At 36.6% G+C, this 72,089-nt stretch overlaps 3 protein-coding genes across 3 annotated transcripts; 2 read left to right on the forward strand and 1 right to left on the reverse strand.

Moving 5' to 3' along the window:
• The first annotated feature begins 15,977 nt into the window (after positions 1-15,977).
• LOC104109027 (probable E3 ubiquitin ligase complex SCF subunit sconB) lies at positions 15,978-19,897 on the forward strand. The gene is made up of 4 exons (XM_009618206.4): positions 15,978-16,427; positions 18,608-18,712; positions 18,827-18,883; positions 19,358-19,897. Exons 1-4 carry the CDS (start codon positions 16,107-16,109, stop codon positions 19,685-19,687), a joined length of 813 nt encoding a protein of 270 aa, XP_009616501.1. The 5' UTR covers positions 15,978-16,106; the 3' UTR covers positions 19,688-19,897.
• Positions 19,898-20,618: 721 nt separating this feature from the next.
• LOC104109028 (NADH dehydrogenase [ubiquinone] 1 alpha subcomplex subunit 13-B) lies at positions 20,619-25,481 on the reverse strand. The gene is made up of 3 exons (XM_009618207.4): positions 25,119-25,481; positions 21,231-21,302; positions 20,619-21,129 (listed from the first exon to the last, which is right to left on the reverse strand). Exons 1-3 carry the CDS (start codon positions 25,331-25,333, stop codon positions 20,985-20,987), a joined length of 432 nt encoding a protein of 143 aa, XP_009616502.1. The 5' UTR covers positions 25,334-25,481; the 3' UTR covers positions 20,619-20,984.
• Positions 25,482-33,546: 8,065 nt separating this feature from the next.
• Positions 33,547-39,102, forward strand: LOC104109029 (chaperonin CPN60-2, mitochondrial). Its single transcript, XM_009618208.4, has 18 exons — positions 33,547-33,764; positions 33,871-33,895; positions 33,995-34,126; positions 35,500-35,659; positions 35,772-35,947; positions 36,197-36,292; positions 36,673-36,777; positions 36,905-36,991; positions 37,075-37,164; positions 37,252-37,332; positions 37,423-37,491; positions 37,610-37,687; positions 37,774-37,869; positions 38,025-38,124; positions 38,214-38,317; positions 38,454-38,559; positions 38,643-38,721; positions 38,813-39,102. The coding sequence occupies exons 1-18, from the start codon at positions 33,727-33,729 to the stop codon at positions 38,916-38,918; spliced, it is 1,728 nt and encodes a 575-aa protein (XP_009616503.1). The 5' UTR covers positions 33,547-33,726; the 3' UTR covers positions 38,919-39,102.
• The last annotated feature ends 32,987 nt before the right edge of the window (positions 39,103-72,089 follow it).

A 72,089-nucleotide genomic window follows, 5' to 3' on the forward strand; every position in this document is an offset into this window, starting at 1 on the left:
CTTGCGGACTTCATGCCCAGATCCTAAAACAATGTCAGACCTTGAAACAATGAATCAAGAAGTAGAATATGCCAAAGATAAGGCTTGTAAGAAAATAAACAAAGAAGGGACAACAAGCCTAAACCAAGTCCAAATGAAAACCGCCCTTACCTGATTAGTTTATGGCACTGTAGCCATGATATCAGTAGAAGTTGATATTCCTTCTTTGGATCATTGTTGAAACCGATTTCGAGGATGAAGATTGAGTCAAGACCCGATTGAAGAAAATGACTTTGGTTGATGAAAAGCGATTGACTGTAGTTTTCCACAGGCAGTTGTACTAACAAAGAATGGCCCGTGCCTACAACAAGAAAGTGCGGCCCAAGAAATTTGAAGTAGGGCAACTCGTTCTGAGGCGTATTCTTCCGAATCACGAGGAAGCTAAAGGAAAATTTGCCCCGAATTGGAAGGTCCATACATTGTAACAAGAGTGCTAACAAAAGGAAGTACTGTATTTAGGAGACATCGAAGGAAATATTTCCAATACAACTGTTAATGCAGATGCGGTCAAAAGGTACAATGTTTGACCCTTTACCCAACTTTAATGCTCTCTGATTGGGATGACGAAGGCTTCCATTCTCACTACCCAAATACTATTAACCCTTTGCTAACCCTTTGAGCTAGATACTTTTTTCTTGGCCACCCTCTTTGGAACCTTGTATGTAATGAGAAATAAAAAGAAAAGAAAAAAAAAGAGAAAGAAGAAAAAAAAGGAAAAAAAAGAAATGAAGTAAAAGAAAACAAAACAGAAGAAAAACAAAAAAAATATCAAAACAAGTTCAAGTTAATTGAACTACGTTCGACCAGATTCCGAAAGGATACGTAGGCAGCCTCAATCTAGGGTTCGGTCACACCGGAAAAAAAAACCATATTCCCCCAAAAGTGAAAATTGGGGCAGATGTCACAATGGTTCGGCGATGATTTCGCCCGAAAGATTCTAAAGTTGTAATTCAATCCAAATTCTTTTTACCCAAATCCTTTCAAGTCCTTCCGATCAATTGGCAAAAATGTTCAAGAGTTGGAGGATACGATTACTAGGATCGGATGTAACCAAAATAGAGAAATAAAATGAGAGAGTCCTATTGGTGAAAACCCTCATGGGCACTGTAGGGCGATGGTAAGTAGAGAAAATAAAATGATAGAGTCTTGCTAGTGAAAACCCGTAAAAGGCACTATAAGGCGAGAAGAGAAGAGAAATAAGAGAGATCAGCTAATGAAAACCCGCAAAGGGCATTGTTGATCGAAAAGAGGAACTACGCAGCCATGGCATCAACACAGTCCTGAGCAAGATTTTACGGTTTCAAGTCAAAAGTTGTGATGAGTTTCTAAGAGTCGAACAATTTACACAGATCAGGCATCCAGTCCAAAAGGCATGTCATGTTCATTGAAGTCCGCATGTACTCCCAGATAAGTCCGTCTTTCTGTTCTCCGAAAGGGACACCTTTTGTTTTAAACTCATTTTCTATTCCATTGTTTTATATTTCTTTTAATCCCTTTAGGTCTAACTTTGTTTAACAAATAAGGCAAAGAAAAGACGGCAAGACCGATTTACAGGGTTCTCGTTTGAAGCGAGCTGATATATTCAAAAGGCGCCCAGCCTCGGCAAGCATCAAGTCGACCCTGACTGGCCATGATTGGCCGATGCTTTGAAATGGAAAACTTTTAAAGAAGCCAAAAGAAAAATGCCCACAAAGGCAAAATAAAGTTGAAAAAGGTTAAGTCCCACACGACCAACCGTCATGGCAAAGTTTGGAAATGCCAAAGGTTCTCTAGGGTCAGAAATGGAGTTGGTACTCAGGAAATAATCAGTTTCAGTTGATAAGAAGATGAGCCGAGATCAAGAGATCGAAATAATCAAGTCCACAAACCGACCTGCATTTTAAAACTAACGATTCTTTCTTTGTTCAGAACAGAACAGTTGTAGGAAATAGTTCATGAAAAGACGAACATCACCAAGTGAAGTTCTCAAATCCTTGATTTTCTTCCAATATACATGTAATCATTTTATTTTTAGTTTTATTTTAGGGAACCAATACCCTATCTTCAACACAGGGTACTACATCCCCTGGTTGCATTACTTTCTGCCAAAATAGGGTACAACATTCCCTAGTAGCATCCTAGAGTACCACACGCCTCATCTTATTATCAACACAGGGTACTACATTCCCTGACTACATTCCTTTCTGCCAAACATAGGGTACGACATTCCCTAGTAGCATCCCAAAGTGCCAAGAGCCTCACCTTATTGCCAACACATGATACTACATCCCCTGGTAGCATTTCTTGTTGCAAACATAGGGTACGACATTCCCTAGTAGCATCCCAGAGTGCAAGAGCCTCACCTTATTGCCAACACAGGGTACTACATCCACTGGTTGTATTTCTTGTTGCAAACATATGGTAAGACATTCCCTAGTAGCATCCTAGAGTGCCAAGAGCCTAACCTTATTGCCAATATAGGGTACTACATCCCCTGGTTGCATTTCTTGTTGCAAACATAGGGTACGACATTCCCTAGTAGCACCCCAGAGTACCAAGAGCCTCACCTTATTGCCAACATAGGGTACTACATCCCCTGGTTGCATTTCTTGTTACAAACATAGGGTACGACATTACCTAGTAGCATCCCAGAGTGCCAAGAGCCTCACCTTATTGCCAACACGGGGTACTACATCCCCTGGTTGCATTTCTTATTGCAAACATAGGGTACGCATTCCCTAGTTGCACCCCAGAGTGCCTCGAGCCTCATCTTATTACCAACACAGAGTACTACATCCCCTGGTTGTATTTCTTATTGCAAACATAGGGTATGACATTCCCTAGTAGCATCCTACACTACCACGTGCCTCATCTTATTGTCAACACAGGGTACTATATCCCCTGGTTGCCTTCCTTCTTGTTAATATAGGGTACGATAATCCCTATTATAAAATATTATAAAATATAAAATAAAATAAAATCTCATTTCTTTTTCAATTCTTTATTTTTCAATAGAAAGATAGTTTATTTTATTTTCAATAACTCACAAAAAATTTCTTGTGCAAACTGGGGCAGAAAATTTTTGTTCGTTTTGTATGTTTCTGATGGCTTGCAGGTTTTTCTGCAAAGCACGGATTGGATGTGCAAAAATAAGATTCCAGCTCTTGCTACATAAAGTGGAATGTTTGATCCCAATACCATCCGTGAGCAGCTCTGACGTAATGCATGCGGAGACATAGGGTTTCAAGATCCATCTTCTCATCATCTGATCAAGAATCAAGCCCGGGAGAATATTTCATAGTTTGTTGCATCGAGAGCATCAAGTTTCAGTCTAAAGTCAATGGGGAAAGCAAGTCAAGAATTAAGACAAGACTCCACATGTCATTTAGATAGAAGTTTTGTAACTCTTAGATTTTAAGAGTATGTAATTTTCTTTTCATTTTGATATAATAGTAGGAACCGCGGATCGGAACCTCGACGGAACTTCGCTCGACTCTCCATCTAAGCATACTCTATCAGTCATTTTTCACTTGAACCACACGTGACCTGATTCCCTTATAACCTGGGATATGTAGGATGCCTAAAACCAAGGCTCGGTCGCATCTTTTTCTTTTATCTTTTTTTCCTTCTCAAATAATAGTGAGGTCAAAAATCAGTCACCTTGTTCATTTTCTTTGCCTGAAAACTCTTCATGTTTCCAAGCAAAGAGGGGCATGCTATGAACAACTAATTTTTTACCACACCTGAATTCTATACTATTTTAGTATAAATATTTCTTTTAGATCTAATCTTGATATTTTAAACTTTTAGCTTACTTTATAGGTTTTATTTGAGAAGAATTAAAAATTATAAAAAATATTGCACGTTCTTAGAGTATGTGTTTTGTTCCTATTTTTAAATAGATGAAAATTTACAAAAAAAATATGTTTTTTTTTAAATTAGGATCTTAATAAGTAAACTAGTAACTTTTAATCTATTTTTAGTGTTATTTAAATCATAGTCCAAGTATATGTTTGTATTAGTCTAAAAATAGGTAATTAATGTTCTTATCTTTATATTTTCTTTTTTTTTTCTCTGAACAAAACAAAATGGAGAAAAGATCCTAATTTAATCACTAATCTCAAATCTTTAACCTCCCAAAAATCCCACAAGCCTCACGTCTCTCATCCCACACTCCCTAACTTTCACGCCACTCACATACACATGACATCACATACACACACAATCTCACCAACACTCATTTCTTTGAATGCATAATCCCATTAATTTATATAAAGAAATAAAAGGGAGGAGTATGAGGGGATCGGAGAGCGAAAAAAATCAGCAACTAAGAAAAACTAGCATTGTTCTTTTAGAGTGAAAATTACTTGGAGTTAAACTGTTTGGCGAACTTATTAGGTTCGGAGTCAAAAATCAAAGTATCCTTCGTGGTTTTAAGTTCGCGGGTTCAATTCAGCAGAGTGTAAATAATTTTTTTATTGTGAAATCTTACAAAAAAAGGTAACACTCAATCTCCTCTGTATAGTTTAAACATGATATATGAGATCTATGTCTTCTTAAAGTCTGAAAATTTCCTTTAATTTGTTTGTAAGTTTTTTGTTAGAATTATTTTTTTTATTTTTTGCCATCTTTTCTTTTTCTCTGGTAAGAATACCAGATAGAGAAAAGTGGCTACAGTTTGTTATTCCTCTTTGTATGCAATATTTAATATATTAAAAATACTTTTATACTAATTCATGAATTTGGAGGCAAGATACAGTGAGAGTTAGCATGTTATTCTTAATTAGTTAAGTCTATATAGTTTGTAAAGCTCGGTCTTGTTTGAATTAGTAAATCCAATTTAGGGTGGTGGTATTAATCAATTTTATTAGATTGGTCAAATTATTTTAATAAGGCAGTGAATTGGTCAAATGACTTTTATCAATCAAGTTTAGTAGGCTGGCAATTTTGTAAGAATTCCGTTGGTAAATCTATTAAGTTTGGTCATGTTATTTAATATATTTATTTTTACATCTTCTAAATATAAAATTCAACCTTTGTCTCTGTTAAGGCATTGGTTTTTGAAATTAGTTTGTATTGGTAATATACTTATTGTCAAATAGATTTAACGAATTAAAAATATTGAGTCAAAAGATTTTATATTTGATTTTTGACGAACTGATTGTATTATTTAGTGCAAGTTTATTTGTTTTAGTCACAGATTGTATTTAGGCTTCAATTTTAGATAAATAATAATTAAATTTTTTTTAGAAGAATGTAAGTTTTAAGTTCTATATTTTTCATAATATTGATATTTAAATTTGGTAGTTGCTTATATCGACGTGTGCCTTTGTAAAAGAATGATTTCATATCATATTTAATTACTTCATATTGGTTATCCACTGTTTTTCTTTATGATAGATTAATGGTTGAGGATATTTAATTGTTCAAATATTATAGCTTGTTTGGTAAGCCTGCTGCAAGAACTAAAATAATTAGAGTGGTAAAAACAAAATTATTGTGAGGGAGCGAAATGATCCACGAACTAATTCAAGACTCGTTCCAACAAGTAAAAGAAAAAAATATAATAAAAATGTACAATTAAATATCTCGAATCTAAAAGAGATAAAATAATTTAAATATTCTAAATACAATATTAACCCATGTGTTCATACCCTAACCTTGGATTGATATGCTTAAATAATAAAAGGATCATGTACGCATTCCCTTGATACCTTTAAATTTATAATAATTATGTTTAACCATGTGTACATTCCATACCTTGGTTTAACATTCAATTTCAAATAAATACCTTGTGTGCATACCGCATCTAGGTCAAAACAATTAATAAAATAATTAGTTAAGTGGTAATAGGCAAACCATAATCAATAAAAATACAAGAATAGCCAAGAATTGATTTAAGCCGGACATAAGTCAACAAAAGCGACCCTGCTAGAACCACGGGACTCGAGGGGTGCCTCACACCTTTCCCTCGGTCAACAGAATTCCTTACTCAGTCTTCTGTTTTCGTAGACCATAAATTAGGAGTCAAACCTTCCATTTGATGAGGGATTCAAATAAAAGGTCACTTGGAACACCAAAACTCAATTCCAAGTGGCGACTCTAAATAATAAGTAATCCCTTTTCAAATCGTCATTTTAATTGGAAAAACTCTTCTAACTCAACCTCGTAATAAGGGTTGCGGGAAAAAAGAGGTGTGACACCCTCATAGGACCGATCCTCCAACATGACGGCCTCTCGAATCATGGCATCCAAAATCTGAGGGGATCCGCCAATGTCAACTATCCCAAACTCATCCCTTGAAATATCTTCTACTGCCCGAGAAGATCCACCCTCGGTGTCCCTTTCAATCATCTTAATTCGAGAAGGGATAATCTTGGCTTCTTCTTATTCTGGGATTATGGCCAAGGTTCCCTGATTTGCTTCCACCAAATTAGAAGACTGTTGAATCACAACATTAGCCCGTACGCAGGCTAAATTCTCCTATCCTAATTCGGGCTCGTCCCTTAAATGGCGGTCCACTTCCGAAGTCATAATATCAGAGCCCCCCTTCGACTTTCGAGATCTCTTAGCCGGTTTCTTCTTCTCCGAGCACGGGGAGCCCGATACGTCTTTTCTCTTCCTTTCTTTTACCTGCTTCAAGACAGGAACTTCTTCGCTACCAGATGGGGGCCTCATGACTACATCTTTACTGAGTCCTACAAAAGGGAAGAGGGAGATTTACTATACAAACCGATGAAGAGACAAATCGACAAAAGAATTTACCATGACTGCGGGCCTTCCATCGACCCTTTAATAATTCGACCCAAGCACGCTCGGAGTACGGTCTCTACAACACCAGACTTTCGACCCATTGTCTAAGATCCGGGATCGGTTTCGGCATTCGATCTACGGCTGTGATAAGGAAAGAAAAATGGATCAACAAAATAAAAGGCAATCACAAAATCAAAACGGGCAAAGAGAAACGTTCACTCACAGCTCATATTCTATTTCTCGGGAAATGGCAAGTCATCGGCAGGGATCAGGTCCGAGGTTTTGATTCGAACAAAATGCCCTATCCAACCCCGATCCCGGGTCTCGTCTATGCTCGTGAATGGCGCTTTGGTTGCTCGGCGAGCAAGCTTGATCAACCCTCCTCGATAAAGTCGGGGACTGTAAAGGCGCATAAGATGATCGAGTGTGAAGATACGACCCTCGACCTTGCTCGAGAAAAATCGAAAAAGAATCACTATCCTCCAAAAGGAAGGGTGAATTTGGCCGAGGGTCACATCGTACCTCTTACAAAAGGTAACGATGACAGGGTCTAAAGGTCCCAGCGTGAAAAGATAAGTGTAAATACTTAAGATGGGTAGTAATTGATTCATCGGGCGATGGGATTACTACGAGTTTATTATCCCAGTTGCATTCTTGTATGACTTTATCTAGAACTTTTTCGGTAATTGAACATTGATACCTCAACATCGGCTCACACCGACCCGGTATCGGAGAAGGCTTTTCAATTTTAAAATCGCCTACAGTCGAACACCCTACCGGAACGAATTCCTCAGGGCGGGGCTCTTCCACATCCTCGCCACCAGCAGGTCGAGATGAAGAAGCGGTCTCTTTGTGCGGAATAGTTTTAGACGTTTTTGCCATTTAAAATTTCGTGAACAAAGAACGGAAGTATTTGGTGTTTTAAGAAAGAGTTTGCAGTAAAACTCACAGATTTACAGGCAGAAAACTCAGAAGAGACGAAAAGGAACTTAGAAAAATTGGAAGATTGAAGACGTAAAGTATGAATGATGGAAGGAAAGGCTATTTATAAATTGAAGCAATGACGGTTCAATATCAGAGGTGGCCGACCACCGTCTGACACATTAAATGCCTTGGTAAAACCGAATCGATGGGACATCTATCACATACGTCATGATCGAGCCCAGTGAAAACGTCAGCTTATAATCTGATCGAGCCGTCGAAAATCATATCGCTTCTCACCACATTCTTCCTGAGAAACGAGGGGACTATCTGTATACGGTCGAAATAGATTTCGGCCTCCGTACGTTTGATCGAGTTCGAATGGTAAGCGATCGAAGTGAGGACTCGAGACGAGTTCTGAGGATAGTACAAACAAGCCTCGAGCTCCGAGACCGATCGAGGAATCGGCTCGATATCATTATCAAGCCGATGACCAAATCGAACTGCAAGGCAACGTGAAGGTTGTCGGAGATGCACAGACCGATTGACACTCACTCCGAATGTCGAACTCGAACCAAGGCCGAGGGATCGACCCAATACCGAGCTCAAGCCAGTATCGGGCTTGGAGACAGGAGCCGTTGCAACCACACTAGGGGAGAGAATCTTGGCAGGAATCGAGGAAGAGACAATTCATCATGGGTTCTCCACTATATATTTTTTATTATAAATAAAATAAGATCCATCTACTATAAATGGGGGAATGATTGTAAGCACAAGGGAGGTTCTCAGATTGTAAAGAAAAGATTTCTTCTCATATTGAAAGATATCCTTTTATGTTTATTTCATTTTATCTTATTCGTTCTTCTTGCTCGCTATTCTCATTCTCATAGTCAAGAATACACGTATTTCTATTTCTCTATACGATTTGTATCAAATTATATCACAAATCTTTAGAACCATACACAAATTTAACTCTATCCAATTTTTCGGATAAACAAGGAGTAAAGAAATATCCATCTTCTTGCACTCTCCAAAAACATTCATAATCATTCCCATTGCCATTTATTCTTCCACAACCTTCAGAAATTAACTTGTTTGTTGAAAACATCAAAAAATTGTGTTTTAGCAGAACCCAACCAAAAATGACAATAAAAACGAGTACGACCAAAGACATGAAAAATGGAAATCATCACCCACTTTAGGGGTTTGGAAATTAATCAACCAAAAGTTAAAATGTAGATTAATACTGACTGCCAAAAAAAAAAGATTTGTATATGCTTTCTTAATTAATGTCTTTCTTATCTTTATTTTTAATGTAGTATGGTGCTCAGGTTGCTCATACTACAAACAAAAGTATTACTAGTAGTAGCTACGTTAGATGTGGTGCCCCCTAATAAATTTTCAATATAATCCGATCAATTCAATAGCTTTAATTTAAATCTTATATTTATTTATATTAATTTAAAATCTGATAACTTCAAAGAATTAAAATCTCAAACTCATAATCTTTAAATTTTAATTAAAAAAATAAAATCTCTTATTGATAAACCTCAACTCAGAGTTATATATATCGCTGACGTACACCTAGAAGGCTATAAAATGTACACGTGAGTTTATAACTAACGATTGCAAACTGTAAAGAGACACGTCATGTAGTTGTGGCAAAGTCTCTTTTATTCATCCAACTAGATGAGGTGTGTGGCCCATGCTCAGCATTGGTCCAACATGTAATTGTAAAATAATTTTTTAAGTGTAATATTGCAATTATTCTCTAAAGAGCACTCATTGTCAGTGGTCACTTAATTAATATATTATATTTAAGATGGAACTTTTACATGCAGATTTATTCAGAGTTAACCATTTGATTTCATATTTAATTTATGCTGGAATTAAACATCAATATTCAATTATCACTATATAAACTCCAAATAATAAAGTTATTTGTTGAATTCTTTATTTGATGTAATCTTTTTCATCCTTATCCATTGATATTTCTGGAGTATTTTGAGTTGTTAGTATTATTTTTTCGAACAACTTTATCTTTCACTTGCATTGTTACAAACTGGAGTATTGAAGTTGTATTTTGTTAATATTGTCTCATTTGCTGCAAATTTGTTCATTAATTCATGTATTAGTCTATCTAATATGTACTTCCTCCGTTTCAAATTAGATGAGATTTTTTTTTTAATTTATTCCAAAATAAATGATACATTTCTAAATTTGAAAATAATTTAACTTTAAACTCTTTATTTTACCCTTAATGAGAAGTTTTATAATCACACAAATGTCATGGCCCCATAAAGCTTTTACCCCTTAAGCTTTTAAGATCACAAGTTTCAAAAGTCTTTTTTTTTTTCTTAAACTCTGTGTCGGGTCAAACTACCTCATCTAAATTGAAACGGAAGGAGTAGTTATTTAAGTTGTCTCTATGGCAATTCTTCATTCCTTGTTTGGTTTTAAGACAAAACAATCGAGCACCACTATTTGTCACAATTAAATTTTATAAATTCACAGTTTTATTGCATGAACGTAACTCAACCTAAATGTTATCCTTTATCGTGTGTTTTTCATTATAATGAAATTCATATTTTAAGCTTCATCTTCAAATATTTCAAAATCACAAAATACAACATGTTAAATTATACTAATATGAATGTCCAATCTCCACAAAACTTAAAAGGCAAATGTTGAACCCATATGAAAGTTTAAAAAAAAACAAGAAATAAAAATGTTTCATTTCCTCTTCATAATAATTTTTTCCTTATATTATGTACTCGTGAATCGTTATCAAGAAAAACTTTGGAAGAAGTAGGTTAAACAAAAATGAAAAATATAGAAAATAATTTTTCTAAAGAAGTGCTAGTTCGACGCTATCTTTTTTCGCATTAAGTGCCTAAATTAAAACTGTATGTATTAATAAGTGCACCTACATTTTTTTTGCCTCACATCTAAAATTATCATGAGGATTCAATTGGTTTGAAATCCATACAAATACCTACGGATTTGGCATACAAATTGAAATTGCATAGTAATATTTAAGGATTAGTTTTATGCAAATAATTTGTGGTGTAGAATACATTTAGTTACTTGTTTATAATAGTTAATATTTTGCTTGTTCTTACTTTTAATATTACATAATAAATTAAGACAAAAAATGTTTACACATTTAAATTGGTATATCCATCTCCAGACACTTCCAAAATTATATAATGAATTTTATAAAGCGAATCACGCAGTTAGACAATATGCTCGTTATGTGACTTATGCTTTCTAATTTGCTAATTTTACTGAGTACTTTGTTAATTTTAATGTACATCATTTTACTCTAAAAATTTTGTAATGAAAAAAAGCGAAAGCACGGATGCTGAAGACTCCTCGGGAAAGCAAGCTGTGTCAAATAACAATTAAGGTGGAGCAGGGTCACGAATGACGAATCTCTTCGAGATAAACAGATTTATTTTGTAAGTTCGTTATTACGGGTAGTTCCTACAAAGGATCGGACTATCACATCCTATAGGGATCATCGAATCAATAGCAGCAAGCCCGGTTTAAAGAGGCTCATATACGGAACGGCATGAAATAATACCTAGGGCGGCAGATTCGATTAATCAAAATCCAGAAGCTAAAATTTCACCTCTACCATCAATAGGTTTAGTCAGAGCATTTACGACCCAAATAAGGCTCACTCATGGGTATCTCAATAATTTTTCCCGTTGCTTTTACAAAACTTTCTTCTTGTATCAACAAATTATCGTCCATTAATACAATATCAACATTATTTGATTCCAAATTTAGAGTAATGCCTATTGTATCCTCTTCAAATTCGACTAATTCACCTGTCATTACTTCATCAAGATCGTGAATACGAGCAATATCGTCGCCTACTTAAAATACGGTACCGATATTTATGATTTTTACTTCTCTATTATATTATTCAATACTTTCACGGGTAATATTACTAATTTCGTTAGCTCGAATGGTTACCATGATTCTTTCACCGTAGCATTGTCACAACTGACATATGCCACGTGCCATAAAGTTGGGATGAACCTTCTTCACTTGTCCACCTGACATCAGAAAAGAGTATTCGGTTGTTGGTCAAACATGCTTGCTTACGATCCTCCGAGGAGGAAGCACATATTAAATCAAAAATTCATTAATGCCCCTTAAATCCTAAGCACCCATGTCGTTCAGCTGTCTGCTAACGCTCTCTTATTAGATAGTATATAGAGTAAATATAGATATAGATATAAATAGTAGAATTTATTAAGTGAAACAAATACGTAACATATTTGTTTTTCTTAGATCATGAAATTGAACCAGATACAGACGAACATAAAGAGCAAGTATGGACATAAGCATTATATCCATATTATATGTTATACTTCATTTAGTTACGTTTATTATTTTATTTCAACTATACTTTTGTGTGTGTATTTTTTGTTTTACATCTCGTAAATATTTATACGTTTAGCACATAATAATGGCGTAAAAATTAGGGGTAGGCATAATTTTGGCAAATTCGAAATTCAAATCGAAACCCGAATTTTTTAATTTTTCGTTCGGATTACATATTGAATTTCGAATTTAATTTTTAATTTTTTTGTATTTTGGATTGGATATTGGATTTAGTACTTTAAATTTTTTGAATATCCAAAAATATTAAATACATTATACTTATATTTAATGCTACCCATTAGATGTTAGTTCATTATCCATATGCTATTAGGAATAATTCAATACCTTGCACATTAGACATTATCTCATATATTTATTAAGTATTAATTATCAAGTTATTGTCACGACCCCAAATTCCCTCTGTAGGATGTAGTGATGGCACCTAGTCTCTAAGACTAGGTAAGTCTATCAATACGGAATAACAATGGAAATATGAAATAAATAAATCTGCAAACTCACATAATTATAACTCCTAAAACCCGGTAGAAATAAGTCACAAGCTTCTAAAAATTTATCCTCAATGTATCTATATATCAGGGTCTAAATAAAAATAAGGAAGCAGCATAATAATGATAGAAGGGGACTCTGGAGTCTGCGGACGCTGGCAGATATACCTCGAAGTCTCCGTACACGGGTAGCTCACTGATTTCTGAACTGATAGGATATACTTGGATCTGCATAAAAAGATGTGCAAAAGCGTAGTATGAGTACACCACAGCGGTACCCAGTAAGTGCCAAGTCTAACCTTGTTAGAGTAGTGACGAGGTCAGGTCAGGCCCTACTGAAATAATAAAAGACAAGGTGAAATGTTTAACAATATAATAAAATAAAATGACAATGGAAATGAATCAAGTAAATAGTATGTCACCAATTAACTACGCAAAATAATGGCAAATAATACTTCGTGGAAATAAAACAGAATTCTTTTCAACTTTAAGAAAATCACAACAAAAATCAAAGGCAACTACGGCCATAAATCAATATCAACAAGGGCACTCCCGAGGTACCGCCTCGTAGTCCCAAATCATAAATAAATTCACAATATCTCATTTTCTTATATCATCGCGGGAGCCTTCACATTTAATTTTAAAGAAAAATATTTTTTCCGAAATAGCATCCCGCATTTTAGCCACCCTCACACCGCATGACTTCTAGTAGTTTCCCTACTAGCCACGCGTATCAAGCCACCCTTATCTCACCGCATGCGTTTCAACATCCAGACTTTATACCACCGCATGCGTATCAATATCACAATATATCATAATTTGCACCTCAAGTGCCAAAATAATTTAATTTGCCAAAATAAACAACATCAACAATATTTTCCACAACATGGAGCTCACGGCTCAATCACAATGAGTACAAAATCTCACAAAATATTCGGGAATAAATAACTCAGCAAAAATAATATTTAAAAAAATTTAATACTTTGCCTCAATTTTAAATTTAAAATATCAAACACTTCATATTAATAATATTTAAATTAAAGAAATTACACCTTCAAATAATGCACAGAATAAAAGAAATCAAGTTTCAGCTAAACAGGTAAAAACAATTAGCAGGAGAAGGTCAAGCAAATTTAAAGTATATAAATCAAATCAATGATGAAGAATATAACAAGATAAAATAATTTAATTAATATGCAACAGTGATCTACACAATTTTAAAATATAATCTTTCACATTTAGCCCGTGTACACACTCGTCACCTCGTGTACATGACTTTCATCACATTACAATTATCACATCAATACCAATCCTAGGAAAAATTTGTCTCACACAAGGTTAGACAAGTCACTTACTTCGACTTGCTCTAATTTAATTCACTAGTAGGCCTTTTCCTCGATTATCCAACTCTAAATGGCTCGAATCTAGCCAAAATAATTCGATACAGCCAACAAAAATTATAGGAATCAATTTCATAAGAAAATACTATATTTTTCAATAAAATCCGAAATTAGCTCAAAAATCGCATGTGGGACCCACGTCTCGAAATCCGGCGAAACTCATAAAATCTGACAACACATTCAATTACGAGTCCAACCATACTAGTTTCACTCAAATCCGACTCTGAATCGACACCGAAATCTCAAAAATTCGTTTCTATGAGATTTCTAAAAAATTCCAAATTTAAATCTCAAAACACTAATTAAATGGTAAAAACAATGATGGATTCGGGTAATCTAACCAAAATTAAGTTAAGAACACTTACCCCGATATTTTCTCTAAAAAATCTCCCAAAAATCGCCTCTCCCCAAGCTCCAATTTGTCAAAAATGGAAAATGGGACGAAGTCCCCTGCTTTATAACTTACAGTTCTGCCCAGGCTGCCCTCAATCCTGCCTCGATCCTGGGCCTCGATCATGGCTTCAATCCTGGCCCTCGATCATGGCCCTCGACCATGGTTTCGATCCTGACCATCGACCCTTGCCCTCGATCCTGGGCTCGATTTCTGACATTAGAAAATTGCAGCAGCTTTTGCAACAGCTGTTTAAGTCCAACTTTTGATCCAATAACCATCAAACTCACCCGAGACCCTCGAGACCTCAACCAAATACACCAACAAGTCTTAAAACATCATACGAACTTATTTGAAACCTCAAATCACATCAAACAACGCTAATATCACAAATCACACCCCAATTCAAGCTTAATAAAAACTTAGAAATTCTAACTTCTACATTCGATGTCGAAACCTATCAAATCAAGTCCGATTAACCTCAAATTTTGCACACAAGTCATAAATGACATAACGGAACTATAAAAATTTTCGGAACTGGATTCTGACCCCGATATCAAAAAGTCAACTCCCCGGTCAAACTTTCAAACTTAAATTCCTATTTTAGCCATTTCAAGCCTAATTTAACTACGGACTTCCAAATAAAATTCTGAACACGCTCTTAAGTCCAAAAATTACCATACGGAGCTGTTGGAATCATCAAAATTCTATTCCGAGGTCGTTTGCACATAAGTCGACATACGGTCACTATTTGAACTTGAGCTTTAAAAACTTGGAACTAAATGTTCCAATTCATTCCAAAACCTCATCGGACCTAAATCAATTACTCAGGCAAGTCATATATCAGTTATAAGGTACAGAATGAGCAGCAAAATAGGGAAATAGGGCTACAACTTTTAAAACGAATGGTCGGGTCGTTACAGTTACTGTCAAAATATATTCAATTTGGACATGATTTTACTACTACTAATTCATACCAACCTTGTTATTACATTTCCTTGATAATGATTTCTTTACTTGTATGAATACTTTATTTGTGTGATTGCGGTAAGGATGAGGAACTACTTAGGTAATTTAACATGAATACTTCATTTGGATGTTCAATTTTGTAAGAAGTAGAAACACATCAACTATAGGTTCAAAATCGAAATTTGAAATATCCAAACCGATTAATTCGAAATTAAACTTAAAAAATCTGATCCAATCCAAATTTATTTGGATCATAATATCTTAAATCCGAAAATCGAAATTCAAAATATCCAAACCGATTATGAAATTTTATTTGATTGGATACGAAAGTCAAGAAAAAATTAATTTTTAAAATTTCTAGTTTAAAATAATTCATAAAAATATGTGTGGCTTTAAATTATTTTGTTAGAATATAAAAAAAATTAAAATTAAATTATTTTTATATATAAAAAAATATATTAATTTTGGAATAGAATAAAATTTTTATAGTTCATGTCTTTGTGATTTAACCCAAAAACAAAAAAGGAACACGTAAACGTTGACTGGCGCGTTCTTTCACAACTAACTCCCCCACCCCCAACACAAATACCCAAACAAATACCAAACCCACCGCCCCAGAAAAGTATACATATCCGTCGACGCTTTGTCATCCCATTTAGAGGCCAAACGAAAAGGCCTCTATAAGAAAGTGATCATCTCATCTCAAGATTCTTGATTTTCTAGACACCTTTTTACTCATTATATTTTCAAATGACAGAACCCAAAAGCTCCTGTAGTAAAGAATATTTTGAAGATGGGTTTTGCTCTTCTGATGATAAAGGTGGAATTTTTGAGGATGGAGTTGAAGAGAAAGTGAAAAAGAAGAAGAAGAAGGAGAAGAAGAGGAATCAACAGAGAATAATTAGTGAAGAAAAGGGTGATAATTTGATGAGAGATCCACTAATTTTACTTGGATCAGATATTATGTTGATGATTTTGAGCTGTCTTGACGCACGCAGCGTGGCACTTTCTCTCCTTGTGTCACGCGGTTGGCGTGCTGTTGCTTCTTCTGATAACATTTGGAGCTCAAAGGTTTGATCTTTATCTTCTTTCTTATGCTTATTACACCACATTAGGCTTCATTTCATGTCAATTACTTAGGCAATTTTTTGCTGTAAGACTGGTTTAAGAGCTCTCTAATTTTGTTATGCTTTGTGTCCTGTGGTTGGTTAAAGTTGCTTTTTTTGATTTACTACTTGTTTTACAAAATCTTGAGCCGAGTCGTAAACAACATCTCTACCTTTTAGGTTCATTTCATGTCAATACTTGGGCAATTTTTTGCTTCAAGACTGGGTTAAGAGCTCTCTAATTTTGGTTATGCTGTGTCATGTGGTTGGTATAAAGTTTTTTTTATTGATTTACTACTAGTTTTACAAAATCTTGAGCCGAGAGTCTGTCGTAAACAACACATGTGGTTGGTGTAAAGTTGCTTTTATTGATTTACTGCTTGTTTTACAAAATCTTGAGCCGAGGGTCTATCGAAAACAGTATATTTACCTTTTAGGTTCATTTCATGTCAATACTTAGGCAATTTTTTGCTTTAAGACTGGGTTAAGAGCTCTCTAATTTTGTTATGCTTTGTGTCCTGTGGTTGGTATAAAGTTGCTTTTATTAATTTACTACTTGTTTTACAAAATCTTGAGTCGAGGGTATATCGTAAACAGCTTCTCTACCTTTCCAGGTAGGGTAAGGTCAGCGTTCACACTACCCTGCCCAGACCCTACTTGTGGGATTATGCTGAGTTTGTTGTTATTGTTGTTGTTATTGTATTTGTCTTACAAAAATTGCTATATCAAAGTATGACCTTTTAGTATTTTGGCAATTTTAGGAGTAGCTAACAATTGGATTATTGGTGGGTCAATTTTTGTTTGTAGGTTGTCCTCTGGCCATTTTTCTAGTTGGTTTATTGGGAAGACGATAAATTGTTGAAGATCAATTGTCTCTTTTGTTTCTTGCTCTTAATTGCTTTATGAGGTACTGCAACATGGATTTTTTGAAGAGCTTTCTTTAGATTAAATCTTCTTTTATTGATGAAGAACGTTAAAATCTTCTTTTGACCGTCTCTGCTTGTAAGACAGTGCAAAATTATATGAAAAAACATAGTCTTGGTGCTTCTCCTTGCCCATTTGATCTGGGAATTTAGCTCTGTAAAGGATACACATTGAGCTCTCCTAGGTTGATAATTACAATACCGGGGACGGATTTTCCTAGGTTAGCGAAAATTCAATCAGCCAGTTGGCAAAAAGTTGAAAAGGAATCTGCTTTATTGCATCACGAATCATATAAAGCATATGCTGCCAATACAATCTAATTAGGCTCTTAGCAAGGCAAAGGTTTTAGTTTGGTATATGGCCTTCTTAAAGCTGAGAAGATTAATGTGGCTATGAACCAGGTGTTGGGGGGGTTGAGTTCCTCTTTGCCAACAATCAGCCCGAAATGAAGTACCTTTCTCTCTAGTGGGTTGAAAAACTATGATCGGGATGTCCCAAAAGAACGATCTAGTGGTTAAGGTATGGGAATAACAATTTGAGACCCTAGATTCGAACCCCAACTATAACACTTGGTGTGAGTTCATCTACTTCAGCTTTGGTGGTAGGGTTACTTTTGTGACCTATGTTTGTGGGTTGGACTCGATCAATTGAAGTGCGAGCAAGCTACTTCGTACGTCACAATCATGACTGGGTTATAGTCTGCTATGGAGCACATAAATCTGAAATGTTCTCATAGAAAATCACGACTCATTACCCATGAGTTTCTACTCTCCTTTTGGGGAGTTCGAGTTGCTTTAACTAATTGTAGTACTTGAGTTGCGGGTTTTAACCAGCGCAGCTTTTGCTTCTCGGCATTGGTTATTGCAATTCCCATTGCCTTGAGAGCCTTGTTCCAGAATACTGATTGAAGATTAGCAATCTTAGTTTGGAGAGTTTCCATTTGCGACACGTTACTGTGTTAGGAAGAATTAGAACAATGTGATCCCTTTTTTGTCTTGGGTCCATCTAAGTTCCTGAAAAGTGATATAAGCTTTGCTCAGTATTTGTTGTTCCTCCTGTTACATGTTAATAATCCGGAGTTCATCTTCTGTAAATTGATGTTATCGTTTGCCATCTGCTCTCGTAAAATGTCTATTTAAGACTAAGAATAGATCACGTCATGTGCACATTTAATTACAAATTCTCTGCAAGATCAATGACTTCTTGTGCATCTCTCTGTAGTGCGATGAATTATGGCATGACAAAGCACATTTACCTCGGGTAGCGAAAATGAATGGATTGTCAAAGTTGGCTGCTTACTCATTGTCGGTAATGGATGGTGAACGTGTGAGTATTACTATTCTCTCGGTCTTTAGCACTAGCATATACAAAATCATTCTCTTAATTATTATTCTTTTTGGTTCATTAACCAACTTCTTTTTCATACATCATGTATCTTAGAAGCGAGTAACAAAGGAGGATTTATGTGATCATGCGTGGGAGTTCCATTTCACCGAGGTATGAATTGAAATGCTTATTTCATATTTATCCTTTCTAAGTGTTACCTGGATTAACTTACTAATTTGAACTCTATGACTAGGCATTATCCAACCCCATATATGTCATGCATGGATGCAGCTCGCACCAAATTGAGTTAGTAGAACTTGTACGTGCTTGAGAACACATAAATCTGTGCAACTGCTGTCCAAACATCCAATTTTTTATGATCTCCTCTGTGGCAAGCACAATAACTTAATTACAAGAGGGATCGGTCACTTTGCGTAGCTTTGCAAGTGGTTGGTAAGAAATTAAAATGGTTACTTTCTTTAGTCATTTCTTTCCACTGCTTGTTCTTCGCAAAAATATCTACTGCTTTATTACTGTCCCTGGTCAGTTTCATAGGGCTTCTCTTCCTTTCCCTAGTTTCCTGTCATAGGGTTAGGACATTAGCATAATCATTATGTGAAATGCAACCTAATAAAGACTCCTCAGGCAGCCCCGGAATATTGGCGAATGCTCGACCCCTACTGGAACGGGACAGGACCTCCCATGCGCCGTTATTTCCTTCCAGATGGAAGTCAGACTGCAGAACCAGATGACAAGGTATGGGGCGGTCATGAGTCTTGCTACTCCATAGTAACTAGCTTGCTTGCAGATGGAAAAATACGACAACACTATGTGAGGATTAACCGTTGGCCACCGATGTATGTGACAAGGAAGAACGATTGGAGCTGGGAAATCTCTAACAACTTGCGTATCTATAGGAGCATCCCTGATGCTGACAAAGAAGATGGAACAGGACCTTTGTTTCTACTTTACTAGCCTCTGCTTTTGAATGTAATAATATGTGCTTTTTTGAAGCAAAACTATGGAAGTGCTTGCTTTGTATTGTGTTAATTTCAATAGAGTTTGTGTTTCTTAGGTGCAGTTTGGAAATTATAGGGCTGTGAATGGAAGACTACCAGTCCTTTTGCAATGTACTCTTTAGACATGATGTTGAGTTTTGGGCTTCTTTTAATTACAATTTCTTGATATTAAGGGCCCGTTTGGACATACAATTTGGTTGAAGATTTTTCCAAAAAAATTTTGTTTTTTCCCGAAATCAACGTTTGTTCATAAAATTTTCAATTTTCACTTTAACATGCATTTTGAAAATTTTCTAAAATTTGAAAAACTGCAAAATTTTCAATTTTCACTTGAAGATGCATTTTGGAAATTTTCGAAAATTTGAAAAACTGCAAAAAGTTATTTTTCAAATTTTTACTCAAATCACTCACAAAATTTAAAAAACAACTCAAACTGAAATTTATGTCCAACACAACTCTAAATTTTAAATATCATTTTCACTTAAAAATAATTTTCACCATTTTTTCGAATTTTACAATTCTTATGTCCAAACGCCTACTAAGTCTTCCAAGTTTTAATTGTTGCTACTTTCTAAGATTTTTTCATAAGTGATAAAAATGTATCTAATACTTTTTTCATCGCCTTGAAATTGGGTATCTGGAGGTCTATTTAGTTTGGATTATCAAAATTTCTTCTAATTATGTAAAGAGGATATCAGATAAGTTACCACAATTATACTTTTGTTCAAGTAATACTTGAACAACTCAATTAATCTTAATTGTTTTGGTGAACAAATAGAAATTCATCGTTTCTTTGTGTTAGTCTGAAATTATTAGCTTTCACCATTGAGGGGTTGCAGATACTATTAAAAAGTTGAAAAGGAATTAAGAAATCAAAGCAATAGTAATTAGGAAAACAATCTTTAGTATAGCTCAATATCAGAAACATCCAACAATAGCCACTGCTAGATTTGGCCTCTTGCTATGTCGGGGTAACTGGAAAAGGGGTTAAGGAAACATTTCCCAGTAACTGAAAAGAAAATCTGAAAATATAGAAACATTGAGAGAACATGGAACTAGCATCGTCTCTGATTATCCTAACTTCCATGAGATAGGAGGGAGAACGCTAACCGCGTTAAAGCAAATAGTGTAACTTCATTCTAAACATTTGCACAGATTTTGCAGATACATTTTATTCCGATGAGGAAAGAAATCCAAAGGAAAGTATGAACTCCACTGAAACAAAGCAGTTTTCGTCGTCTCCTGCCAACATATTACCAGACATCAGGACGAAGCTCTCCGGTTGCTGGAGGCATCCATTTCCCAGAGTTGTAAACACTTTCACCAACTTTCCAACCGGGAACATCCTTCATGATTCTCGCCTCTTCTTCAAGATACTTCTTCCACTCTTTAACGAATCTGAATAAGCAAAGAAAGCAATAGCATAAACAAAAACAGGGCCAGACTAGAATAAGTAAACATGAGCCTGAAATGGGAAAAAAATAATTAAAGCAGCTAACCTTTCATCCTCTTCAGCTTGAAGCATGGGCAAGATAGCCCTGCGAGCAGCATATTTTTCTTCCTTTATTACCCTACATAATAATGCAAATATCATCAAAACCTTATTTTAAGCAAATTTGTGGTCGTCGTTGATTTCAGAACCACTGAGCTACGAGAGCACGTCTTCCAATACATAGAAGGGAGTTTTAGGAACATCCTAGTTTAAACAAGTTTTCCAAGTCCCTCCAAGAAACACTGTATCAGAGAGCTCAGGGTCCTAATTTCTCAGACCATAACTAATTAATGATCTCATTAACTTTAAGCTGCTAAGAAAAAATGGACCATAGACCTGATGCAACTCCAAACGCTAGCTGATGAGGTGAGAACTGGACAAGACCATAATAGGACTACAATCATACCATTAACCAATGCTCGGGACTAGATACTAGGAGACGGATAACATAACATCAATGATGTGCCTAGATCTGGTAAGAGAAATGAATTGTTGACTTGACTCAACTTCAAACTATAAATGACATCTCCAATTAAAATAAAAAAGGGAACGTGATAAATCCCTAATTAAATTTTGTAATCCTCCAAACAAAAAAGGAAGCATGATAAATCCTCTTGGAGATCGCAAAAAATAACTCATCAAACAGAACAAATTCTTAAGTGAAGCTCAGTTGCTTCCTATTATAAAATCCTAAGTCACCCACTTTCCCAGTTTAGCTTCCACGAATGCAGCCATAACTTTGGCTCATCTAGACTGAGGCACATATAGGGGTTCACACTGACCTCGGATCTAAAGCCTGCAGTCCTTCATTATACCATTTGCCAAATATAGCCAGAATCTGCATAATGGTTCTCGTTAAGGATTTATTATGATAATGTTCTCTGTGTCGTTAATTGGATGTCCCTGGAGGGACTATATAAAGATTTCAACTAGTTCCTAAGCACTAAGAATGGAAAAGAAAAAAGGAGGCTGTTTCTGGAAAAGTCAAGAAATACTTCTTCAGGGTTTGTCCTCACCAATATATAACTTCTAACTTAGAAAAGTAAGATTCCAGTGCCTAGATGGTCATTTTACATGGAAAAATATCCAAATGTGCTCATACCATTCAGGATTTCCATAATTTTAGGGCCTTGAGAAGGAGGAGGATGGGACGTTGGCTGCTGGCTATTCTTGCTAAATAGACATAAACTACAGATGAACAAGGATTTAAAGAAAAGCATAGTCTAGACAGGACAAAATAATTGAGTCGAAGGCAGTAAATGCATCACAAATTAGCTAAAGAAAATTGATCCTGGCTAAAAGCTAACTTTGACATAGGGAAGTACGACACTATGCTGGGAGATTATCTTTTGCATTAGGAGGAGATTATCATCAATTCACTAATTTTATTCCAGTTTTCGATGTCACAGTCTTGAAGTTATTGGTTTCAGTGTCAGTAGACTTCTTCCTGGACGATAATCATAATCTTTCACAGTAGAAGATTTTAAAATAGTGCCACCTACCCACTCCCCCCAAAAAAGAAAACAAACAAATGTTAAAACAGACAACAAAAGGTAGGCATTTATTAGGAGTATTTATTTTCTACTGATTCTAGGAACCTAATAATACTCTCATACTCACTAAGTTTCATAGCCCTTGGAGCACCAAACAGTCTTTATGTTTCACTAGAGAAAGTCATAATACTCATGCTAGAGAAAAGGGCTTACTTGCTTGGCTATGAGTCTATCCAATTCTTGCAATCCAACTCTTCTCTGGAACTTATCTGGTCTATGCCTCTATGGTGTCTCCATGTTCAAGTCTTCGACCCTTCTCCTATTCCTTATTCAATATCTCCGCTAGAATACCACTTGAGTGAGAATAAAATTTCAGATTGGACACGAGAATGCAGTTAAGGTATGGCCTTGGACATTGGCTGCTGGACATTGGGTTCTCGATGACCAGAGTAGATCACTAAAATTCCTAACTACCCTAGGCAGTTCACCAAGTATTCTTCTTCAGAAAATACACAACTGAAAAGGCCATAACACGAAAACTGATATGCAATTACCTCAAAGGCTTTTTTTTTATCAAAAAAGAATATTATTTTTTTTTTTTTTTTTTGGAGAAGGAACCTCAAAGGTTTTCCTATTAGCAGAGGAGTCTTCATTGGCCAAATTCATATCTATAAGATCTATAGTCACTGCAAGCTGCTCCAAGACAATGGCTGGGGTTTGTCTATCCCAGAGAAGACTCCGATCTAGGAAGTATTTAAGGATGGAATACATTTAGTTCAATGATTTGAACATAAAAATGGTATGGGGACATATGATTGGCTAGAGATGTTTACTATATGTGAATGTGCTAACCAAAGGTCCATCTCATGCAGATTCTAGAAGAACCAGAATGTGTTAAGGAGAATAATACATTCCATTGAACTTTTTTTAATTCAAGATAATACAATCAATTGAACTAACCAAAACAACTCAAAAGTTCTGAAAATCCAGAATACCCCTTGGAGTTGAAGCAAAAAAAATTCCACCTACCGTGAGGATCCTGATTTCTAAGACCTGTGAGAGTATGAGGGACAATCACAGTCAACATGCCACATTATGTACTAGCTTGAATATGCTGATCAGATAATCAACACACCATAAACTAGCTTCAACTAATCAAAACAGTTTTGCCGAGAACTTTCTGAGCTGGGGAACTAAATAGGTGTAAGGAACCAAATTCTTTAAGTAGCAAACGATATTTACTTCTAAATGTCTTTATGAAATAAAATGGTATGTTTCCAATGCTTGACATTTCTATAGCTCAGCCTACTTCATGTAAAGTTCATGAGAGTTTCTTCAAAGACAAAAGCATCCTGGGTTAAGCCAGTCCGTTTCCCCCTCATCCAAATAACTAGTTTAGTCTTCCACAAGATTAATGAATCTTCTGTAATCTATCATTCTTGCTGGCTTATACAGATTAAAGGTCTAAAACCTGACTCACAGAGCAGAAGCAGGCACCATGGGAAAATTTGATCAACAAAAGAGCACTTGAACGCATGTCGAGCACCATCTTATCTATTCTAATACTAAAGACAACCTATTCCACACTCACAATGTCACAGTTTGGACACGAAATTTAACATCGTCCCTCAAAACTACCCTCATTATTCCAGTACCAAGTACCAAAACAAAGCAGCACAGATAAGAAACTCATGGGGAAAAAAAAGATTTGCAACCACCAGCAGAGATCAAAAGCCTAGATCATGACCGATTTCAACTCTGTCTTTTACCGTTCTTGAATTCAAAACACGATATCGTTCTCAACATGAATCACAACCTAATTATACACTTTTTAACAGAATCAGCGTATGTTTAACCTTTTCTTCAATATAATTCACTTACCAATTCAAACAAAGTGTCAAATTTCACTACCTTTATCAAACAAATTGAACGAAAAAGAACAAAACTCTTAGCTCAAATCAACCAATGCACACAAATTTAATAACATTTTTAAGGTTCACGAAGAATCACAAAATAAACACATCCACCTCAAATTAAGACAAAATAAGCACACCAAATGAATTCTTTTGACCAAAAAAAAACAAGAAATTCACACCTACGCCTCTTATTTCCTATGCCAACTTGGTACATACCTCGAAAGGAACAACTTTCACATAATCAACAAAAATTAAGATACACCCAGCTCAAATCAAGACAAAATAAACACACCCAAAAGGCTTTTTCCACAAAAAACAACATATCTACACTTCTTATTTCCAATTCCAACTTGGTACATACCTCAAAAGGAACAAACTTTCACATAATCAACAAAAATCAAGAGACGCCCAGATCAAATCAAGACAAAATAAACATACCCAAATGGTTTTCTTTTTATTTCACAAAATAAAAAAATTGTTTCATACCTACGCTTCTTGTTTCCAACGCCGACTTGGTACATACCCCAAGAGAAAGCACCAAAAGCAGTAAGGAAAATAGCCAAAGCACTTGGACCGGTGTTAGGGATTCGACGAGCGAATCGAACCGGTGCAAAACCGCCCGGTGGTGGACCGTCTTGCAATAAAGGCATGTCTTTCACACTAGCCATTCCGGCTTTCTTCCTTATCATTGCCTCCGTCATTTTTGTTTCCTCTACTGTGTGATTTAGAACACTGTTTTTTGGGAGCTGTTTTGAGGGTTTGGAACAATGGAGAAATACTGCGATGTGGAAATGGTTGAGAGAAGAGAGATGAATGGTACTGTGGGCCCGGGGTGGGGATATTAACCAATAAAAGTTTGCCATGTGGCTTGCCTCTGCGGGTGATATTGTGAATGCTCACTGCCTAAGTGATCGTAAAATTTGCTTATTTTGAAATAATCTTTTTAATGAAGATTTTAGAAAGAATTTTTTCTTTGAAATATAGTGATTGACAAAATTACATAAGAAAGTTTTTGCTAGTAATAGAGATTCATAGAAACAGATGGTATTTGGCTAAATCTTTTTAATAATGAAATAATATATCAGACGAAAAGAATGTGTTTAATTTTCAAATAAAATTTAGGGATTACGTGCAAATTATTTCAAGCATTACAGTGGAAATAAAAAGAAAATAACATGATAGCAAAAACAAACAATAAAAAATTAAATTAACAAGGATAATTTAAAATATAAATTTACTATAAAAATATTTGTCTTGAAAATTTAATTTTTAGCTTCTGCTTCTTATAGGAAGTTAGAATTTGTAATTTCTTCCAACAAAAACTTTGCTTTGGTTGCTCAAAAGCACTTCTCCCCTTGATAAAAATCTCAAAATTTCAAGAAGTACATTTCTTGACCCAAAAAAATTGCTTTTCGGCCTCCCAAAAGCTGGGCCAAACAGCTCTTAGTCCATTGGAATTTTATGCCCAACATGATCCTAATGTCACTTTTATCAAATTATAACAAGTTCGCAAGTGCAACTAGCAACAGCTCACAACCTCACACTATTGCAAATCCACACGGACGCTAAATAGGTAATTAGCATGCTTACTAGTACATTCACAATACACTCACACTTGCTTAATGATTGCAGATCCTTAATCCAGACATTAAGTGATACGGCCATAATCCACACTTACATGGAGCTGAACACATTAGCTGATAGACTAGCACATTTTGGAATGGAAATGATGGGCAGCAATATCACCTTTTTGCCAACTCCACCACACTTTCTACTAGAAGATCCTCTTGAAGACAAATGGGGATGTCGCAAACTTAGGCATATTCCTACAACAAATCCTACACCAACAGGATCACCAGTAGCTTTTTGTAACTCTTTTGATGTAGCTTCCGGTAGTAACAACACACAAACACTTTTTTGTAATAGAGCAGTAGTTCAACATGGTGCTCATCATCCACTTACCAACAACAACAGTAATGTTGTTCCAACTTTTTGTATAACTGCGTCTTCACAAATGATCCATGTAATCCATCGTTAATTAATAGAATGTACTCTTTCAAACCAACAAAAAAAAAATTGTAACTGTATCTTTGTCTTTAAGTGTGATTATAGTAGACTCCCTCCTCGAGTCAACCCCATAAGCATCTTGTCGCGGAACTTAAGTCCCTTATTCTTTTCTCGATTATTATGTCATCTCGTCACATGTGATTTTTGAGCTTATGTGGTACAAGGTACTATGCATATCAAAATAACTGTGAGAATGCAATATTTAGTGACAGTTATGTCAACTTATTTCAAGTACTATCTCTATGACACCTCTCTTTTCATTATAATGCATGATAATCTCAATATTTCACTGTCTTTTTGAATTATAATCGGCGAATTATGCTAGGGCGCGTTGTTTTTCATGCAATGTGTTACTGTCGTAGATAGTTAGGCCTCATACCTGATGTCATGTTCTCTCTGAATGGGTCGCGGCTCATCTACTGACTCATACTGATATTCGATTAAAAAAAAGATACCAATCACGATTTTCTACCATTTGTGACTATTCACTGTCGTATTGGTACTTATGAGAAAATTCTATCTTTCCCAACCACAATTTTCTATCATTTTATGACTATTCATTGTTTCTTTATACCACGTTTTGCAAATTTTAACAAGATTACGCTGATATAATTTCAAAGATCTTCTTAAAAGTTTTGCTTTATAACACCGAGTTTTCTTGTAATTTACGATATTATGCTATCCTTAATTTGTTCTTTTGATACAATTTAACTCTTCTAATAGTGCATTAGCTAAGAATGCAGCATGTTACTTCATAATTAAACGAATCAACTAGCCAAGTCATACCACACATATTTGAATCATAAAAAATTTAATGTGAAATACGAAACTCGGAACAAAATCAGATTTCCTAACTCAAAAAAAAAAAAAAAAGGGGGGGGGGGGGGGGGAGTAGCAAAATTGGATTTGCAGATATACTATTCATTTCCAGATTAGTTTTTGCAAAGAAAAATAAGTTGTAGGTTTTAATGTGCATTTTTCTCTCAATTCAAAACCAAGATTTAAATTGCAATATTCTATCATGTTGTAGACCACCAGCTGGATTTTTTATTTATTTTTTGCTTAAGAAAACACACACACCATTATGTATCTAAGAGTAGGGACATGAGTTAACGTGAATTCATGCTTATTTTCCTAGACCATGTGAATGTTATATATTTTTAAGATTATTTAAATATATGTGTGCGCATCTAAATTCAAAGAGTTTTTGTTGTATAATTATAGGGTGCACATTTACAATTGAAAAATTACTAAAATTGCAAAAAAAACAATTATAAACCTATACTTTAAAAGTATAATGAGTTTGGGGTAAGAACCTAAAGGTTGAATGAGTCAAATTTAATTCTAAATCCCCAATACGCCTATGCACACATTATATATTCTACTAAATTATTATATCTAACAGTTAGAAATATGATTGGAGATTAAGCAGATTTTTCTTCCATCATGGCACTTTAAAAATAATAACCATCTCATTCACATGGCCGAGTCATTCTCAGAACATGAAAAACTTGATACTTCAAGTTAAAAAAGAAATAAAAAGAATTTTAGAAATAAATAAAAGAATAAAGTTGGTGCAACAAATATCAAGGAGGGAATACAAAAAAAAACATGTTATCCTTTCTTGATTGGAATATCAATAAAGGAAAAGGAGCAAAATTGAAATTTTAATAAATATAATTTTCTTCGTAATTAACTTACATATTTTTTATACTAAAAGAGGCATTACTATAATTTAGTCAATTGACATACATAAAATCTATATATATATAATTGAAGGGCATAGAAGAAGTGATGTGGCACTCTCCTAAGCCAGAATTTCAATTTATCTATTTTCTTATTTTTAAACCTTTTTCTATTATTTTGCTTTCTTTCCTCTTATTTGTAAAAGTTTTTGCTGTTTCAATTAAAAACTCAAAAGTCACGTCCCTTCCATTAGAACTCTTTTTATTACACTGCCTCTGTTCGATTAAGAAGTCAAAAGCCGTGCCTCTTCATTAATAACTAAACCTCCGTATGTTCCTCTTCTTTCCCATATGCCATAAATCAGTTTATCCTCTTTTCATGGGGTCATACCGAAAAAAAAATGTAATAGAAACTGCAATTACATATGATACCTCTCTACTTCACTTTCGCTATCAAATAAAACTTGTCTTCACATATTCCTTCTTCAATCATCCTTCATCTCCCTTAGCCAATCCTTTCAATCTAATATTTCCACTTTAACAACAATATATTTTTGTTATCTATCCTTGAGAAATCATCTCCCTTCAAAATTTCGTGGAGTAGCATTTTCCATCAAAATGGAGCAAACTCAGTTTGGATATATAATCCTTAACAGAGAAACAAAAGAAGAATGAAGAGATACTGTGTGTATTTGTCATTGTGAAGATCTCTTCTTTAAGCCTATTACGGTATTACCTACACAGAACATGTCCCTCTTTTTGTCTTTAAATTTTTTCCTTTTTCTCTCTTAGTTTTGTTTCATTTGCCAAAAAAAATACTTTTTAATTCTTCGTCGCTACATACTTTTTGTAAGACAATCTATATATTATTAAAACGAGAGGAAAAATCTATCTCCTTAAGCCAAGTGGTAGCCTAAAAAAAGTCGCATGACATAAGTAGTTAATAATTAGTTATTTAGTTAATAATTGGTTATTATTTATTGTTTTTGAATTTAAATATTTATAAATTAATAAAACAAAAATATTTTACAATAAAAAACGAAAATTAAAAAAAAAAATTATCCATTCAAATTGGAGGGTAGTTTCAAGTTGGAATTTTTAAATTATTTAATTTTTTTTTGTTTTTCTTAATAATTTTTGTTTTTCTTTTTAAAACTACAAAGTTTATTTATTCAGAAAATATTATTGAGAATAATAGAATAAAATATAAAATATATATCTTCTATTATATTATTAAAAGAAAGTGGCATACAAAAATTTAAATAAAGTAATATGCTAATAAAAATTTCTATTAACAATGAAATAATACTAAATATGAATAATATATATTAAAGAATAATACAAAAAAAATTATTTGATGACTATATAAGTCTCTTTAATTTAATAAAGATTTTATTCATTAAAATTCAGATAATATTATTGAGAACAATAGGATAAAATTTAAAATAAAAATATTTAAAGAGTACTAAAATATATATCTATATATTATTAAAAGGAGAGGAAAAAGACATCTCCTTAAGTTAAGTGGTAGCCTAGAAAAAAGCCACATGGCATAAGTAATTAATAATTAGTTATTTAGTTAATAATTGGTTATTAGTTATTATTTTTGAATTTAAATATTTATAAAATAATAAAATAAAAATATTTTACAATAAAAAACGAAAATTAACAAAAAACACTGACTATTCAAATTGGAGGGTAGTTTCAAGTTGGAGTTTTTAAATTATTTTAAAATAAAAAACTAAAATTAAAAAAAATAATGGCAATTCAAAATTTCTTTGTTTTTCTTAATAATTTTTGTTTTTCTTTTTAAAACTACAAAGTTTATTTATTCTAAAAATATTATTGAGAATAATAGAATCTATATCTATATATTATTAAAAGGAAAGGAAAAAACCATCTTCTTAAGCTAAGTGGTAGCCTAGAAAAAAGTCACATGGCATAAGTAGTTCATAATTAGTTATATAGTTAATAATTGGTTATTAGTTATTGGTTTTGAATTTTAATATTTATAAAATAATAAAATAAAAATATTTTACAGTAAAAAATGAAAATTAACAAAAAACACTGACCATTCAAATTGGAGGGTAGTTTCAAGTTGGAGTTTTTAAATTATTTTAAAATAAAAAACTAAAATTACAAAAAATAATGGCAATTCAAAATTTCTTTGTTTTTCTTAATAATTTTTGTTTTTCTTTTTAAAATTACAAAGTTTATTTATTCAGAAAATATTATTGAGAATAATAGAATAAAATATAAAATATAAAAATATATATCTTCTATTATAGTATTAAAATAAAGTGGCATACAAAACTTTAAATAAAGTAATATGCTAATAAAAGTTTCGATTAACAATGAAATAATACTAAATATAGATAATATAATAAAGAATAATACAAAACAAAAAAGTTGTTCGATGACTATATAAGTCTCTTTAATTTAATAGAGATTTTATTCATTAAAATTCATATAATATTATTGAGAACAATAGGATAAAATTTAAAATAAAAAATATTTAAAGAGTACTAAAATATATATCTTCTATTATATTACAAAAAGAAATTATAGTAGACAAAAATATTAACAAAGTCTTATGCTAATAAATGTTTTTATTACCAATGTAAAAACACTAAATATTGGATAAGTATAATAAAGAAAAATATAGAACAAAAAAGTTATTCAATGACTATACAAGTCTTTTTAATTTAATAGAGTTTTTATTCATTAAAATTCAGACAATATTATTGAGAACATTAGAATAAAATTAAACTAAAAACAGTATTTCAAGTGTAATAAAATATATATCTTCTATTATATTACAAAAAAAAGTAGTAGATAAAAATATTAAACAAAGTAATATGCTAATAAAAATTTCTATTAACATACAATTATATTAAATATTGGATAATATAATTAAAAAAATACATAGCAAAAAATAACTAATTGACTATATAAGTCCCTGTAATTTAATAAAGATTTTATTCCTTAAAATTCAGATAATATTATTGACAACAACAGAATAAAATTTAAAATAAAAAATATTTCAACATTAATAATATATATATATATTTTCTCTTATATTACAAAAGAAAGCGTGCAGACAATTTTTTTTTTATTATTGGATATAGCATATTGACAAATAAGATGAAATTGAAACTTATTAAAATAATATGATCTAATATGTTCAAAAAAGTTCGATCATAATTTAATTTAATTAATATTAACCGCGCATCGCGCGGGTACAACTACTAGTTTACTAATATAAAAGAGAAATAAAGTTTCGAAAAAATATTTTCTCCCGTAAATAAAGCTTTCTTAAGCGCTACATTATGTATACGTTGTGTGCTCATTAATTTACATATAATTTTTGTTGTCTTTTTTATACTGTCCTCCCTTTATGACCTTTAATTTGTTTTGACTTTCAATTATATGTAAGTTAACGACAAAGAAAATTATATATATTTGTTGCATCAACTTTATTATTTTGTTTATTTCTAAATAAAAGAAAAATTATTCGAAGATAATTTTTAAGGGACTATAATTATAATTAGGCAATTTTTTAATACAGGAAATACTTTTTTCCTTTTTCCATTTTGTATTATATTCTAAACAATAATTTTCACTACAACATTTTTAAAAGGTAGAATAGCCTAAATGACACTTATACTTGTGCCACTATGTCATGCCGTTCCCCAAACTTATAATTTTTCCAATTGAACACTTACACTCGTTCAAAACTAATTTCCAAAATTCCTCTACCATTGACTGAGCTTATGTGGCACTGACATAGCTGAGGTGGACACATTATGAGTAACACACGCGTGTAAAGAGAGTGATACTAGTAATTTTGATTAAAAATGAATTAAACTAAAAAAAAGAAGTAAAGTTAATAAGTTAATCGAAATTACCACCCTCCCCCTCCCAATTTTTTTCTCTTTCTCAGTTTCTCTCACCTTTCTTATCGCCCCCAATCCCTCTTTCCCTTCCCATCTTTTCCCCTCCACATTACTGTAAACAATAAATGAGCATTCAAAATCATAAAACCAGGCAGAAATATACTATTTTCCTTTATTTCTTCAACGAAAGAATCTTTTACATTTCTTATTTCTTTTTCTATTCAATCAAAACCCAACTGATTAGGGTTCCGGCGAGTTTCGTTCCTCCTACGACGCTGCTTCAGCGTCCTACCCGTGGTGGTAGCGTCACTGATTCCGACGATTCTTTAGGTTGACGAACGGATCTGTTTTGGTTATCGTTGCTGTGTTTCGCTATTTGGAACTGGTCACGCTGGAATAATTTATCCGGTGTGTCCTTGTTGTTGGTATTTGTACACTTTTCGACGAAACTCATATCCTCGGGAGAACATCCTAGGCTCTGTCTCGTTACTGTTTTTCTATTGCACCTGTTTTGGTTAGGTTGACTGAAATAACTTGGTTAATCAAGGTTACAATTTACCGCTAATGAGTCCGAATCTTTGGGTGTTCACTACCCCAGCGTCTTGTGATTTTTGGCTTAGTGTTCTTGCATATCTTGGATTTTGCTTTATGTTGAAGATTTGCAGCACCTGTGTGCGCTTGCGCGCTTCGGTGTTACTGACTCCCTTGGGAAATCTTCTGTTCCTGGGTGGGATTTTGAAAGGACGATCTTTGCTGGTGGTTAAGAAATGGTTCACGGTGGTTAGATAAAGAAATATGTTGTAATGGTGGCTATGAGATTGTTTATTGAGTCATTTTGGATTTTTCTTCAAAAATTTTAAAAAATATTAAGAAAATAAATAATGACGTGGAATAATCGATAAAGTGTAAAATGACATGAAATATTAGGTTTGGGTGGCCAGTCCTATTTTTCAATAATTTATTTTCCTATGTGGCACTAGTAATGACGTGACATCCTACGTGTAGAATATTATATTACACGCACTGATAGTCTCTTGTCATAAACGTTTATTATACATGATTTTAACGAGTATAAGTGTTCAATTGACAAAATGATAAATTTGGGGACCAACATGACAAAGTGACAGAAGTATAAGTGACATTTAGTCCTGCCAAAAAAAAAAAAAAAGAGAGAGAGAGAGAACTGCAGATTGACATTTTTTTACTCCTATTTTTAAGTTGAAAACCTTTGGAGGCTTAAATCCTTCTTAAACCCTATCTCGTAGTACATACTTTCTTTTTAACAGGATACTGTTAAATATGAAATGAGATAGTAAAACCCTAAAACCCTAGAAGCTGCTTCTTCTAGACCCTTCTCTTTCCTCTCAAAATAAAAGACCTAAAGATCTTCATATTCATCCCCCACTTCTCTCTCTCTCTCACCAGCATTTTCTCAGTAGCAAAAAAATGTATCGTTTTGCAGCAAATCTTGCTTCCAAAGCCAGGTATATATTCATATTCTATATTTTTTTTTAATCTTTTTTTTTTTGTTGTGTTAGAAAAACATAATCTTTATTACTTTGACAAATACCCTTTTTCTTGTTTGTACAGAGTTGCAAGAACCAGCACCCAACAAGTGAGTATTTTTTGTAAAGTTGCATTTTTTTTTGTTTACAGATCAAGAAGAGCTGTATTTTGGATTTGTTGTTTAAATGGTTTTTTATTTTCGTTGCAGATTGGTGGAAGGTTAAATTGGAGTAGAAATTATGCTGCAAAGGATATTAGATTTGGAGTTGAAGCTCGGGCTATGATGCTTCAAGGTGTTGAGGAACTTGCTGATGCTGTTAAAGTTACTATGGGTCCAAAGGTGAAATTTTTATTATGTCATTATAAATATTGTTAATTATAAAAGTATTGTGACTTGTATTACTTCTTATATACAGTCAAACCAGTCTCGTTTGTTCCGACATTTGTGGGCTGCTATAGTGAAGTGTTGTTATAGAGGTCATATTACAACATAACATAAAAATTGGTTCCCCGAAAAATTTGGCTTATATAGTGAATGGTTATTAAATAGAGATGTTAAACATATGTTTGACTGCAGTTTCTTATTATGGAAAGTTCTTCAGAATTGACCAAAAGTTGAATAGTTTGAACCTTAGAGGGAATGCTTGTTACTCAAGATTTCATTTGAACTCATGTTAAAAATTTGAACTTTGGTGACATAGTATTGTTTCTACTAAATTAAAGTCACTATGGGTTCAAGGTTGACTTTTTTCTTAACCCCATTAGTGAATATACTCTGTTTGTTCTAATTTATATGTTATTATATCTATCTGGGAAGTGAAACAATTTTTTTTACTGCAATTGTACATTTATATATATTTTTAGATGTTAATTATAAAAAAACTATTGTGACTTGTAGTACTGTTTATGTTTTTTGACGAAGACTTGCAGTACTGTTTATGTAGCTTTTACGAATGTAAAGTTCGTCAGAATTGCCAAACATTGAATGGTTTGAACCTAAGAGAATACTTGTTACTCATGATTTTAGCAGAACTCCTGCTAATAATCTGAACTTTGGTGACATGCTCTTGTTTTTAGTAAATTATTAATTTCCTACCCGTGTACATTATATATTATATTGTTTTGATGGGTTGTGATGAAACTTTGTTGTCTTTTGTTTGACTTGGTAATTTGTTGGATCTATGCTTCTATCCATACAAAAGTGCAACAATTTCACAGGCATAGGTGCTCAATTCTTTGGAAATGGAAAACATGAATGCAATTATGTAGTCATGTCATTAGTTTCCATCAAACATTAACACTTTGCTGTCTTCAGATGCTCACATGCTTCTTATAGTGTACTGGAAAGTACTCATTAGGGCATACACGACCTAAATGGCATTGTAGAGGGACTTGCCTCAACTGTAAATTGTTATCGGGTTTTCCTGGCTCTGATATTTACCCTGATACGTCAAGTTGTTGATCGCTTCGCTCTCTGGCTGGCAGAACTGGGACATTTCTGGCCAACTCGTTCCCTTGAAGCGAAAGTAGAATTAGTTGCCTTTTTATCACTCCTTGTTCCTGCTAGTCGAACTTGGAGAACACTGGGGCAGCAACATCCTATTTTGCTGACATATTTCTAGGAGATGAGAATGCAATTTACTCCCACTGCATATTTCTGGTGGTAGCTTTATCGTCATGAATGTCAATTGATGTTAGAAGTTTATGGTGTAGGGACGTAATGTGGTGATTGAACAAAGTTGGGGTGCACCCAAAGTAACAAAAGATGGCGTCACTGTCGCAAAAAGTGTTGAATTCAAGGACAAGATAAAAAATGTTGGTGCAAGCCTTGTAAAACAAGTTGCCAATGCCACAAATGATGTTGCTGGTGATGGTAAGTCTTTAGAACTCGTATTGCCTCTGCTGCTGGAGTTTTATGTTCTGTCACTTCGAAAGACTGAATCGATTTTCTGCCCCAGTATAATTGGTGGTTTTGTGTTTTTCAGGTACCACGTGTGCTACAGTCCTCACCCGAGCAATATTTGCTGAAGGATGCAAGTCAGTGGCAGCTGGTATGAATGCAATGGACCTTAGACGGGGTATTACCATGGCTGTAGATTCTGTTGTAACAAACCTGAAAAGCAGAGCACGGATGATCAGCACATCAGAGGAAATTGCACAGGTATCTTTGTCAGTTTTAGTACTTGCACATAAATGTAGCAGTGTTTTGTGGTACTTACACTTCTCTACCTTTTACTGGAAACCATCCTTGAAGGGAATTGATAATAGTTAAAAGGAAGAAAAGCAGAAAGTAACAAATAGGTCCGCGGAGAGATTAAATTAGTCACTGGAGTTGATATAGAAGTCAATCGGCTACTATGTTATGCACTTTTTCCCAAAATATTCTGATATTATTATAATCCTTTGATAGGTTGGGACTATCTCTGCAAATGGAGAAAGAGAAATTGGTGAGCTAATTGCAAAGGCTATGGAGAGAGTAGGCAAGGAGGGAGTCATCACTATCCAAGTAAGTACTTCTACTTTCCATTTATGTATGCGGAGTTTGTACCGGTCTCTGTGGTCCTAAACCAACCTATGTAAGCTTTAAAGCGTGTGTATAAAAGTTGGAAGTTTCTGATTTAATATGCTTTAGGGGTGTAATTGAAGCAAGTGTTAGTTTACTGACTAACTTAGTGAGACCTGAGCAATTTTGTTGGTGAAAGGGAGAAATTGGGCAATAAATTAAGCAAGATGGAATTTGGATATATTCTTTTGTTGCTCGGTTAAGAAAAACGTCATGTCTTCAATTTGTATAGTCCTCTTTGGTGTATACTTCGACTGAGTTGTTGAAGACTTGGTAGTCTTGCTATAAAGGTGTGTAAATAACTCATTTCTATTATCACGCAGGACGGAAAGACACTATTCAATGAGTTGGAAGTTGTTGAAGGGATGAAGCTGGACAGAGGTTACATTTCACCATACTTTATCACAAATCAGAAGAATCAGAAATGTGTATGTCTCTAGTTAGCTAATATTAGTGAAGCTTGCATGAGATTGTATTGCCAGCATGCTTCTCATATTTTGCGCCATGCTTGCTCTTTTCCGTTTGAACTCACTATTCTCTTGATATATCTGGCAGGAACTCGATGACCCACTAATTCTTATTCATGAGAAAAAGATCTCAAGTGTTAATGCTGTTGTGAAAGCATTAGAGTTGGCTCTTAAGGTAATCCCCTTTCTGAGATTATCAATTTGGTTTCGGAGATTGACCATGGAGCTCTCTGTCTTACTCTTACTTCATCTATGCAGAGACAAAGACCCCTCTTAATTGTGGCTGAAGATGTGGACAGTGAAGCACTTGCCACTCTTATTTTGAACAAGCTTCGTGCTGGAATCAAAGTATGTTGCTTATATATTTTACGGTGCTGTTTGTTGTTTAACTTGTCTTCAGTTTGGTGATTGCTTGTTGTCTTTAAATGTTTACAGGTTTGTGCCATCAAAGCACCAGGCTTTGGTGAAAACAGGAAAGCTAATTTGCAAGATCTTGCTATTTTAACTGGAGGCCAAGTGAGAACTTATTTACCATGCTCATGTATAAGATAGTTGATATTTGTCTTAAAGATACCTCAACCAACGTCTCTTACTGCTGTGTGGTAGGTCGTAACAGAAGAGCTTGGATTGAACATTGAAAATGTGGAATTGGAGATGTTGGGATCATGTAAAAAGGTACTTTTGCCGTGCCATTTGGCTGTAGTAGCCATTCCTTTAGTATATCCGTTCTCTTTTGAATGTAAAAGTGCATGAGAAAATCGTGCGTAATGTGATTCCTGTTCGATATTCCTAGGTGGCTATTTCCAAGGATGATACTGTCATTCTTGATGGCGCCGGTGAGAAGAAGTCCATAGAGGAACGATGTGAGCAGGTTTGTCTAGCTTTGCACCAATATCAGTACAAGCACTGCACTTCAGCATGGGGTTGAGCATATACTCGTGCTCTTTGTATTTGCAGATTAGATCAACCATTGAACTGAGCACATCTGATTATGACAAGGAGAAGTTGCAGGAAAGGCTAGCTAAGATTTCAGGAGGTGTGGCTGTGTTAAAGGTATGCCTTTGTTTGCAACTTGTGCAAATGCAGACCTACAAGAAGAATTCAGACTTTCCTTTTAAGTTGAAAGAAGTTGTGACATTGTTAGTTCAGTTGTTATTAAAACATACCTTAGTAGAATATATATTAATTTTAACTAGATTAATTTTCAGATTGGAGGAGCTAGTGAAGCTGAGGTTGGCGAAAAGAAAGATAGAGTCACTGATGCTTTGAATGCCACAAAGGCTGCCGTGGAGGAAGGAATTGTTCCAGGTTATTATACTTCCGTTTCTCATATTCCCAAGCTAACTGGGAATAACTAATTAGTTGGAGATTAATAATGTAGTTTTTCTTTCTTGCAGGTGGTGGTGTTGCTCTTCTTTATGCAGCAAAGGAATTGGATAAATTAGAAACTGCCAACTTTGACCAGAAAATTGGTGTACAGATTATTCAGAATGCTCTAAAGGTTTGCTTGCTTCCTTTATCTCTGCTACTTAAGTCTAGAATATAGCTTCTCGGAAATAGAGTGGTTCAGCTCAAATGTGATGCCCATTTTTGGAAAGTATCTTGAATTGCTAACAACTTATGCTCTGTAATTGCAGACACCTGTACATACAATAGCTTCAAATGCAGGAGTAGAGGGTGCAGTCGTGGTTGGTAAACTGTTGGAGCAGGACGACGCTGATCTTGGATATGATGCTGCCAAAGGTCTTGATCTTCATCTTTTGTCCCGTTTTAATGTATGACTGATCAAACATCCATTTTCTCAGCCGACTGTTTCTATGCAACAGGTGAATATGTGGATATGGTCAGGGCAGGAATCATTGACCCGTTGAAAGTGATCAGGACAGCCTTGGTCGATGCTGCTAGGTTAGCCTACAACACCCTTTGTATTTTCTTGTTCTTTCAGTGTAGACATTGGATTATTGCTAAAGTCCCTATAATGTTGTGTGCCATGCAGCGTGTCGTCTCTTTTGACCACAACCGAAGCTGTTGTTGTCGAGCTTCCCAAGGATGAGAAGGAAACTCCACCAATGGGTGGTGGCATGGGTGGCATGGACTACTAATGGAAAAGCCAAGAATAGTAATTGAAGTTGCTTTGACTTACAATTGGTTAGAACAAATGAAAATAAATTTAGGGGGGTTGCCCATTTTGATGAATCTTTATGAGAAGATAGGCACCCATTGTAACCATAGTAAGAGACTTGTGAATTCATCTATATGTAGGTTGAGAATTTTCCTTTCTGGAAACACAGTTCCCCCCCCCCCCCCCTCTTTTATTTATTTCTACAATTTTACAAGCACCAAAATCTTGCTGTTACCTCGTAGTTGAACTGTTTTATTTCATCTTTCATGAGCCGATGGTCTATCGGAAATAACCTCTTTACCTTCCTAGGCAGGGGTAAGGTCTGCACACACACTACCCTTCCTATACTTCACTTGTGGGATCCTATTGGGTTTGTTGTTGTACCCCCTCGTAGCCAAACTGGTAATAGATATTGATATTCGTAATTTCTGCTCTTAAAATAAGAAGATATTCAAAAATTCTTGTAATTGTATAGAGGACTCTTTCTTTTATGTAAGTAGGCATGATAAGAAACCAATGAATCAAGCAAAGTAGAATAGTTTCTCAATCATGGATTATTCACTAATCAATAATAAGGCTATGTTCTTGTTATGCATCTTCTTATACTCATTGTTGTTCTCTAAAAGCAAAAATGCAATTTATTTTGTAAGAAAATACTACATTTAGATCTGGAATTTCACATAGTACCACTGCACTACGAGTTCATTGTGCATCTAGAGACGACGATTTAGAATTGCAAAATATTACTGCAACAAACGTTATCAATATATTAGTCATTTCGTGACAGTTTGTGTGGCTTCAAACTCTAATTTTTTGGGGGTAATATTTGGTACAAAGTAGTTGATGTATTTCATGAAATCTTGTTTGCCAATGGATTGTGACAGAGGAAGGTTTCCTGTTGGTTAATTCTAAAGGTGAACGTGACAAACTTGCAGATTGGTGATGAACAATGGTTCTTGTGTTCTATCTCTTAATAGTTAATGTGAAATATAAGACTTGATTCTTGGTTATGAGTCTGCATATCTGTTACTAGATTATATGTATATCCCTTACAGATTACGTTAAAATGCTTCGTTGAGAAGGGATCTTGTAATATGGCCAATTTTTGACTAACGGGGTCCATCTCATATAGGCATAAGCCTAATTGGAAGAAGAGTTGGCTGGCAATATTTTTACTTGGAGCCAAAGTATCATTGTGTGGCAGAGATTGGTTGATCAATTTTCTTCTTCTTTTTATTAGTTCTTGGAGCCCAAGTTTGGGTCCTATAAAAGGAGAGCCATCTCTCTCATTTCAAAGACACCTTCAGATACAAAAGTAGAAATATTTCTACTAGCTTTTGTCTTCCTTTTCATTATAGAGTATTTTGCAAGAGAGTGAATGCTGGAAAACACTTGTGTGAACCCTTTCTTTGGAGTAATTTTATAAGGTTATTTTCTTGGGATATTTGGTACTAATTAGAGTATTTTACTCTAATTTTGTACTCTCTTTTATATTCTTGTTGGTATAGTGAAATTACTCCTCTCCGCTTGTGGACGTAGGTCACCTTGACCGAACCACGTTAAATTTGTGTCTTATTTATCTGCTTTAATTATCGTTATTATCAACTTGCATTGTCTTTGTTATTGTTATTATAACATTGTTTGGCTAAATTCTGCACTACCCGAGTTCTCGATCCTAACAAATTGGTATCAGAGCCGGATATAACCGGGTTCATTTCAGTTGCCAATATGACTCTAACAAAGACTTATGTTGAAAAATTCGACCGAAGTGCAAACTTTGGGATGTGGCAATTAAAAATGGAAGCTATTCTAATTCAGGATGGCTTAGATTTGGCGCTGCAAGAAAATGAAAAGAAGCAGGATAAAATGACGGACGAGGAGTTTTCCATCATAGACAAAAAGGCAAAAGAAGGTATCATTTTAAATCTTTCAAATAAGGTTTTGCGTGGAGTTGCTGCAAAAAGCTCAGCCAAAGGCATATGGGAAAAGCTAAAAACCTGTATATGAAAAGGAAAGTAGAAAACAAGCTTTATCTAAACAACAACTCTACACTTTTCGTATGGCTGAAGGTACCTCTATAATTACACATCTTGATACTTTTGATTCCCTTCTTATGGATTTAAGTAATATAGATGCTGAAATTAAAGATGGGGATCAAGCCGTGTTATTGCTTGTTTCCTTACCCCAGTCGTTTATGCGTATAAGAGATACTATGCTTTATGAAAAAGATAATATCTCTTATAAAGATATCAAATCTATTTTGAAATCAAAAGAACAAATAAATAGAGATATTACTGGGGAAACTAGTAGGAACCAAGGGGAAGACGTGTTTGTAAGAGGTAGATCCAATAAGAAAGATTCAAGTAGTGAGAGACCTAAATCAAGGTCAAAATACAGATACATAAATGTCATGTGCAAATACTGCCATAAGAAAGGCCACATTATTTCTGAATGCTTTAAATTGAAAATCAAAGAAAAGCATTCAGAAAAGAAAAATGAGCATAAAAATACGGACACTGCCGAAGCAAGTGTAGCTGCTGATGAGACTGAGGAAACTATTTTTTTAGCAACTAATAATAGTTTTAAATCTATCAATGAGCGGATTTTAGATTGGGGTTGTTCTTATCATATGTATCCAAATCGGGATTCGTTTACAACATATGAATCTGTTGAAGATGCAGTTGTCTTGATGGGCAACAATGGTGCCTGCAATTTTATTGGTAAAGACACAGTCCGAATCAAAATGCACGATAATGTGGTGAGAACTCTCACCGATGTTAGATATGTTCCCGACTTAAAGAAAAATCTCATCTCTTTGGGCACTCTAGAATCTCTTGGGTGTAAGTACACTGTTGGAGGTGGAGTTTTAAAAGTTTCTCATGGTGCTCTTGTGATCATGAAAGCACACAGATCTGGTACGTTGTATACTCTATTGGAATCTACTGTTATAGGTGCTGCTGCAGTTTCAATATCAAATAAATCAGATTTTGACATCACCAAATTGTGGCATATGTGATTGGGGCATATGAGTGAAAAAGGTCTTTCCATCCTAAGCAAAAGCGGTCTCTTGTGTGGCCAAAGTACCGGCAATATGGAGTTCTGTGAACACTGTGTATTCGGGAAGCAGAAAAGATTCAGCTTCAAATCTCCAGCAATTCATAGAACAAAAGGTACTTTAGATACATTCATTTAGATCTTTGGGGTCCTTCACGTACCCCGTCAAAAGGTAGTGCCAGGTATATGTCACGACCTAAAATCTCACCTGTCGTGATGGCGCCTATCTCAATACTAGATAAGCTAACAATCTCAATAAACTACAATATCTTCTAAATTTGAAAACATAAATTTAAATTCAGCGGAAGAAATATCACAAATACAAATATAAACACTTCCAAAATCCGGTGTCACTGAGTACATGAGCATATAATATGAATACAAAGTCTGACTGATAAAACATTATCTGAAAGTATCGAACAGTACAATAACTCAAGAAAATAGAGTCAAGGTCAGCGGACGCCATGCAACTACCTTGATAGTCCCCAACTGATAGCACTTTGAGATCTAACAATCGCCATGTCCGAAAGCACCTGGATCTGCACACGAGGTGCAGAGTGTAGTATGAGTACAACCAACTCAATAAGTAACAAGACTAACCTCTGGGCTGAAAGTAGTGACGAGCCCCGCATGTACAGTCTAATATATATAAATAATGGTACAAAAATATAGGCATGCTTTCAAGTTCAACAGTTAAACTCAGTACAAGCAAAATAGATCAATACGTCATGATATGAGGAATATGACATCTCAGCGAAAAGACCTCATGTATTACTAGTCACTAATCATTCGGTCACTCGGTACTGTTTATAGCTAATCCAGCCTAGGGATATTCCATACCGTATATACACACACACACACACACACACACACACACACACACACACACACACACATTAACTGACAGTCAGTCACTCAGTACCGTATAAGGCCAATCCAGCCCTGGGGTAATTTATCTCCAAATATAAATAATACAGACAAGATCCATGTCCAGAGAAATTCATCATGATATAAATAAGTAAGGCAAGTCCATGCCCTGGGAAGTTCATCCCCTAATATATATATATATATATATATATATATATATATATATATATATATATAAAATCATCTACGTTCAATGGGGGTATGTACAGACTCCAGAGGGGCTCCTTCAGCCCAAGCATGATATAAAGCCGATATGGCCTGCTGCAGGCGGGCAACCTCGATCCATATAATGATAAAGCCTATAAGGCCTGCTGCAGGCGGGCAACCCCGTTCTATATAATAATAATAATAATATATATAAAGCCGATATGACCAATTGCAGGCGGGAAGCCCCGATCCCATATGACCTGCTACAAGCGGGCAACCCCGATCCCATAAATATCCTCACATTTATGAACATGACTGATTATGAAATATACATTTTCAAAGCAATTAAATTCAACAACAACACGACCCTATGGGTCCCAAAATATCGGCACATAGCTAAATCATGATCTTTAATACGAGTCTCAGCTCAATTTCCTATCACGTGAAGGATATGCGAATAATAACATGATTCTTTAATTTTTACAACTTCACATGATTTATTCAAGTCACAATTTTTATGGTGCATGCCCACACGCTCGTCACCCAGCATGTGCGTCACCTCCAACAATTGATATAACACAAAGTTCAGAGATTCATACCCTCTGAACCAAGTTTTGAAATGTTACCTACCTTAAAATCGCGTAATTCTTTATTCCGCTATGCCTTTGCTTCGCAAATTGGCCTCCGAAATCCTCGTATCTAGTCACAATTCATTCGATCCAGTCAATACAAATCATATGAATTTATTCCATATGAAAATACTAATTTTCCAACAAAATCCGAAATTTAACTCAAAAATCACCCGTGGGACCCACGTCTCGGAACCCGACAAAAGTTACAAAATATGAACTCTCGTTCAACCACGAGTCTAACCATATAAAATTTACCCAATTCGGACATCAATTCGACCTCCAAATTATCAAATCTTATTTCTAAATCCAGGTCTAAATTCCCGATTTACACCTCAAAAACACGTAATCTAGTCATATTATTTGATGATAATCCAATATTATTGACTAACAATGATCACAAGTGACTTACCTAAAGTTTTCCCGTGAATTCTCTCTGAAAAATTGCCTTAACCGGTGTTTGGAATGTCTAAAAATGAGAAAATCTCAGACCCCTATGTTTTTGTACACTGCCTAGAGGTTTCGCTCGTGCGGCATTTTTAACCGCTTCTGCGCCATTCTCGCTTCTGCGGTGAAGCCTTCCCTTTTGCATTTTGCTTCTACGGTTTCGCAGATGCGGCGCAAACTCCGCACCTGCGCACACTGCCTTGCCAGCCCTCCCCGCTTCTGCGCTTGCCCAGCTAGCTTTTGCGAGCTCGCACCTGCGAGCCAAATTATGCAGGTGCGGTTGCACGAGAAGGCAGAAACTTTCAGATTTATTCTATGTTCGAATTTGATCCGTTAACCATCCAAAACTCACCCGAGGCTCCCTGGGACCTCAACCAAATATACCAACAAGTCCTAAAACATCATACAAACTTAGTCGAACTCTCAAATCACCTCAAACAACGCTAAAACCACGAATCATACCCCACTTCAAGCTTAATAAAACTAAAAATAATTCCAACTTCTACATTCAACGCCGAAACCTATCAAATCAAGTCCGATTGACCTCAAATTTTGCACACAAGTCATAAATGACATAACAGAGGTATTCCAATTTTTAGAACCGGATTTCGACCCTGATTTCAAAAAGTCAACTCCCAGGTCAAACTTCCAAACTTAAATTTCTATTTTAGCCATTTCAAGCTTAATTTAGCTACGAGCTTCCAAATAATTTTCCGGATACGCTCCTAATTACAAAATCACCATACGGAACTATTGGAATCATCAAAACTCTATTCCGGGGTTATTTACATATAAGTCGACATCCGGTCACTATTTTAACCTAAGCGTTAAACCTTGAAACTAAGTGTTCCAATTCATTCCAAAACCTCACCGGACCCGAACCAATCACCCCAGCGAGTCACATAACGACTGTAAAGAATAAATTGAGCAGTAAATGGGGAAATGGGGTTGTAATACTCAAAACGACCGGTCGGATCATTACAGTATATGTTAACTTTCATTGATGATTATTCAAGGAAAGTTTGGGTTTATTTCCTGAAAAATAAAAGTGATGCTTTCTTAACTTTTAAACAATGGAAAGTTTTGATTGAGAAGCAAACAGGAAAACACGTTAAGTGGCTTAGAACAGATAATGGCTTAGAATTATGTAATGATGAATTCAACGAAGTTTGCAAGAATGAAGGAATTGCTCGACACCGTACTGTGAGAATGATACCTCAGCAAAATGGTGTGGCAGAAAGGATGAATAGAACTCTTTTGGAAATGGCTCGTTACATGATTTCAAATGCTGGGTTGACAAACGCCTTTTGGGCAGAAGCTATCTCTACAGCTTGTTATATTGTCAACCGTGCTCCTTCTGCACCTTTGAACTTTAAGACTCCAGAGGAAATGTGGTAAGGTACTCCTGCTAATTATTCTGATTTAAAGATATTTGGTTGCCTTGCATACGTAATGTAAATGATGGAAAATTAGAGCCAAAGGCTAAAAAGTGTATTTTCCTTAGATATGCATTTGGGGTGAAAGGATAACGACTATAGTATCCTGATCCTATGGCACCAAAATTTATAATTAGCAGAGATGTAACCTTTGATGAATCCTCTATATTACATTCTAGAAAAAAGTCTTCTAGTTCTTATAATACAGATAAAGGGAAGAGTACACAGAAGCAGGTGAAGGTTGAGATTGACATTCCTTCTGAGCCAAGCTCATCAACTTTGGAGCAAAATACAGTTGAAACTCCTGAAGTTGAGCCAGAAGCTGAAATTCCTGAAGTTGAACCAGAAGAAGAGGAGTATTCTTTAGCCAAACATAGACCAAGAAGAGAAAGTAAATAATCATTAAGATTAGGATATTATGTTTCATTTGCTTTTTCAGTTGCACAGGAAACTGAAGAAATTGGAGAACTATCAAAATATTCAGAAGCTGTTTCTGGTGTTGATTCATCCAAGTGGCTAATTGCAATGAATGAAGAAATTGAGTGTGATGACCCAAAAGGCCATCTTATATTTTAGAACTCGAATCTGCGCTCTTAATCTTTAAAAATCTCATTTTTACCCTACTCGATTTTCGTGCACAGTCAGGGCGTGTTTCCGGAAAACTTTTATGTTGAAAATTGATGAAAATAAGAATTTTTGCCTTATGATTTTAGTTGACTTTAGTCAACATTTTTGGTAAACGGACCCAAATCCGTATTTTTATGGTCCCGGTGGGTCCGTATTGAATTATAGGACCTAGGAGTATGCCCGGAATCAAATTCGGAGGTCCCTAGCTCGAGTTATGAATTTTTGATGAAAATTAAAAGTCTGAAAATTAATTGTTTTTAAGAATTGGTTGATGTTTGGCCTTGTTGATACCGGGTCCGTATTTTAGTTTCGGAGCCCGGTATAGGTCCAATATAATATTTAAGACTTGTCTGTGAAATTTGGTGAGAAACGAAGTTGATTTGACGTGATTCGGACATCCAGTTGAGAAGTTAGAAATTTTAAAGTGTTCTTGAGAATTTCATTTAATTTGGTGCTAAATTCGTAGTTCTAGGTATTATTTTGGCGATTTTATCACGCGAGCAAGTTCGTATGATATTTCTAGACTTGTGTACATGTTTAGTTTGGAGCCCTGAGGGCTCAGGTGAATTTCGGATAGGCCACGAGATGTTTTGGACTTAGAAAATCTGGTATTTTGCTGCAACAGGTGTTCTGGCATGTCATACTTCGCGTTCGCGAAGATACTCTCGCGAACGCGAAGATTAAGCTGGGCAGCTGGAGTTTTCTTCTTCGCGAACGCGAAGGCTTGGTCGCGAACACGAAGCGATGGGGGCGTTACCCTTCGCGAAAGTGACCAGCTCCTCGCGAACGCGTAGTGTTAGGCACACCTGGGGAAGAGTCGATCGTTCCTTCATCGCAAACGCAAGCAATGTCTCGCAAACGCGAAGGCCAGAGGGGTAGCCTATGCGAATGCGAACACGGTCTCGCGAACGCGAAGGCTTGGCAGCCTATACTCTTCGCGAACGCAACAATGCTCTAGCGAACGCGATGAAAACTGTCGCCCAGCACTTAACAGAATCCAAACATGGGATTTAGCCAAAAATTCATTTTTCTCAAAAACCAAATGGTGAGAGGCGATTTTCAAGAGTCATCTTCTTACCCAAAGTGTTGGTAAGTGATTCTAAACCATTTTCTTTCAATTACCCATTACATTTTATGAAATTATCAACCTAAAATCTAGAGTTTTCATGGTAGAATTAGGGGTTAAGGTAGAAACTAGAGATTTCGGGAATTTGAGGATTTACACCTCAATTTGAGGTCGGATTCCAAAACCTATTATATATTCGGGCTCGGGAGTGAATGGGTAAACATATTTTGGTCCGAACCTCGGGTTTTGAACAAGCGGGCCCGAGGTCGATTTTTTGACTTTTTGGAGGAAAATTTGGAAAATTTAAATTATGCAATATAATTGATTCCTTTAGCAATATTTGATATTATTGAGTTATTTTTGAATAGATATGAGTGATTTGGAGGTGAATTCTAAAGGAAAAGCTATGATTGAGAATTAAGTGGCTTTCGGAGCGAGGTAAGTGTTGTGTCTAACCCCGACTTGAGGGAATTAGGAACCTTAAACTAGTTATTATGTGAAATTCATGTGAGCGGCGTATATGTGAAGTGACGAGTACTTATGCGCCGCCAATTTACCTATTTTCCATGTTTCTTCCATTTTTTTATATTGTCTCTTTCCTATGCCTAATTGCTACGCGTTTATACTAGTGTTGTTAAATTGACTATTCTTATCATGTTTACGGGTTTTATGGTGATAATTGAGAATTTATTTCAAAGTTGAGATTGATATTGTGGAACCAAATATTGAAGTAAGGCTTGTACTTGTTATTCTATCTCCATGTTGTTATTTATGCATTGCATTATGGTAAGGGAGAGTGTTAATGCACGAAGGGTGATGTCGTGACATATTGTGAGTGTTAATGCACGAAGGGTGATGCCGTGCCATAATGTGAGTGTTAATGCACGAAGGGTGATGCCGTGCCATAATGTGAGTGTTAATGCAAGAAGGGTGATGCCGTTCCATATTGTGAGTGTAAAAGCACGAAGGGTGATGTCGTACCATATTGTGAGAGTTAATGCACGAAGGGTGATGCCGTGCCATGATATGAGAGTTAATGTACGAAGGGTGATGCCGTGCCATGATATGAGAGTTAATGCACGAAGGGTGATGCCGTGCCGTTTCTATTGATTTTATGGTGAGATTGAGAGTAAAAGCACGAAGGGTGATGCCGTACATTTTTCCTTTACTGTATTCGTGTTCCTTTTGATTCATAATATATTGGTTGTTCCAGTTATCATTTTGCTGTAGTTCTTTATCTCGTATTTCCCCCAGCATGTTTCCCCCTCCCGATATCTCCTATCTAATTCTTCATGATTGTTATTTGTATATACATTGTTAAACTGCACAGGTTGATTTGTATGTGCCTTGCCTTAGCCTCGTCAATACTTCGTCGAGGTTAGGCTCGACACTTACCAGTACATGGGGTCGGTTGTACTGATACTGCACTCTGCTTATTTTGGTACCGGTTTGGGTTAATTGATATTTTAGCTGTTGGACCCGCTATCTGGAGACTTAAGGTAGATCTGTTGGCGTTCACAGACCTTGAAGTCCCCATCTATCTTTTATGTTTTACTGTTTCTTTCATTCAAACAGTTGTATTTCTCTCAGACTATTTCTTGTAGTGAATTCTAGAATGTTCGTGAACTGTGACTCCAGATTCGGGTGGTAGTAATTAAGGCTGTTTTTATATTATTTCGCACTTATTATATTTCATCTTAGCTAATTATTGTCATTTACTGAATGGAAATAAGGATTTGGTTTAATGATTCTCTAACATTGGCTTGCCTAGCAAGTGAAATATTAGGCGCCATCACGGTCCCGTCTGTGGGAATTCCGGGTCGTGACAAGTTGGTATCAGAGCACTAGGTTGCCTAGGTCTCACGATTCACGAGCAAGCTTAGTAGAGTCTGGAGGATCGATACGGAGATGTCTGTCCTTATCTTCTAGAGGCTATGAAGTTTAGGAACAATTTTCATTTCTATTCTCCTCTGTCATTGTTGTTTTCTCAATACTGATTGAACTCTTCTACTCTTGTTCTCTCGCAGATGGCGAGAACACATACCGCTTCCTCAGATGAGCAGCAGCCAGAGCGTCCAGTGGCAGCTCCTACGTGGGGCAGAGGTCGAGGCCGAGGCAGGGGCAGGGCGAAGCCTAGAGCCCGAGAAGCAGCCCCAACAATGGAGCCTCAGATAGATCTTGACGCTTTGGTCCGTTTGGTGGGCCTTATGGAGAGTGTGGCCAGACTGTCGTATTTCCCATGGCACCAACAGTGTCTCAGGCTGGAGTAGGAGCCCAGACTCCCACTACTCCCGCTTCGAAGTAGATAGCTCCCCAATATCATGCTCCAGCAGCTCAACCAGTCGGAGTAGTTCAACCGGTTGTTGCGACACAGGCCGGAGATGGGCCAGCTATGTCTTCTGAGGCTTTGTGGAGATTGAATAGGTTTACCAAGCTCTTTCCCATTCACTTCAGTGGTTCTCCTTCAGTGGATCCCCAGGAGTATCTTGACAGCTGTCACGAGGTTCTACGGAACATGGATATAATAGAGACCAATTGGGTCGATTTTGCTACATTTCAGATGACTTGTTCCGCCAAGAAATGGTGGAGAGATTATTTGTTGACCAGACTAGCTGGGTCGCCTGCTCTTACTTGGGACCAGTTCTCTCAGCTCTTCATAGAGAAGTTTCTGCCTATCACATTGAGAGAGGAGCGTCGCCGTCAGTTTGAGCGTCTCCAGCAGGGCAATATGACTGTTACTCAGTATGTGACCCGTTTCATGGATTTGGCCCGTCATGCTATTCTTCTGCTTCCCACCGAGAGAGAGGGTGAGGAGGTTTATTGACGGACTTGCTCAGCCTATCAGATTGCAGATGGCTAAGGAGACTGGGAGTGAGATGTCTTTTCAGGCGGCTGCCAATGTCGCCAGATGAGTCAAGATGGTTCTTACTCAGGGAGGTTAGGGGTCCGATAAGAGACCTCGTCATTCCGGTGAGTTCAGCAGTGCCTCATCTAGAGACAAGGGTACTTTTGGTAGAGGCCATCCTTCCAGGACATTTCATTCAGTACTCCTGGCATCCCACGATGCCTCAGGTAGTCGTGGCCCTCGGATGCATTATTCCGACCAGCTAGCCTACAGTGTACCACTAACTCCTATTAGTGCACCTCTACTTCAGAGTTATCAGGGTGGTTACTCAGGTCGACAAGGTCAGTTGCTAGATTTTTCCCTCGAGCAACGGGAAGCTCACAACATTAGAGTTCTCGTGCCATGGTTCCGGCCCCAGTTGCTGCACCACCTGCTCAGCCAGCAAGAGGCATGGGTCAAGAAGCCAGAGGTAGAGGCCAGACTATTAGAGGTGAAGATCAGGCCATTAGAGGTGGAGACCAGCCAGCTAGAGGCCGTCCCAGGGACGTAGTTCAGGGTGGTGGGCCCCAGCCCCAGTGTTATGCTTTTTCATCCAGGCCTGAGGCTGAGTCATCTGACACTGTTATCACAGGTACTGCTTCAGTTTGTAGTAGAGATGCTTCAGTTCTATTTGATCCGGGGTCTACTTACTCCTATGTGTCATTCTATTTTGCTTCATATTTGATTGTGCCCCGTGACTCTTTGAGTGCTCCTGAGTCCTGTGTATTTGCCCACGCCAGTGGGGGATGCTATTATTGTAGATCTTGTTTATCATTCGTGTGTGGTCACCATTGGGAGTCTTGAGACTCGTGTAGATCTTCTACTTCTCGACATGGTTGATTTTGATGTCATACTGGGTATGGATTGGCTGTCACCTTATCATGCTATATTAGATTGTCATGCCAAGACGGTGACCTTAGCCTTGCAGGGGTTGCCTCGATTAGAGTGGAAATAGCCTCTTGGCCATTCTATCAGCATGCTTATCTCTTATGTAAAGGCTCGGCATATGGTCGAGAAGGGGTATCTAGCTTATTTGGCTTATGTCCGTGATTCTAGTGCAGAGGTTCCTTCCATGGATTCAGTGCTGGTTGTTCGTGAGTTTCTAGAGGTGTTTCCTATAGACCTGCCAGGGATGCCACCCGACATGGATATTGATTTATGCATTGATTTGGCTTCGGGCACCCAACCCATTTCCATTCTGCCATATCGCATGGCCCTGCCAGAGTTGAAAGAATTGAAGGAACAATTGCAAGATTTGCTTGATAAGGTCTTCATTAGACGTAATGTCTTGCCCTGGGGTGCACCTGTGTTGTTTGTGAAGAAGAAAGATGGATCGATGAGGATGTGTATAAATTATCGGCAGTTAAACAAAGTCATCATCAAGAACAAGTATCCATTGACGAGGATTGATGATTTATTTGATCAACTTCAGGGTGCCAAGGTGTTTTCGAAGATTTATTTGAGATCTGGCTACCATTAGTTGAGGATTAGGACATCCGATGTCCCTAAGACAACTTTTCGGACTCGGTGTGGGCATTATGAGTTTCTAGTTATGTCATTTGGGCTGACAAATGCCCGGCAGCATTCATGGATTTGATGAACCGGATGTTCAAGACCTACTTGGATTCCTTTGTGATTGTGTTTATTGATGACATCTTGGTCTACTCCACAGTCGAGAGGAGCACAAGCAGCACCTTCGGATTGTTCTTCAGACTCTGAGAGACAACCAGTTATATGCTAAGTTCTCAAAATGCGAGTTTTGGTTGAGTTCTGTTGCTTTCTTGGGTCACGTTGTATCAAAAGATGGCATTCAGGTGGATCCTAGGAAGATTGAGGTAGTCCAGAACTAGCCTAGATCCACATCAGCTACATAGATCCATAGTTTCTTAGGTTTGGCGGGCTACTACCGTAGGTTCGTGGAGGGGTTTTCATCTATAGCAGCCCCGTTGACCAGGTTGACCCAGAAGGGTGCCCCGTTCAGATGGTCAGATGAGTGTGAGGTGAGATTCCAGAAGCTCAATACAGCTTTGACTACAGCACCGATATTAGTATTACCCACATGTTCAGGATCTTATACAGTACATTATGACGTATCTCATATTGGTCTGGGTGCGGTATTGATGCGGGGTGGCAAGGTTATTGCATATGCTTCGCGGCAGCTGAAGGTTCACGAGAAGAATTACCCTATTCATGATCTAGAGCTGGCGGCCATTGTTCACGTACTGAAGATTTGGAGGCACTATCTTTACGGCGTGCCATGTGAGGTATTCACGGATCATCGAAGCTTGCAGTATTTTTTCAAGTAGAAGGAACTCAATTTGAGACAGAGGAGGTGGTTGGAGCTATTGAAAGACTATGATATCACCATATTGTATCATCTCGGGAAGGCCAATGTGGTGGCCGATGCTTTGAGTAGAAAGTCAGCTAGTATGGGTAGCCTTGCATATATTCCAGTTGGTGAAAGACCGCTTGCATTGGATGTTCAGGCCCTTGCCAATCGATTCGTGAGGTTGAATGTTTCTGAGCCTAGCCATGTTGTAGCTTGTACAGTTGCTCGATCTTCTTTGTTTGAGCGTATCAGAGATCTGCAGTATGATGATCCTCATTTGCTTGTCCTTAGAGACACAGTGCAGCACAGTGGTGCCAAGCAGGTTACTGTTGGAGATGACGGAGTTTTGAGGATGCATGGTCGTATTTGTGTGCCTAATATGGATGGACTTCGTGAGTTGATTCTTGAGGAGGCCCATAGTTCCCGATATTCTATTCATCCGGGCGCCGCCAAGATGTATCAGGACTTGTGGCAGCATTATTGGTGGAGGAGGATAAAGAAAGACATAGTTGCATATGTATCTCGATGTCTAAATTGCCAGCAGGTAAAGTGTGAGAATCAGAGACCTGGTGGGTTGCTTCAGAAGATAGAGATTCCTGAGTAGAAGTGGGAGCAAATCACTATGGATTTTGTTGTTGGACTCCCACAGACTCAGAGGAAGTTCGATGTAGTTTGGGTCATTGTAGACAGGCTGACCAAGTCAACGCACTTCATTCCTGTGACAGTTACCTATTCTTCAGAGCGGTTGGCAGAGATTTACATTCATGAGATCGTCCGTCTTCACGGTGTGCCCGTGTCTACCATTTCTGATTGAGGTACGCAGTTCACCTCGCACTTCTGAAGGGCAGTACATCGTGAGTTGGGTATGCAGGTTGAGTTGAGCACATCATTTCATCCTCAGACGGACGGGCAGTCCGAGCGCACTATTCAGATCTTGGAGGATATGCTCCGCGCATGTGTTATAGACTTTGGAGGATCATGGGATCAGTTCTTGCCCCTTGCAGAGTTTGCCTATAACAACAGCTACCAGTCAAGCATTCAGATGGCTCCCCATGAGGCATTATATGGTAGGCGGTGCCGGTCGCTAGTTGGGTGGTTCGAGCCGGGGGAGGCTAGGTTGTTGAGCATAGACTTAGTACAGGATGCCTTGGATAAGGTCAAGATTATTCAGGATCGACTTCACACAGCTCAGTCCAGGAAGAAGAGTTATGCCGACCGTAGAGTTCATGATGTTGCATTCATGGTCGGGGAGAGAGTGTTGCTTCGGGTATCATCCATGAATGGTGTAATGAGGTTCGGAAAGAAGGGCAAGTTGAGCCCTAGGTATATCGGACCTTTTGAGATTTTGGAGAGAGTGGGAGAGGTGGATTACAGGCTTGCATTGCCACCTAGTTTAGCAACTGTTCATCCGGTATTCCATGTGTCCATGCTTCGAAAGTATTACGTCGATCCGTCCCATGTGTTAGATTTCAGCTCTGTCTAGTTGGACAAGGATGACTTACGAGGAGGAGCCGATGGCTATTCTAGCCCGGTAAGTTCGCCAGTTGAGATCAAAGAGTTACCCTTCAATTTAAGTGCAGTGGAGAGGTCAGCCTGTTGAGGCAGCTACTTGGGAGTCCGAGTCCGATATGCAGAGTAGATATCCCCACCTTTTTACCAGCTAAGGTACTTTTCTATGTCTGTTCGAGGATGAACGGTTGTTTTAGAGGTGGAGAATGTGATGACCCAAAAGGTCATCTTATGTTTGAATCTGCGCTATTAAGCTTTAAAAATCTCATTTTTACCCTCCTCAATTTGCGTGCACAGTCAGGGCGTGTTTCCGGAAAACTTTTATGTTGAAAATTGATAAAAATAAGAATTTTTGCCTTAAAAATTGATTTTAGTTGACTTCAGTCAATATTTTTGGTAAACTGGCCCGAATCCGTGTTTTGACGGTCCCGGTGGATTTGTATTGAATTATGGGACCTGGGCGTATGCCCAGAATCGAATTCGGAGGTCCCTAGCTCGAGTTATAAATTTTTGATGAAAATTAAAAGTCTAAAAATTAATTATTTTTAAGAATTGGTTGATGTTTGGCATTGTTGATACCGGGTACGTATTTTAGTTTCGGAGCCCGGTATAGGTCCAATATAATATTTAAGACTTGTCTGTGAAATTTGGTGAGAAACGGAGTTGATTTGACGTGATTCAGATGTCCAGTTGAGAAGTTAAAAATTTTAAAGTTTTCTTGAGAATTTCATTTGATTTGGTGCTAAATTCGTAGTTCTATTTATTATTTTGGCGATTTGATCGCCCGAGCAAGTTCATATGATATTTTTAGACTTGTGTGCATATTTGGTTTGGAGCCTCGAGGGCTCGGGTGAGTTTCGGATAGGCCACATGATTTTTTTGGACTTAGAAAATCTGGTATTTTGCTGCAATAGGTGTTTGGGCATGTCCTTCTTTGTGTTTGCGAAGGTAAGGGTGGGCATAATACCGACCGAACTAAAAACACCGACCGAACCGCAAATTTCAATTTATTCGGTTTCGATTTTTCGGCTTATTCGGTCGGTTTGCGGTTTATGTTTTCTATAATTTCGGTGTTCGGTTCGGTACTCGGTTCGGTGCTCGGTTTTGCAACTTCGATTTTCGGTTAAACCGAAAAACCGAAGTTTTCTAATATGGGTCCTAACCTCTAGGCTCCTTTTAAGTTATCTAGCCCAACTTTTCCATATATTTACATTATAAAATTTGAAGCCCAAACACAAATAAAGTCCCACATTCAAAAATTATCCCTTTTTATTTGGAAGAAGTTTTAAAACTAGACACGGTTTCAAACAAAATCACATAATCCTAGCATCATAAGGAGATTTACATAGATGGCAACAAAATATTTTTTTCCATATCAGAAACTTATAACAAACAAAATCTCTCACTTGGTATCATGCTTTTTCCATATCCCATCCAAACCCTTTCTCTTTTTTTTTTCTTTTCTAAATAAGTATTAATTATATAAAATGGTATAATAACAGAATGACACCAATATATTTATGATAGTTCTGGTATTTTCATATTTTAATTAGAAATATTTTATTATATGAATGATATAATCTCATTTTCGAGTTTTAGTTGCACTAAAATATGAAATTAGTCATATTTTTTAGTAGAAAAAGTCCGATTTAAAAGCTCAATACGATAAGACCAAACCGACCGAATTGAACCAAAAATCGACCGAACCGAATTAGCAAAAACCGAAGAAACTGAACTAATTTTGGTTCGGTTATTGGTGCACCAAACAGAAAATCGAAAACCAAACAAACCGAACCGAACTTCATAAAAACCAAACCGTACCGGCCGACGCCCACCCCTACGCGAAGGTACTCTCGTGAACGCGAAGAGTAAGCTGGGTAGCTAGAGTTTTCTTCTTCGCGAACGCGAAGGCTTGGTCGCGAACACGAAGTGATGGGGGCGTTGCCCTTCGCGAACGTGACCAGCTCCTCGCGAACACGTAGTGTTAGTCATACATGGGGAAGAGTCGATCGTTCCTTCATCACGAACACGAGCAATGTCTCGTGGACGCGAAGCCGGGGGAGTGGGGTATCCTATGCGAACGCGAACACGGTCTTACGAACGCGAAGGCTTGGCAGTCTATACTCTTCGCGAACGCGATAGTGCTCTCGCGAATGCGATGAACACTGTCGCCCAACACTTAACAGAATCCAAACACGGGATTTAGCCAAAAATTCATTTTTCTCAAAAACCAAACGGCGAGAGGCGATTTTTAAGAGTCATCTTCTTCCCCAGAGTGTTGGTATGTGATTCTAAACCATTTTCTTTCAATTACCCATTACATTTTATGAAATTATCAACTTAAAATCTAGAGTTTTCATGGTAGAATTAGGGTTAGGGTAGAAATTAGAGATTTCGGGAATTTGAGGATTTACACCTCAATTTGAGGTCGGATTCCAAAACCAATTATATATTCGGGATCGGGGGTGAATGAGTAAACATATTTTGGTTCGAACCTCGGGTTTTGAACAAGCGGGCTCGAGGTCGATTTTTTGACTTTTTGGAGGAAAACTTGGAAAATTTAAATTATGCAATATAATTGATTCCTTTAGCAATATTTGATATTATTGAGTCATTTTTGAATAGATATGGGTGATTTGGAGGTGAATTCTAAAGAAAAAGCTATGATTGAGAATTAAGTGGCTTTCGGAGCGAGGTAAGTGTTGTGTCTAACCCCGACTTGAGGGAATTAGGAACCTTAGACTAGTTATTATGTGAAATTCATGTGAGCGGCATATATGTGAGGTGACGAGTACTTATGCGCCGCCAATTTACCTATTTTCCATGTTTCTTCCTTTTTTTTTTTATATTGTCTCTTTCCTATGCCTAATTGCTACGCGTTTATACTAGTGTTGTTAAATTGACTATTCTTATCATGTTTACGGGTTTTATGGTGATAATTGAGAATTTATTTCAAAGTTGAGATTGATATTGTGGAACCAAATATTGAAGTAAGGCTTGTACTTGTTATTCTATCTCCATGTTGTTATTTATGCATTGCATTATGGTAAGAGAGAGTGTTAATGCACGAAGGGTGATGTCGTGACATATTGTGAGTGTTAATACACGAAGGGTGATGCCGTGCCATAATGTGAGTGTTAATGCACGAAGGGTGATGCCGTGCCATAATGTGAGTGTTAATGCACGAAGGGTGATGCCGTTCCATATTGTGAGTGTAAAAGCACGAAGGGTGATGCCGTGCCATCTTGTGAGAGTTAATGCACGAAGGGTGATGCCGTGCCGTTTCTATTGATTTTATGGTGAGATTGAGAGTAAAAGTACGAAGGGTGATGCCGTACATTTTTCCTTTACTGTATTCGTGCTCCTGTTGATTCATAATATATTGGTTGCTCCAGTTATCATTTTGCTGTAGTTATTTATCTCGTATTTCCCCCAGCATGTTTTCCCCTCCCGATATCTCCTATCTAATTCTTCATTACTGTTATTTGTATATACATTGTTTAACTGCACAGGTTGATTTGTAGGTGCCTTGCCTTAGTCTCGTCACTACTTCATCGAGGTTAGGCTCGACACTTACCAGTACATGGGGTCAGTTGTACTGATACTGCACTCTGTACTTTCTGTGCTGATTTTGGTACCGGCTCGGGTTGATCGAGATTTTAGCTGTTGGACCCGCTATCCGGAGACTCAAGGTAGATTTGTCGGCGTTCACAAACTTTGAAGTCTCCGTCTATCTTTTCTGTTTTGCTGTGTTTATCATTCAAACAGTTGTATTTCTCTCAGACTATTGCTTGTAGTGAATTCTATAATGCTCGTGAATTGTGACTCCATATCCGGGTGGTAGTCATTAAGGTAAATTTTATATTATTCCGTACTTATTATATTTCATCTTAGCTAATTATTGTTATTTACTGAATGAAAATAAGGATTTGGTTTAATAATTCTCTAATGTTGGCTTGCCTAGCAAGTGAAATGTTAGGCACCATCACGGTCCCGACGGTGGGAATTTCGGGTCGTGACATTGAGTCTATCCACAAGAATGGTACTTGGTCTCTTGTGAAGCTTCCATCAGGAAAGAGAATTATTGGTTTCAAATGGGTCTTCAAGAAAAAAGATGGCATTCCAGGGGTTGAAGATGCGAGGTATAAGGCACGATTAGTTGTAAAGGGCTATAGTCAGGTACAAGTAGTTGATTTCAATAATAGTTTCTCACTTGTTGTTAAACATAACTCTATTCATGTCTTGCTTGCTTTAGTTTTCATGTATGATTTGCAATTAGAACACCTTGATGTAAAGACAACTTTCTTATATGGAAAACTTGATGAACAAATATACATGCATCAACCCGAAGGATTTGAAATTGAAGGAAAAGAAGATCACGTTTGCTTGTTGAAGAAATCCTTGTACGGATTAAAACAGTCTCCAAGACAATGGTACAAAAGGTTTGATTCCTTTATGTTAGGTCATGATTATTCGAGGAGAATGTATGATAGTTGTGTTTACTTCCGGAAGTTAAATGATGGTTCATTTGTATACCTATTATTATATGTTGATGACATGCTCATTGCTACTATGGATTTGACAGAAATTCACAATTTGAAAAGTCAGCTGAAAAGTGAATTTGAGATGAAAGATTTGGGAGCAGCTAAGAAAATCCTTGGTATGGAAATCAAAAGAGACCGAGGAGCCAACAGGCTATTCATGACCCAGAAGAAGTACTTGGAGAAAGTCTTGGAGAGGTTTGGCATGAAAGATGCTAAACCAGTAAGTACCCCTCTTGCTGCTCATTTTAAGTTATCAGCTGCTCAGTTATTGCAGTCAAAGAAAGAAGAGAGGTATATGGCACATGTACCTTATTCCAGTGCAGTCAGCAATATTATGTATACAATGGTGTGCACACACCCAGATATTTTGCAGGCAGTAAGTGTGGTGAGCCGATATATGGCTTGCCCTGGTAAAGCACATTTGCAAGTTGTGAAATAGTTTCTCAAATACTTGCGAGGTACTTCAAACACATGTTTGGAGTTCGGGAGAAATACTAATACTTTGGTTGGTTTTGTAGACTCAAATTATGCAGGTGATCTTGACAAAAGAAGATCACTAACAAGCTTCGTATTTTGTATTGGTGGTTGCGCTATCAGTTGGAAAGCTACATTACAATATGTAGTAGTGCCACGACCCCAATTTTCCTCAGTAGGATGTCGTGACGGCACTTAGTCTCTAAGACTAGGTAAGCCTAACACTTATGAAATAAATCGAGGAATTCAACCATCAATTGATAAATATGAAATAAAAATCTTTATACATAACTTACAATCCCAAAACCGGTTGTACAAGTCATAAGCTCTACTGAGTTTACTAGAAGAATCCCTAAATACAATTGTTCGGAATGGAAATTAAACGGTACAAGTACAATATCAGAAGGTGACTCCGAGGCCTGCGAACGCGATGACAAGTTTACCTTGAGTCTCCACAGCAATACTCGACCAGCTAGCTAATAATCAACAATAGCCAAGGCACCTGAGATCTGCATAAAAATATACAGAAGCGTAGTATGAGTATACCACAACAGTACCCAGTAAGGACTAAGAGCAACAGATAATAACACTGTAGAGTAAGCTGAGCACAATCCAAGTCCGGTGAAGACATGTGACAACTAGTAGGAACAACCGCTTTCACACCAGTGTTACCCAAACATTTCCATGAGATGCCAAACCTTAAAATCATAAATCATGGTTCCCAATTCTTGAACCCTAATCACTTGGCATCTTGTGCTGACATTACAATTCATAACCGCACGGACGACTCACGTGCCAATAGAACATCCCTCACACAGAAGGCAAGCAAACAAGAGTACGTATAATGGTCAATGACGTCAGGATTTATCTTTTACAGCCGATATGGGTAATTTAACTAGGTGTATTCTTGTGCAAGTGTTCTACCACAATTCAAGTCAACAAATAAGAGTAGGGACCATGAATGGCACATAAGAAACGATCACCACGAAATGTAAAATATAATAAAGGCAACAATGAAGTTTGGAGCAGCAACTAGCACAACAAGATTAACTACATAGAACTGAGCAAATAGTGCAACACGGAGGGAAACAGTTAATAGTATGCCAAGGAAAAATTCAATCAAAGACAAGTGCACAGAAAAGGGAAATGACAACAAGAGCCCTACCGAGGTACCGCCTCATAGTTTCAAATCATAAAATGAATCATAACTTTCCTTATATCACCATGAGAGCCTTTATATTTAGTTTTGAAAATCATTTTCCCCAAATAACATCCCTCATTTTAGCCCACCTTATCACACCACATGGCTTCTAGTAGTTCCCCTACTAGCCACGAGTTTCAAGCCCACCTTATCTCACCGCATATGTTTCAACACCCAGAACTTATACCACTGCATGCGTATCAATAATAGCAACAACACGGTAAAAACCTCGTGCAACACAATAACAACCGCATGGTAGAAACCTCGTGCAAACACAGTAGCAACCACACGACAGAAACCTCGTGCAAACATAATAACAACTGCACGACATAAATCTCGTGCAACAAAATAACAATTCTCTCAACAACAACACGCATGCCAAAACATAACAACTCAAATAAATGACTTTCACAATATGTGCCCACATGCCACAATATTTCCTCAAAATAATTTCAATATCACAACTACACATAACTCTCGGCTCAATGACACTGAATACAACAATAACAACGACAATAACACGAGAATACGACAAGTAAATCAACTCAGGAACTTCAGAACATAAAGAGACGGAAGAACGAGATCACAAAGAAGGATACAACAAGGAATAATAGTCTCAACAAGACTAGATCAACAAGGAAGAGATAATACGTAGCATTGATTCTGCAAAAATACAATTCGACGATAAGAGAGATAACACGAATCAATAATTCTAAATAAGGATAAGTCAACAATGATAAGGGATAAAAAAACTTCATTTTAGGTTGAGTAATTACGGAAGAGATACAAAAAATTCAATTAAGGATAAGTAATTACGGAAAAAATAATAATAACTTTAATTAAGGATAAGCAATTAGGGAAGGATAACATGGCAATAAAAGAGGCAACAACTTCAATTAAGGCACATAAGAATTTAATCGGCGATAAGGGTGGAACGTGAAGCAATTAATTCCAAATAAGACATGTAAAAGTGAAACTAGTAAATGGGAGATTTAACATGACACAACAACTTCATACCTAATGAACATAAGAACCTAAGAGCCCTAAACAGTCAAATTTCCACAAATAACCCCGAGAACGTACTCGTCACCTCGCGTACATGGCCTTCACATGACATAATTAGCACAAATAACTCAAATCCTAAGGGGTAGTTCCCCCACACAAAGTTAGGCAAGATACTTACCTCAAAGAAGCTAGACCGTTACTCTAAAATAACCTTTTCGCGTGAAACAACCCCTGAACGGCTCAATTCTAACCAAAATAACTTCAATTCATAAATAAAACTCAGAAAACAATTTCGGATAATAAAACTTTAATTTTTAATTAAAACTAAAAAGTCAACCCAAAAGTCAAACCCTATATCCGCACCTCGGAACCCGATAAAATTTACAAAACCCGAACACCCATTTCGATACGAGTTCAACCATACCAAAATTATTAAATTCCGATAACGAATCGCCCTCCAAATCCTTATTTTTCATTTTTGAAAGATTTTATAATTTTCCCAATTTTTCACTTTGATTCTCACCATTTTGATGTTAAAACTCAAATAAAATCATGAACTATACATAGAAATTGAACAAGGGCACTTACCCAATGATTGTAGATGAAATTTCTCTCTCAAAATCGCTCACTCTCGGACCTTGGGTTCAAAAATATCACAAAATGAGGCACCGAATTACACATCTGAAAACAAGCTGCAGATGTCGCATTTGCGATAAAGGGTTCGCAATTGCGAACTCTCGCAAAAGCAAAGAAGCTTTCGCAATTGCGAACAAGAACATGGCTGGAAAATGTCGCAATTGAGATAAAATATTTGCAATTGCAAACTAGAACAGGGCAGGAGTCACAATTGCGATAAAATATTCGCAATTGCGACTACACTAGAAACCAGCAGTCTCCCCGATGGAAATGAGCATAACTCTATCATACGTTGTCCGAATTCAACGATTCTTTTGCTATGGCTCCATAATTATAATACAGATCTAATACTTCAATAAAAACTAAATTTGGAGCTCATTTGCTTAATGTGGTACCATTTATGCTTGAAGAAACGACGCGAAAATATAAAAAACAAGCGCAACACAACCTAAGCCTATCCGAAACTGACCCAAGCCACTCGAGACCTCGTCCGAATATACCAACAAGTCCCGTAACACAACACGTACATACTTGTGGCCTCAAATCACATCAAATAACGTCGAAATTACGAATCACACCTCGAATCGAACTTATAAAATTTTAAATCTTCCAAATTCCAAAACTCGTGCCGGAACGTATCAAATCAATCCGAAATAACTTCAAATTTTATAAGTCATATATGACATAATAGACCTATTCCAATTTTCGGAATCGAAATCCGAACCCGATATCAACAAAGTCAACCCTCGGTCAAACCTCTCCACCTTCCAAAACTTAAACTTTTCAATTTTTGCCAAAATGCTTCAAATTATTCTACGGACCTCCAAATCCAAATCCGGACGCATGCCTAAGTCCAAAATCACCATTTGAAGTTATTGGAACCATCAAAATCCCATTCCGAAGTCGTTTGCACAAAAGTCAAATTTCGGTAAACTCTTAGCGCTTAAGCTTCTAAAACAAGAATCTTTCTTCCAAATTGATCCAGAATCATCCGAAACTCGAACTCGACCGCACACGCAAGTCATAACACATAGTACGAGGTTGTTTGAGATCTTAAGCCACCGAACGTGACGCTAATTCTCAAAATGACTGGTCAAGTCATTACAAGTAGCTTTATCTACTACCGAAGCAGAATATATGGCAGTGACCGAGGCTATCAAAGAAGCCTTATGGTTTAAGGGTCTCTTTGCCGAACTCAGTTTACATCAAGGCGGTATTATCATTTTCTGTGATAGTCAAAGTGCCATTCACTTGACTAAAGACCAGATGTATCATGAGAGGACGAAACATATTGATATGAAGTATCATTTTATCCGAAAAACCATTGCCGATGGAAAAATCTCTGTTCAGAAGATCTACACTAGAGACAATCCTTCTGACATGTTCACGAAACCTCTTCCAGTGTCCAAGATCAAGCTTTGCCTGAACTTGATTGGCATTTATGAAGAATGATTTTGCCCATTGGGACTTTTGCGGGGAAGGTGGATCAAATTTATTATATCAGCCAAAATTAGGCCAAGGTATAAATTTATAATATGACAAATCTTTTGGTTAGTGGGTCCATCTCATATAGGCATAAGCCTATTTGGAAGAAGAGTTGGCTGGCAATATTTTTACTTGGAGACAAAGTATCATTGTGTGGTAGAGACTAATTGATCAATTTCCCTTTTCTTTTTATTAGTTCTTGGAGCCCAAGTTTGGGTCCTATAAAAGGAGAGCCATCTTTCTCATTTCAAAGACACCTTCAGATACAAAAGTAGAAATATTTCTACTAGCTTTTGTCTTCCTTTTTATTATAGAGTATTTTGTAAGAAACACTTGTGTGAACCCTTTTTTTGGAGTGATCTTGTGAGATTATTTTCGTGTGATATTTGGGATTAATTAGAGTATTTACTCTCTATTTTGTACTCTTATTGGTATAATAAAATTGCTCCTCTCCGCTTGGGGACGTAGGTCACCTTGATCGAACCACGTTAAATTTGTGTCTTCTTTATTTGCTTTAATTATCGTTATTATCAATTTGCATTGTCTTTGTTATTGTTATTATAATATTGTTTGGTTAAATTCCGCACTATCCGAGTTCTCGGTCCAAAGTGACCTTTTATTTTTCTCTCACAAAAGTAATTAAGGGAAAGACTTAAACGATATAATACAAAGTGCTTCATTTTAGCCGGTGCGTGCTAAAATCCTAGCCAATAATTATTGACAAAGAAAATTTAACGGTGGCTTGAAGAGCAAAAGAAAATAAGTTGGATATACATCAGCCTAGGTGTACTTACCATCCCTAGAAAGATTGAATAGTATAAAAAAGGAATGTCACTTATTGAAGCATTAAATTTTTAATCATCATATATTCTTTTTAAGCTCACAAGTGCAAAGTTAGATTACCAAATTGCCTAGATGACCATTTTCTCCTTTACTTAAACACCACTTCTATAATATATTTGTACCAAAAAGTAAGGCTTTTTGCGGAAAGTCTTTCTTTAGAATTTTACGAACTGGCAGTCTGGCATTGGGAGTTGTCATAGTCAATGTAAATTGAGTATTTTGTTAATTGGTTTATGCAGTTAATCTTTATTTGCTACTTGGGATTCCGACGAAATCTTGAAAGTTTTTTGCTTATTACCTCAAAATAGCTGCAATTGTTTTATTAACTTACTCTTTATTAATGAGACTTTCGGGGATTAACTGTGTTCATCCTTGTATGGAGATAAAATCATTCAAATTTAAACATAAAAAACCAATATTATCACTTTTAGCAATGGCATAATATTTCTTTTCAGTGAGTTGGAAACTCATTTTATTGACTACCGTTTTGTTGCTAATTTAGCAATATGATAAATTGTATACTTGTGTTTTGGCTACCAATGAAAGAGGGGAGTGATGGCTTAAGGGCCAATTTGCATGTCCCTCAATTCTTTGCGTAGAAATAGATGCAGAAGAAGTTTATTTATGATAGGTTATGCAAATTATGTACTTATATTCATACATGAAAAGAAAAGAGATGTTTAATTAAGAGAAATTAATTAATTAAGAGATGTTTAATTAATAGAGTCCGTCGGGTAGTGGGGACTATTTGCAACTCAATTGTAAACTATCCGTCGGGTAATGGGACTATATACAACTCAATTGGTAAACTAATCCTCTAAGTTATTTTTCTTAGCTAAGTTATTTACGCCTTTAGCTTAACAAAGAATAAAGGTGTCTCAAATCCCCACCCTAAATTATGCAAAATATAATTTGGCCCAAAATATATATAATAATATTTCATATACTATATTATTAGTGTGAATAAGGGATATGTATGGGTGAATTGGGCTTGTTGAAGACTTTAATTGAAGATTTGATGGTTGAGTTGATGCCGAAATTTGGTCAAATTTATATGGTTAGACTCATGGTTGGATGAGCGTTCATATTTTGTAACTTTTGTCGGGTTCCGAGATGTAGGCCCACAAGTGATTTTTGGACGAAATTTTGGATTTTTATGGAAAAATTGTATTTTCATATGGAATTAATTCCTACAATTTTTATTGACTTGATCGAATTATTTGTGGCTAGATTCGAGGCGTTTAGAGGCCAATTCACGATACAAAAGCATAGCGGAAAAAGAAATTACACGGTTTGAGGTAAGTAACCATTTTAAATTTGGTCCTGAGGGTATAAAACCTCGGATCATGTGTTATGTGATTGGTTTTGAGGTAACACACATGCTAGATGACAGATGTGTGGGCGTGCACCGTAGGAATTATGACTTGGTCAAATTCTATGAAACTATGTAGTTGAATTATTTGTTGATATCCGTACATTCTCTACGTGTTAAAGAAAATTGAGCTGAGACTCGTATTAAAAATCATGCTTAGACATATAATGTTATTATTGGTACCCACTGGGGTCATTTATATGGTTGAATTATATGTTCAAATTGTAATTTTACACTCAGTCATGTTTATTCATTTTATATCATATCATATCTCAATCTCTGTTGCTATTTATTAAAACATCATATTATCAATTTTGGGCTGATTATCATAATTTTTGAGAGGCCGGGGGCCTAATTGTGAGGATATTTATGGATCGGGCTGCACGCCACAACATGTTTTATTGATCCATGCCATAATTGGCTTGATATAGCGCTTGGGCAAAAGGACCCCCTCTGGAGTCTGTACACACCCCCAGTGAGCGCATGTACCTACTGAGTGCGAGTGCCGAGTGCCGAGTGTTGAGTAACTGTGAGGAAAAAGTGACTGTGAGGAAAGAGTGACTGTGAGGTTGGATTGAATGGGAGGACTGAGTGACTGTTACTCTGAGAGGATGCATTGATTTCATTATTTGTTATATTTCAGCTGCCATATATCATTATTTTGAAAATTTCAGAAAACATTATTTTCTGTTTCGGTCAAACTTGTTATGAAATTTCAGTGAAATCTTAAATGTTGAACTTGAGAGTATGCCTACCCTTTTATGTTGGAAAGTAGTGTATTTGGACTTAGCTGAGAAGCTCGTCACTACTTTCAGTTCCTTATTTATTATTGTTAGTTGCTGAGTTGGTTGTAATCATACTATACCATGCACTTTGTGTGCAGATCCAGGTGATCCCGGACACAGTGGGTGTTGATTATTTCACATAATTAATTTTTCGGAGATTCAGAGGCAGCTGATATGTTTCGCAGACCTTGTCTCTCCTTCCCTATCCTTTTGTTTATTATATTTGGTCTCAGATTATTATAGACCGAGTTTCCCAGACTTGTAATGTATAGATGCTCATGTACTCAGTGACACCAGGTTTTGGGAGTGTATTTGTATCAGTATGTGTGGGGTTTTCTCTTAAATTAATTATTATATTTTTCGTATTTAAAAGAAATTGTGGTTTATGGAGGTTGTCGGCTTGCCTAGTATTAAGATAGGCGCCATCACGACATGTGTGATTTTGGGTCGTGACAAGTTAGTATCAGAGCCTAGGTTACATAGGTCTCACGAGTCATGAGTAGGTTTAGTAGAATCTTACGGATCGGTATGGAGACTTCTGTACTTATCTTCGAGAGGCTGCTGAACCCTTAGGAAAATTGCACTTTCTTGTATTCTATCATGCGGAATTGATTCAGCTTGAAACGTAATTCTTTTAATTCTTTCAACACATTCGTGTGCTCATGTAAGCGCTCAGTATCAGCTGTGTATCGCTGGCTTGTGATTCCATGAACGAGGTTCAAGATGAGTATTCTGTATTTTGTTGATGGGCCAGTCTGGAGGACTTGAGGCCGGAGTTAGACCGCATCTTATACTCGATAGTTTCGATTGTGAGAACTAGTGCAATTGGACTTATGCATTCGGTAGTATTCCTTTGAGTGGAATTTGTGGTTCGATGAGCGGTTGAATGACTATATGATCAGTATGATGTGAATGCGGGATGTGTTCAGATGGATTGAATAAGACCAATAAATTTTACTTGTGACTCAAGAGTTTGCTATTGGGTACTTGATTCCTATTTTGATGTGACATACAATCTTGAGTTATGAGTGCGTTGAGGGATCTGCATGCTGTTTAATTGTGGAGCGAAGCAGATCTTCATGTCGTGTTGATGAGTTCAAACTCAGAAATATTAAGTGATTCCTTGGTAATTGTGGCTGCGAAAGGGTATAGCTATATGTCAATTTGAGGCTAAGCAGGTGGGTTATCTCCTGCGGAGTAATCTACATAGGTGTGTTCCTTATAATGTTGAGTGGAGAGTTTCTTGTCTACCAGCTAGGCGTATGTGTTGAGATTTGAATTTGAATCATGTTGAGAAAGTTAACTTGACTGTAACGAGAATAAATGCGAATTTAGCGGATGATTGAGGTATTTTATGGTGAGTGTTACGTAATCTTGAGAAGAATTTTCGTTGAATTGATTGCGGTATTATGGAAGTAATAAAGTATGATATTATGAGTTATGTAGTGTTTTGTTTTATGGCTTTGATCCAAGTGGGGGAGCCTGCTATTGACAATTCAATTTCATAGATAAATGTGAAATTTTAGTTTTGGTCTGAGGCATACTTGTGGGTTAGTTATGACTTGCAGAGGTGGAGATCGAGGATGACTCGGGTAAGGAAATTTCTGAATATGGGTTACATTGTACTTTATGAAAATATATAAATTATGGAATGATTAAGTTATTATTTTGAAGGATGTAGTGCGCACGAATTATGAATTTGATTGGTCGTGTTAAGGTAAGGTTACTTCTTTGAGTGTTGAGTATGCTAAAGGAACACATGTCTTTCAGCCTGTTTGGGCAGAGCATATTCGATTTGAACAGAGTGGATGACTCTTGAGAGGGTTCTAATGGGTTCAAAATATATATGTGGCAATTGAAATTTTTTTGAATTTGTATATCACTAAAATCGGTTACTTACACTAGATAGTATCGGGATGTGTGATAATTCTGTTTGACTATGGATTCTAAATTTCAGTATAAGAAAGGAAAGAGGACTCAAATAAGGTCCTTAAGAGTGAGTGTCTCGGTAGTGGTATTTATGGAGGTGCTTAAGAAGAATATAGTGAGCTTTGGGTAAGGATCGTAGTGTTCTGATAAGGAGAAGTGTCAACTTGAGGGTAATTCAGAAGAAACTCGAAGAAAATAGGACAACTGGGTAGTAGGCTAGACCAGTATGGTAAGGGTATGTTCGGTTCTTTCGGGATAATTATGATGTGGTGAGACTTTACAGATGTTTCGGTGGCAATATTCTTTGGTTTGGTGACCTGCGTGGATTGGTCGAGTTAGAGGAATTCAGTTTTGATAGCTTGGTTATGTGCAAATGGATTTGAAAGTGTTCTTAATGGTTTCTACCATGGTTTGAACTAGATATTTCTACCGGTGTGGGAGACATGTTGTGCATTGTGAATTCCTCATGGATGAGAGAAAATGGAAGGTTTCTAATTGATCGGGTATGTAATATGCTTGTGACTCAGATTTAATGAGGATATTCTCATGCTTGTCACATGATGGCATAACAGATGTAGTGTGTTGTGCGGGATTAAGACTTACATGCACAAGGTGGCATTTCATTCTGGAAAGCAAAACCACGAACTATGGATAGAATGGTCAATTTTAGATGTTTAGACAGATATTATAACTACTCGGTAATCCATGAGAAGGGTGTGCATTTCAAAAGGGGCATTGTGTTTTGACTTTCGGATGTCATTGGTATTGCGATACTCACGTGGTTAATAGACTGTTGATATTCCAATTATTGCTATGTGGCACGGGAGGAAATGTGTAAGTATTCCTCATGGGATGATCATGCGTGAAAGATGTGTTAGTCATTCGAATGCTAGAGTTGGGACCAGTCACGGCGATTCCTGTGTTCTATGAATGTGGAGACTGGGGGTTCTCAGAAGCATATTGTTTCAGGGTTGCGGCCTATTTGAGGTGAGTATTTTATTTTAACTCAGTGGAGGCACTAGTTACCTTTGTGTTGCGGCCTATTTGAGGTGAGTATTTTATTTTAACTCAGTGGAGGCACTAGTTACCTTTGTGATGACTACGTGCTACGAGTGCGTGTATATATATATATATATATATATATATATATATATATATATATATATATATATGTGAGGTTTGAGCCCATGTGCGGGTATCGGGGCAAGTATTCAAACTCGAAAATTTTTTTTAGACTATGATATGCCTAGAGTTGACGGTTAAGCATAAAGTTATGAAGTTTCTCGTATTCGTACCTTTGTTGAGAACCATCTGGGCTATACTTGAGGTTACAAAGAGGCTAATTCCTTGAATAAACTGGGTAGTTACTATTTCTGCGTTCACTTGCCGATTTGAGTTGTGATAGCGCACTTTGCACATGCCTACTCTATGGCGGGTTATTTATACTAGTCCAGGAGCATGTGAATTTTATTTCATTTATCATAGACATGTGTACTTATTTGGTTGCTCCTATATGATATGCTTGGACTGGAGGCCTGCGACCATGCCAATCGGATTATGTTATTGACACGTGAGTTGTTTGTGCGGATCCATATATTGATACGATAACACGTGAGTTATCCGTACGGGTTGATCTTAATGTGATCTCTAGGAGAGTTGGTTACCGTTATTAGATTCGTGTGTCTTGGTTTTTCTATGTATGGTGAGCTCATAGCATGTCGGTTGTAGAAGTGCTTGTTGAACTTGCGAAACGATTCTCTTCTTTGAAACATTTTTCCATTTTTGGTTACACGGATTACGTAGTTTGTGGATTGGATTAGATTGGTATGATGTGAGATTTGGGTCTTGAAAAGAATTTTAGATGTTAGAAATGAGGTTCCAAGGTTTTTGGGCTAAGGTTAAATTAATGATTTTCAGTTATGTTGTGTTGTCAGGCCTATATAGAATATGATGACGTGGAATCATCCCCGGGTATATGCGTGGTAAGGTGGAATAGTGATTCAAAGGGTTAGGAATAACTCTTAGCACGCAGTTTACATCACAGTTTTGGAGGGCAGTACAATGAGAATTAGGTACACAGGTTCAACTGAGTACAACATTTCACCCTCAGATGGACGGACAGTCTGAGTGCACTATTCAGATATTGGAAGATATGCTACGCGCTTGTGTTATAGATTTCGGGGGTTCTTGGGATCAATTTCTGCCACTGACAGAGTTTGCTTACAATAACAGCTACCAATCGAGCATTCAGATGGCTCTGTATGAGGCTTTATATGGGAGACGATGTCGGTCTCCAGTGGGTTGGTTTGAGCCGGGTGAGACTAGACTATTGGGTACTGATTTGGTTCAGGATGCTTTGGAGAAGGTTAAATTGATTCAGGAGCGGCTTCGCACGATGCAGTCTAGAAAGAAGAGTTATGCCGACCGGAAGGTCCGTAATGTTGCTTACATGGTTGGGGAAAAGGTTCTGCTCATGATTTCACCCATGAAGGGTGTGTTGAGGTTCGGGAAGAAGGGCAAGTTGAGCCCTCGGTATATTGGGCCTTTTGAAATACTTAAGAAGATTGGAGAGGTGGCTTATGAACTTGCATTGCCGCCTAGTCTATCAGGTGTTCATCCAGTGTTCTATGTGTCCATGCTCCGAAAGTATATTGGGAATTCGTCTCATATTTTGGATTTCAGTACAGTGCAGCTAGACGGTAATTCGACTTATGATGTGAAGCCGGTGGCCGTTTTAGACCGACAGGTTTGAAAGTTGAGAAATAAAGAAATTGCCTCCGTGAAAGTGTTATGGCGAAACCAACAGGTTGAAGAGGCCACTTGGGAAGCCGAGGAGGAAATAAAGAAGAAGTACCCTCATTTGTTTGAATAGTCATGTATTTATAAAGTTGTGTTCTACGAAAATGCTAAGAGTTACCTTCTATGAATTATGTATCAACTGTATAACTGATGTTAAAGGTGTTCCTTTTTGGTAGTATACTGATCGTGAGGCCACGATTGACATTTTTTTTTAATGTTATGTTGTGTTATTGGTTCATGAATATGTTGTTAGGACTGGTTTTGGTGATTCTCTGGCAGGTAGTTAGGCCATTTGCAGAGGACACTCTACCGATCTAAGGAAGTTGAAATGTTGGAAGAACATCTAAGATCTATATGAAGTCAAGAACGATTAATGATGATGGTTAAGGTGAAAAGAGGATAATACTGTGCCTAATAATGACTTGTAATACATTCGAGGACGAATGTTCTTAAGTGGGGATAATGTAACACCCCGGAAAAATTTCTAAGTGTTTTAAGACCATTAAGAAGATTGGCGGGTGCTAATTATATCAATTCGGGTATGAACAAGACTGGTAATTTGAATGATATCAATTGATCATGATAATATATGTATGAGGTGCATTAAAAATGATTTAGGGTCTAAGAAGATCCCTAAGGCTAAGTCAAGTTGAAAATTATATGATGGGATAAAGTTTCAAGTGAGTTTGCACAATATCTAACTTCAAATGAGCATAACTCTCACGATATGAAGAGTTATATGGTGTATAACTTATCAAATTTAAAGCCCTTTGAGTCTAGTTTCCAACGCATCAAACCGTTCATCATTTGGAGATTTCTACAAGAAGTTATGATCTTTTTACTAAAGAGTGACATAACAGCTATGCAAGTCTAGGCAAAATCAATATGGAAGTAAGGGTAGGGTTAAGCTGCGTAGGCAATCTGCATAGGCTATGCAGCCAGCCTACGCAGCTCATTTTCTATAAAACAGGGGAGGTTCGGGGAGAGAGAAAAAGATAACATTTTTGACTAAGTTTTGGGTTC

Source organism: Nicotiana tomentosiformis, chromosome 9 (assembly GCF_000390325.3).
Source record: "Nicotiana tomentosiformis chromosome 9, ASM39032v3, whole genome shotgun sequence".
In the NCBI taxonomy this organism is placed as follows: Eukaryota; Viridiplantae; Streptophyta; class Magnoliopsida; order Solanales; family Solanaceae; genus Nicotiana; species Nicotiana tomentosiformis.

Excerpts from the sequence above, each read along its gene's own strand:
- LOC104109028 (XM_009618207.4), bottom strand. The coding sequence starts at position 25,333 with ATGACGGAGGCAATGATAAGGAAGAAAGCCGGAATGGCTAGTGTGAAA. Across the intron at positions 21,303-25,118 it reads GTTGGAAACAAGAAGCGTAG|GGTAATAAAGGAAGAAAAAT; the intron begins GTATGAAACAAT and ends ATTATTATGTAG. Across the intron at positions 21,130-21,230 it reads CAAGCTGAAGAGGATGAAAG|ATTCGTTAAAGAGTGGAAGA; the intron begins GTTAGCTGCTTT and ends TTGCTTATTCAG.
- LOC104109029 (XM_009618208.4), top strand. The coding sequence starts at position 33,727 with ATGTATCGTTTTGCAGCAAATCTTGCTTCCAAAGCCAG. Across the intron at positions 35,948-36,196 it reads CATCAGAGGAAATTGCACAG|GTTGGGACTATCTCTGCAAA; the intron begins GTATCTTTGTCA and ends ATCCTTTGATAG. Across the intron at positions 38,125-38,213 it reads GGAGGAAGGAATTGTTCCAG|GTGGTGGTGTTGCTCTTCTT; the intron begins GTTATTATACTT and ends TCTTTCTTGCAG.
- LOC104109027 (XM_009618206.4), top strand. The coding sequence starts at position 16,107 with ATGACAGAACCCAAAAGCTCCTGTAGTAAAGAATATTTTGAAGATGGG. Across the intron at positions 16,428-18,607 it reads ATAACATTTGGAGCTCAAAG|TGCGATGAATTATGGCATGA; the intron begins GTTTGATCTTTA and ends ATCTCTCTGTAG. Across the intron at positions 18,713-18,826 it reads CGGTAATGGATGGTGAACGT|AAGCGAGTAACAAAGGAGGA; the intron begins GTGAGTATTACT and ends CATGTATCTTAG.